Source organism: Lonchura striata, chromosome 3 (genome assembly GCF_050655825.1).
Source record: "Lonchura striata isolate lonStrDom1 chromosome 3, ASM5065582v1, whole genome shotgun sequence".
Lineage (NCBI taxonomy): Eukaryota > Metazoa > Chordata > Aves > Passeriformes > Estrildidae > Lonchura > Lonchura striata.
The window spans coordinates 73,616,138-73,688,226 of NC_140705.1; the positions used below are offsets into that span (position 1 = coordinate 73,616,138).

General features: G+C 42.3%; 1 protein-coding gene and 1 long non-coding RNA gene across 3 annotated transcripts; both read left to right on the forward strand.

Annotated features, from left to right (window-relative positions):
* The first annotated feature begins 26,011 nt into the window (after nt 1–26,011).
* Nucleotides 26,012–29,533, forward strand: LOC146767944 (endogenous retrovirus group K member 6 Gag polyprotein-like). 2 transcript variants are annotated; one of them, XM_085575462.1, is made up of 2 exons: nt 26,012–26,142; nt 27,865–29,533. In XM_085575462.1, the coding sequence occupies exon 2, from the start codon at nt 28,180–28,182 to the stop codon at nt 29,506–29,508; it is 1,329 nt and encodes a 442-aa protein (XP_085431588.1). In that variant the 5' UTR covers nt 26,012–26,142; nt 27,865–28,179; the 3' UTR covers nt 29,509–29,533. The 2 variants fall into 2 exon arrangements, with proteins under 2 accessions (XP_085431588.1, XP_085431589.1); XM_085575463.1 differs by lacking the exon at nt 26,012–26,142 and having other exon boundaries at nt 26,938–28,788; nt 28,945–29,533.
* Nucleotides 26,142–41,267, forward strand: LOC146767945 (uncharacterized). The gene is made up of 3 exons (XR_014953828.1): nt 26,142–26,793; nt 31,719–31,771; nt 40,329–41,267. It is a non-coding gene; the product is annotated as an uncharacterized LOC146767945 (long non-coding RNA).
* Nucleotides 41,268–72,089: the final 30,822 nt, after the last annotated feature.

Below are 72,089 nucleotides of genomic sequence, written 5' to 3' on the forward strand. Positions count from 1 at the left end.
AGCTGAATGCTCTTATGAATCTACATGCAGCTTGTTGCCAAGCATGCTGATTGTGTGATAAAAGCAATTGAAATGTTTGACCATTTTTGTTTCACACTACAAATATTAGTAGGAAATATAACTATTGTTACTAGTGAGAGCTATTCTAGTCAAAATAATTAGCTACCCAGGAAGAGAAATAGATGTGGGGAGGATCCACTGTGTTTAAGCCAAGGATCTCTCTGTGTTCTGGCACTTCTACTCCATCACACCTTATCCACAGAGGGATGTGTCACTTATTGACACCAGGGCATAAAGTATTTTGATGGCTTTGTGTATTATCCCTCAGGATTCTACAAGGAAAATGAGATATCCAATCACCCATAGTTTAATTTGTGGGTATCATTGGAAGAGGTCCTGGAGCTAAGGTGTCTCTCAGTAAATTCTGCCTTGTCTATATTTTCTTATATCCACTTGGGATTTTCCTGCAATTCCTCTTGAGCAGCATCAAGAAGTCTCTATCCAGCCTATGAAAACTCCCATTTGCTCAACTGCCTCATAGAAGCGCATTGGTTTCAATTTCTTACAGCAAGGTAATATTGGGCTTTGGACAATGTAGACCCAGTTGTGTTACTAACCTTTTCTTGGCAATTTTTCTTTATTCACTTTTTGCATTTTTGAGGTAACACACAGCAGCCCCTGGTACAGTGGCCCATGGAGACAGTCCCTGTACAAACATCCAGCTTACAGGCCCTTTTGGCCAGTTGGTCAATTCCAATGGACACAATAAATGTCCCACGCTGGTCAAGGAAGATGGTAATGGCAGCTAAATGATGACATGAACAGCAAAGTCTAGACGTTGCGTTGAGATAAGACACCCCAGGGCTGCACACCCATCTCAGCCTAGGTCTGGTTCAGCATTAGAAACAGATCAATATACCAAGCACTTTTCACTGAGATGCTCAGGGCACTAAGCCAAAATGAAGTCACAGCCTCAGGAAGATCTGCTTCCCAGTAATGTCCAGTTCCCACCTGCCTCTTTTTTGAGGGGGATCCTGGTAGGCACCCTGTTATAGGGGGAATATCACCAATTCTTACAGCAAGTTTCTCTCCTTCTCCTGTCTCCTGGGCTGGCATTGTCTCTGAAAGCTGGAGGAAGGGCCCAAGACCTGGCCAGGGGACAGAGAGGAAGAAGGGAGCAGCTCTACTGTTTATGCAGAATTTAATTTTGCTACATCCAACCTGCAGACAGAAAAAAGACTTTTACCTTTCTTTGTCTCCTCCATCATTAGTACAACAGAATTGGATTTTTTCATATGTTGCTAGGAAGTCTGGAACTATCAGTAGCACTGAGCTTTATGACTTTTTAAGTCTCTGATGTTGTTTACTTCTCAGGAAAAAAAAGCTGACTTAGTTTGTAGCCTGCAATTCAGATGAATATTCCCTGATATTAAAATTATTTTGCTGTTAGTCCAGCTAAAATGTGAGGAAGCAGTTCAACCTTTTTGATAGGCATTATAACCTCCTAATCCAAATGCTTCAGGCTGAATTGTTCAGCAGATGAACATGCACTTCCTAGAAAATGCATGTTGCGCAATCTGAGTAGTAGGTGTGGGTGTGATGGGAAATACGCTGCATTGGCATCCAGCTAGCACAAAGTCCAGTTTCATTCTCTGCTGCATTGACATTCTTCAGCTTCTTTTCCACATTTTTTATGTTTGTTCAGACAATGTGAATCTTGAAATGATGGAATGATGCCTGCAACCTCCTGAGTAAACTGGTGCCATTGGCAGTTCAGCCAAATGCTTTGCTGTAGCATAAGACTCCACCAGAAATCCAAAGAACTCAAATGTCCGTGCACTCCAGCCCAAGCAGACAACGTGTAAATGTTTAGTCTGAGGTATTTTATTATCTTGTTTCTCATTTATTTGAGAATGAACATTTAACCTGTTCTGGATTTTTAACCGTTTTTGTTGCAATGGCTGAAAAATATAATGAAATCAATTTTCTGAACCTGTGTCCTCCTAGTCTCAGTGAAAGAACAAAACATTTGAAATTCTCTGTGTTGAAGTAGTGAAAAATTATTGCTGTGGGCTTTCTGGTGAAACCCATAACTTGTGTAAAAAAGCTTTTAAAATTATTCAGGCAGAATATTTTCAGAAAGGGATTTTTTTTTAACTATTGAGAACTTTATTCAGTATGGACAAGAGAAAACATTCTTCCATGAAATGCTGGAGAGATTTCAATGTATTGGGCAGCTGGGAAACATGATGATGATGATTTAGCTTACATATTCACTCTTGAGTAGCTGAAAGGTTTGAGTAGTGGAATTAATTCCACTTGGAAAGAAGCTCCCAGACTTCAGCATAAGATATGTCTTTCTGGCCAAATGTTTCCTGACTTTCCTGGCAGGAAGTTTTTCTTACAATGTGATGGCTTGAAAGGACGATCTCATTGTTAATTCTTGCAGAGATGTGTGGGTGCTTTTTTTTAGTTTTACTAGGTGACATAATGATGTCTATCTTAAAATAAATGCTTTTTGAAAACTTCATTTTCACAGACATTTCAGATGAAGTCCAGCTGAATCACTGGCCCAGCAGCCACCCCAAATAATTGAGGCCATTAATTTCAGAAGAATGACATCAATGTTCAGTTTGTCCAGAAAGCAGAAGACTAGATTAGTCACCCAAGCTAAGATGCTGAGTTTCTACTTAGCAGATTCAATTCACTTAAGGTAATTTAACTCAATGCCAGAGTAATTGGAGTACCCAGATCCATACCAAGGGTGCAGTTAACAAACCTTCATTCATCCTAGTGCTAGTAAAAAGAGAGGATTTTCAGCAGCCTATGTAGTTGTGATGTTTACCAAATTGTTTATTCACTAGTGAATTTGGGACTGGAGACCTGTAATTTGAATCACTAATAGCCTTCCTCCTGGTCTTCATCTGTGCAAGTCCATTTTGCTGTGAGGTAAGACTTTACAAATATTTTAGCAGCTGCAGTTAAGCCTGTATTTAACAGGTTGGGCAGAACTGCAACAATAAGTTGTAGCAATGAAGCCTTAAAACCAGCATGAAAGTATTTTAAAGCTTCAACCAAAGCAGGATTAAGAACATGAGATTTTTACTTTTATGATTACAAATAAGAAGGCTCTTCCTTGTTGCTCAAAACCTTTAACCCTCTAAACCTCTTTTCTGTACAAAGCTATCTCCATTATTTGTATTAGCAGATACACAGGGGTGGCTTTAGGACAAGGGCTGCTTTTAGACAAGGTAGGAAACTTCACAGGCCAAATACGTCTCTTTTGGGTTGAAAGTTATTTTCCTCTGTTGCCATGTCACATGATGGAGGATTGTCCACATTTCAAATGGGTGCTAAATCCTTTCTTGTTACCTTCCCCAAGCAAATCCATGGGGCTCACTTTTACTCTCAAAATCACTTAAATGTTCTTATTTAGGTATTGCTTTGAAGGTCTATTCAAAGTAGTGTGTTGTTCATGTGTCCTTAAAAGAGAAAGAAAACTTTTTAACAAATCTAAGATTTGTTGGTTTTTTTAAATGAGAATTTTCTTTTTTTCCCCTCACACAAAACTGAGAAAATATTGCAAAATTGGCTTTATGATTTTTCATGCAAAATTTTAGCTGGCTGCTTAACAAAAAGATAATCAAGACAGTTCTCTGCTTTGTTCTACCCAACATATGGACAAACTCCCTAAAACTAAGGCTTTGTTTTTCCTACCTTTAGAATCATTTCATAGCTTAAAAAATGTAATTTCCCCCCCCTCACCCCCTCACTTGTAATGTTTTTTCTTGTGGTCTGAGAGTTAGGGTATATGGCTTGTAGATCTGGAAACTTTTTCTACTTATCCCCAAGATCTTAGTACAAATGATACTAACAGGCAACCAACCAAGGAAATGATGATGCTTGGACTGTGTCTTGGAAATGGATGTTTTGAGTGATGCATGGTTACAATTTTGCGGATTGCATTCAGATGTCAGAACTGGCAGTTGCTTCCCCAAACAGCAGGTGTTCAAGCTGACAGACACAGTGGTAACAATAATCAGCATAAAATTTTTATGGTGAATTCTATATAGCACAATATCTGTGTTTGATTGCATGCAGAGCCATTAGGCAGTGACAGATTATTAAATCCCCAGACTGATACGAACAAAATCTGAATTCAGTCACTGAATGTGGGGAAAGTCAGTGAGAGATGAGCATGAGCACTCCTTTATTCCTTATTAAAATGACAAAGATGTTTTCAGTACCATCTCCATACATTTACCCCGTGTCTCTTCCCTGTGAGCACCCCTGTAAATATCCTGAGACACTTATCTGGCCAAGCTCCTTGGGCTGTCTCCCTGCAAACGAAAGTGGAGAAAATTATCAGTAACATATGAGTGAAGCCCCTGAAAAATTCTGAGGCACAGACATGAATAGTGGAGGCAAATGTAGAATTTGATATATTCTTAACCAGAGTAAGCTTACATCAATGTGTCCAAAACCTATTGTATTATAGCTCATATAGAAATGTCATAAGGTAGTTTAGAAAGAACAAACACAGTATTTCAGTACAGTTGAAAAAAAAAAAATAAAGAAAGAAACAAAAAAAGAAAGAATCTGGTTTTAGGATGCCTCAGTTTTTAGGCTGGAGAAAAGACTCGCAACTTCTTCTAAACTGCTGGATGATGCTTCTGACAGACCTGTGCTCCTAGTCTGACACATACATATTCTCTTAAAATATATATTGTTGATATTTGAACAACATGGAGCTGTAAAGGTGGGTGACCCAAAGAAAATGTGCTTGCTATCCAAAATACCTGTTGTTCTCTCACTTCAAATATTGACATTTGTCTGGTGATTCTTGTTTAGGTTGTCCATGGACCAATTTAACCAAGACCAGTGTGCCAAGAAATAGGACTTGTCTCAATAGGGAATTTCATAATTATTACCACTGTTCACTGCCTGCTTTCAGTCTCATTATATTTTTTTGTAAATCAACTTGACTTACAAATTGATTAGGTTTACTACCTGTATGTCACCATGCCACACTGTGCTACCCTCTTAGTAATCTTAAATACACCATTTTTTTTCTTAATTTATTTTCAGTTAATGTTTAGACATGCATTACTTGATCAGTGTTATTCAAGGATCTGTTTACTGGTATTTTACTTGGGGTTTTAATTTACTACTATGAGCTTGGGGTCAGAGAAAGCCACTAAAAGAAATTTTTCACAAATTATTACAGAACTACAGGCAGACAGAAAGAAATTTTCATTCTAGAAAAGTGTTTCTAGAATGGCTGAGAGATTTCTGAAGAATTCAAATTCTTGTAAAGACTTCCTAATCTTAAAATATGCCTTAATCTGTCCTTATTGTTTTCTAACTTTCATTTTATATATCTTATAGTTACGGTGTCATTTTAAGGGACAATTTAATGGCACAAGAGAAGAGACATAGCAAGTGAAAATCTGATTTGATTCCAGAAAAAGAAATTCACAGCAAAGGAGATCAAACACTGAAGCAGGAGGCTCAAGGAAATATTACCATTTTAATTTTTGGAAATATTTCTAGATTTGGCTGTGTACTACCCTGAGCAACCTGTTCTAGCTTCAAAGAAGGATCTGCGTTTAGCAGGAACTTGTATTAGATGGCCTTCAGAGGTTCTTTTCAACTTAAATAATTCTCAGATTCTCAGAAAATTCTGCTCTTTTGTCAATATTTTGTGAAGAAAGTTCTAGCATACTAATAATAAAATCTAAAATTTTAAAGGATAGCAATAAAATTTTAATAGCAAATATTCTCTCTGAATAACACAATGACAGAAGATATTTCATTGAGTTGTCATAGACTGAATTCATTAGAATTAGTATCAGGGAGGTCCCCATTGTCTTTTCCTAGCTAATTGGTGTAACTCCTTTTTCTTTTCAATTAAAATAAAGCATCAGCCTCTACCTCCCACTTCTTTTTTTTTGCTGTCACTTTGCCAATTAAGATATTACAGATGAATGTTCTAATGAATGGTTCATTCCACCTCCCAACAGTAGAATAATCTTCCCTTCTGCATGCTGATGGTACTTCTCCTTGTCTCATTTTAAATCTCCCAGGGTTTCCACTACTGCATTTGCCCATCTACTTATTAAACAACAAACAGAGCTCGGTTTAATGAAGTTTTCCCTAATACCAACCTTTTTCTTGTCTTTTTTTTTTTTTTTTTTTTTTCCCTGGTGATTCTATTCTATCTTGCGTATTATATTAATATTACCCATCTTACTCTTTGTGTTTAAACACATTTCTCATTCTTTTACCAGTTTATATGTTATCACCTTCATTTTCCTCTGGGTATTGCTCTTCCCAGCCATTTTTTGCTTCTCTGAAGTCTTGCCATCTTTTTGATTACTGGGCATGTGGAACTAAGAATTGCCTTCAAAGCCCACATGTATGGGAGCCAAGAAGAATTTGGGCTATTTTTTCCTTGCTCTGTGATGAGGTACCTCTGCAAAAACAGGACAGAAGTGCATTTAACTTTCTTGTCCTGAATTTATATTACAGTACAGCTGTAGAAATTTATCATCCACTGTTCCCATCAGGGTTCTTTCAGGATTAGTGCCTCTCTGGGAAACAGCCCCACTGAGTAAGTGAACTCTGGGGTCTAAGAAATGATCCTTTAAGACAGGTTTTTGAAATCACTGGATTCATATCTCTTATTGGAAAAACAGAGGATAAATGTAGTGAAATGCTCTGTGTGCAATGAAGCCAGCATAATCCTTTCAGCATGTTTAAAATACTAAGAGATGCTACCTACATGCTATGCAACTGTATGAAAGCAACGACCATGCAGAGATTTTCACGCAGCTCTTAACTCACATTGTGTGTTGTAAAGGTCATCTGATGGACATGGGACCAAACAAGAAATACTTCAAGCATGTGAATGAAGCAAACAAGTAGAGAAAGGGAGAAGAGAATCAAACTCAGTGTGGGGAGGAGAAAGAGGAGGGAGATGACAAGGAAACGGTAATTCCCCAATGTAAATGTAGGGTATTTACCCTATATAGCTCTCCTACTCAGAGTCCACATGATAAACTGAGAGTTATCCAAAGTCTCATTTCTTTCCTCCTGCTAATCTCCACTCCATCTGACTCCAGACCAGAGGAAGCCTGCTGAGAGTGCATCTCTGTGTCTGTGCACAAAAGGACCACTTGTACCTGCTTACCTTTTGGGTATGTTCTTCATTCAACACCACCAGGAATATGTTTCTGATTAGCTAGAAAAAGAACATGTTCTATTTGACATTGAACCTCCCTTCAGGGAAAAGCAAACAAACATGTTTAAATCAGGAAGAAAAAGTTCACCAATTCAAAGTAGTCTGATGTGTCTCTAAGCTCAAAACAGAAGCATGGGAGGTTTGCCCATCATTATGAATATATGAGTCTGAATCACCAGAGAGGGAGGTCAGCATGCCAGCAGAGCCGTCCCTTCACTATGTCAAGAAAAATCAAGGGCCCTGTGTTAACTGGGAATTCATCAGTCTCTGGCAGTAATTTCCATCCACATCTCTGTTGTCTGCAGGCAGGCAGGCATGCAGGCAGATTTGCAAACAGATGAGCATTTCCCAGGGGATGTCACCACACAGTCAGACCTGCGAGACACTGAACTCAGTGTCCATCAGTCAGAGCCACTTCTATACCTCCTCCTGTTTATCACAAAACTCGTCTGTAGAACCTACTAGATAAAACAGCCTTTGACAAGCCTCTAAATAATAGCTATGCTACAGTAACAAGCCAGTCTGTTAAAAGCTTGGGAAAAGTTGTACTCAGTTCAAAACAGCATTTTTATTTCCAGCTTTTTAACAGAGACCAGATTCTAAATTATATCTTTTTGCTAGTCTTTCTGGAAGTCAACCTTTCTGACTGTTTTTCTTTGGCCTTTGCTATTCCAGCAAGGAATGATCTTAATAATTTTATAGAGTTGGTTGGTTTTTTTCATCTCACAGTTATTAGAAAAGCAATGCTCATGACTTGGTCAGTGTTTCAAATATATTACTGTTTTCATCTCCAAAGTTGAAGAAATAATGATTTTATTTTTTTTATTTATACATATATTAGGAACAACACAAATTTTCGGTTTAGCCTGCCTGTAGGCTCTGTCCTGCCTTATTTGCACTGGCTTCTCTGCTTGTTCTTTGTGCTGACTGATAGGAAAATGGCTTCCTCTCAGTGGACAAAAGGTTTATGGGGTTATTTGTTCTGTCTGGCATGTGTTCACAAAATAAAAACCCACAAAAATAAAGGCTAACCCATAGGGATGACCATATGTCATAGGGATGTATCAGAAATCTAAACCTCTGCTGATGCTGAATCTCTCAGTTTGAGAGGAAGGATAATATCATTAGATACCATAAATTAACCTGATTTTCAGGAAATACAACTTCTGAAAAGGGGTTCCCTTTAAAAGAACATCAAAGTAGACAATTCCATTCAAACCTGTTTTTTGGACAGCCTTTTTTTTTTATCTCTTTCTTTTCTCTATACCTGTTTGATTTTGCCATTTTGTTCTAACAACTTTTCTTAGCTGTGTAATTTCTGTAATTTCTAAGAGCTAAACATCAAGTGAAAAGTTGCTGCTGTTTTAAAAAGATCCTAAAAAGACACTTCCCTCCTTTCCATCTAATATCTCTGTGAGGCAGGCATAAGCATCCTGTAGTAATTTACATCTATTTTATTTGTGAAATTATAATATGAAAATACTCATTCAATTCTTATTGAGTAGTTATTTTTGTTTCCTTGAGGTTTTTTTTGTTTGGTTTTTTTTGGTTTTTTTTTTTTTTTTTTTGCAAAATGCAAGTTATCTGGAGTCAAAAATATTACTATGTCAGGATTTTCCTGTAGGATGTGTGCTGGTTTATTTTTTATTCATTTTGTCCTTTGTATTTACATGGTTGGGTTTTTTTAAAAGAAATATTTGAAAGTAGTGCTTTCAGTAACCACAACAATGTCTGTTTCTAGTGAGACTGTTTGGTAATATCTAAGACTTGGTAGCCACCTTCATGTTTTTTCAAGGCATGACAAAATTCAAGTGAAAGACTCTTCCAGTTGCCTACAGTGCTTCTCCAAGCAGTACCAAGAGATATGCAGGGACTATTCTGCAGTCCTAAGAACAGCTAATGCTGCATAGGCCATAACTCTTTTAAAGAAAAGGTGTCTGAGGGATCAGAGGGAGAGGAGGAAAGAGGCTGAGGAATGTGGTCAGGCCTAAAGCATAGAGATTGTTCAAAACTGACCATACAGAAGCTATTAAGATGCTAATTCACTGAAGTTTAACAATCTCAGCATAATTCTTTACAGCGGCCCCTTTTCTCCTCTGTCTCTGAACTGAAATCCCAATTAGAGCTTTTTCTGGATAAAAACCAGTATGATCAGTATTAGAGATTCAATTTTCTATTATTGACATAAGGACATATGTTGGGAAGGATGGATAAATATAATTATTCATAATAATACAGCCAGGATGAAAACAATCCTCCATACTGGCTGGACAATACCCTTACCTACAGATAAGTCCAAAAGTCAAATGGACTGTTCCATCTCAATCCCTAAAATGTATGGTTCATCCTACACCTGTAATCCTCCCCTGAAACATCAAGTGTCTGTGACCCCACTGGCCCAAGTCTTGCTCCAGCCCACCTTGAAGCCCCCTGATAAGGGGTCTCCGAGGGGCCAGATGCCCTCTTGGATCTTCCCCTCTCTTGGAACTTCCCCCATCTTGGAACTTCCCCTCTCCTCTCTTGGAACTTCCCCTCTCTTGGAACTTCCCCCCCTCTTGGATCTTCCCCCCCTCTTGGATCTTCCCCCTTCTTAGGACCTCCACCATCTCCTAGAGCATCCTCTTGTCTTTCCCCTCCCCCATCCCCTTAAGCCTTGCCACGTGCTGCGTCTGGCAGCTCCAAGCAAGACCTTTCTCCATCCCTAATAAATCTTATATCCTAAGAGCAGCCTTCAGAGATCACTCGTCTCCATTCACCTAAACCGTCCAGGAGCACAGCGCTCCCTACAGACATACATAAGTAATATAAGGGACATAAATGTAAGCAGTGTAAAGGGTTTTAAGAAGACATTCATCTGGACTTTTTGAAGCTAAGAAGTCCTACCTTGCTCTTCATAATTCCTTAGTGCACCCATCAATGCATATAACCATGGAATGGGAATTTCACAGACAGATATTGAACTTAAAACTATATTGATCATTCGTGACTTTAACAATTTAGTGCTTGCTGCAGCACCTGGCTCTTTGCTGTGTCGAACATGGACCATTACAATTGCCTCAAATACTTAAACAGAGATCAGGCCCTAAAATAAAACAGAAACCAAACTGTGCTGTCTCAGTCAGCCTCTTTTCTGTCCTTAGAAATGAGCTTGGTCTTTCTCAAATTGCATTATCTAACTTCTCCATGTTGAAGACTTTTCCAGTGTGAACTCAATTAGTTTAAAATTGTGTCTTTTGCCTGGAAATGACCTTTTATGTACAGTCTAGCTGTAGCGCAGGGACAAAACTCTGTCTTTCTGGAACAGCAAATATGATCTTCTTTTATCACACAACCTCATATTGTTTCAGCAACAGGAGGGTGGAGAGGGAATAGAAAGAAAAGTATTTGTTCAGGCTTTTGCATTGTGTTATCAATATGGCATGGGACCTGGAACTTTTTAATTCCTGAGAGGCTTGCCAAAAGTATCCTTAAAGAAAACAGTGAAAGAACTAATAAAGTTATATAATTCTGGAAAGAAAGAGGCTCTGTAATATGGCATCCCTGTAGACCTGGAGATACTATTATTTACAGTAATAAAATCTAGTTCTTATTTGGCAATTTTTTCAGTTGGTCTCAGAGTGTTCCACAGATGAAGTCTTCATCTCCATTTTGCAGATGGAATAACTGAGATACTGATTGTAAACTGCCAGCAAAGGATTGCCTCAAATTTTATCAGCAGAGCTGGGACCAGGATTTGAGACTTTGTGGGCTCAAGCCTTTGCACAGAGCAGAAAGCCAGGCTGGCCCTGCAAGGGCGCTGACACCATTGTCTGAGAGTGCCAAACAACCTGGGCAATTTCTTTGGGGTGCATTCTGGGGAAGCACTCTGGTCTCCCTCCAGTCAGCCACAGTTCTGCTACTGTAGTCAGAGGGAGCAAAGTTCTAGATTATGAATTTTTAAAGAAACGCTGACCTTAGGACATCATCTTTGTAGCAGCATCTGTTATTAGGGAACCTGTGTTACTCGCCATGAGCAAGTCCCACACGGTTACATCTCTGCAGCTGAAAACCTCTTGTAAACTCCAGTTTGTGATGAAGTAGGTGTTCTGCAGGCTGTTAGGCTCTCCACACTTAGAGATAATATACCAAACCTGTTATACCAGCATTATGGCTTACTTACAGAGCCATAATCTTCTTGTGTAAATAGTCAGTCAAGACTTGTCTCTTTAGTTGTTAACCTGCTTCCAAGAAGGCAGATGGTTAATTTCAGAGTGCCTTGGGTTTTTTCTCCTGGCTGCAAAGTAGACAGAATCTTCACTAATATGGAAAGCCTGGAGGCTCAGTGAAGTATCAACAGAAGGTTTCAAAATGCTTAAGAGAGAAAGACCTGTGAAGACCTTAAACAACTCTTACTGACGGTGCACAAAACATCCTTTTTTCACTTCTAAAAAGAAGTTGACCCCAATGCATCCTTTAAAGATAGGGATAAGTGAGGCATTCAAGGCAAAATAATTGTTACTATAACAAACTGTGTCATTTTTATTCACTGTAATTTGAACAGCTGCAGCCTTCTTTTCTGTCTTGAAGGAGGTAATTTTTAATTTACCTCTATCTTGATATTTTGCATTTTGGGACTAATTATCTATGGAAAAGTAAATGGCAGTATCATATCAAATTGAGTTGAACTCTAGCTGATCCAGGATCTTACAACCAAAAAGTTACTAGAAAGAGATGTCTGGATAAGAACATCAGAAGAGGGCAACTTCCGATTAATACATGTCATCATCTATCTGCAATTCCAAGACTATCTGAAGCAGAGATGATACTGTGTTTAAGTTCTGTCAGGAAAAAGAGAATATAAGGAGTCGCTGAACCTCTGTCTAGTGCAAATACATTACAGGTACATTCATTTCCTTGGATGCAATATTGCTTTCTGTTTAATTCATTCTGCAGTTCATTCTACAGTTCATATAATTTTGTGAGTTACTTTGCAAAGTGCCTGTTGCTGTCATGCTGGCATGGTAGCGTGGAGGAAGGTTTTAGAAAGGCCTTGGGAATGGTAAACTGAGGAAAAGGATACATTCATGTATGCCCCATTGTATTAGAAAGGCCTTGGGAATGGTAAACTGAGGTAAAAGATACATTTATGTATGCTCCACTGTTTTGGGAAAGTCCCGCTTCAGCATTCCTCTGTAGACCCCCTTCTCCCCACCCCTGAGCAGTTCCCATTGGACCTGGCCCCTGGGGTGGTTCTGATGTGCCTTAGCTGAACACTGTCTCTATTGTTTAAGACCTTATCTCTTAATTTTGCTGTATAAAACTGTATCTGGGCAACAGCCCAGGGCCTTTGGTCCCTGCAACGCTTCAGGCAATACAATCTATCTGGACAAGCATACCATTGGTCTCTCTTGGTCTCTTTATCTCGAATCCTAGCGGTGACTGAGGCAGCGCCGCAGCTCGGACCGTGCTAACCCACACGCTGCCTGGTGAGCCCAGGGCAGCGGGACTGCGGAAAACCCCGGCCCCGAGAGGGGACAGCTAGCCGGAGGGTCCCGGGGGGCCGGGGAGGGGCGGGGGACAGCGGCGAGAAACCCCCGAGAGCAAAGTGGCGGTCGAAAGAGAAGCAACAGTGCCTATTCCTGCTAGTTGGCCAGAGTAGAGAATAGCATGTATGCTCTGGTGTCACCTAACTCAGAAGTATTTTCCCTTTTGCCATGCTTCCAAAAGACACCAGGATCAAATGCTGTATGCTCAATGTTTAAGTCATTATCTAAAAATGATTGAAAACAACAAATACGAACAAGAAACAAATCCAAATGGAAAACAAACATTTTCCTTTATTGTAAGTTCTTAGCTGAACACAGATTTTTTTCAGGAGGACACTTGAATATTTTGCCAATTATGTCCTATAATTTGTAATACTATAGGACTCCTCATTCTTCTTCTTCTTCATGAAAAGACCTGCAACAGCTTCTCTGAGTTGCTGAACAGCTAATCCACTAAAATTGGGACAGCATGTTAAGGTTAATGATGTGCTATATAAAAGTCTAATGGTAGTGGGTCTCATATCCAAAAAAATCTCTTTAGACTAGTAGCATTCCTTGGAAGAAAATCCTCATTCAGCTTACATCCACAGGAGTGGTATGTATTACAGGCTTAATGTTGAGAGAATAGTGGAATTCTAGTTACAGTAGAGAAGTTATGTCTCTGATTATCAGCATGTAAATTTATTGTGATTTTGGATAATAAATCCTGCTGATACTCCATCATGGTTTAAGTTTCTTTTACACGCTCCATTGGGCTGATTTGTCAGTGTGCCTCACTGCTTACATAGTACCAGCAATTAGAATTACACAAATGCTAAAATGAACAGTCATGAGTAATGAAAGTCTAAGCAGACAGACATGTGACAAGTCATTGGACCAAAGACTTGGCATCAGGAATATGTGAAGAAATAATAACTTTAAATAATATTTTCCAAAGTCATGTAAGTGTGCATTTTGCAGAGACTCAGAAAGCAATAATTGCTAGGAATGATACAAAAGGGTCTTCTCTAAGATCCATTTGTCTACTATAGAAGATGTTACTTGCCCTGCCACAGGAACCATTCCAGCCTGCCTGGCTGTGTGGCTCCATATGGAGAACTTAGAGACTTCTTGCTGCTAGAGCTCAGGAAGACTAATGCCCTCCTGGCAACTGAAAATACTCTTTACTTGTGAAACTTAGAAAGTCAGACAATTTCATTGGCCAGTTTTTTTCCTTTTGTTTCTTTTTAATATGACAGTGCTTACTGAATCAGTGGGGCAACTTGTGGTTATTACTTATAAAGAGCAAGAGGAACCCCAGAAAGTAATTGCTGTGCCACTACAGCATTGCTGCTACATATTGCTTTGTGCTCCAGGCATGGGACAAAAATCCAACCTCACCAAGGGGCATTAAAACTGATCAATGAAACCCATTTTGCTAAAATTTTTCCCGTGAAAGTGTATGTCAACAAGGTGCAATTCTGTTTATTAGCACCTGAACAGTAGAAGTTTATGCAAGCCTTGGGAGGTTGAGCATTTTTGAGGATTCCAGTCGTACATGGAATGGAATCACGCAATTTAAGTTTCACTGAACCGGGTGCATATTCAGCTGTTGTGACTAATTCAGCTGAAATATGTTTGTTCTCTCCTTTGCTTTTCTCTCTCCCCTTACCACAGAGAAGCTGATTAATGCAAAAGGCACTGCAGGGCTGAAGCCAGCTGGACTAGAACTTTTGAAATGGTTCTTCCCCCCATACCAAGACAACTTTGTTTCCTCTACCTTTTCAGCACTCATGTAATTTATAAAGCTTAGTCTAAAATTATGTAAGTGCTGAAAAAATAAGAACAAACATGTAAACCAAACAAAGATTACCAACAGCTGAGTCCACACAGAGAAACATATAAGGTGAGTGTCAACAGTATTTTTTGGGCACGTTTTCTCAAAATGTCCTGAAATTCTATAAAATAAAAGAATTAATGTACTATCAATTGCATTTTTGTTTTTAAACATTCACAGAAACATATATTTAATATAGAACTTAAACTGATACTCATTTTGTTCCACTGCAGGACAGGTTTCTGCTATTTTTATTGTCTAGCTTTATCTTTCTTATCCTCTTCAGCAGTACCTCACTTTCTAGATGTTCCTTGCCAACTCCATAAGCAATGAGTGACAGATTAAGTAGAGATAGGCTAGTAGTCTCAGAAAAGAAACATCTGGATAAACTAAATTTAGCTCTGAGAATGAAGGAAGTAGGTAAATAAGAAAGGAACAGTTCCAAGTGAAGAGTGAAATGTACGTGCCAGACTACAAAGGAAGACTGGGAATTTTTTCCTTCAGACACTCTGTAACACAAACTTCAAGCAACACGAGTGGGAGATTCCCAGTTTGCTTAAACTGTAATAGTTTCAGAGCCCAATATCCTGGGCAGAATATCACAGCAGTGTAAAAAGGTGCTTTTCACAAGCAGAGGAATTATCCCTCTCACATGGAACTTAACAGTCTGAAAAAACAAAGGATGAGGCAGAGAAATCCATGATATCCAATAAAGGAACTGGGGCACATACAGGTACCTGACTTTTAGGCTGGCTGGCTAACAATGACTTCTTGTTTCTAGCTGCATAAATGCACTATCCTTTAGCTTCCTAACATGGTTCAGTAATTTTTTTTTTTTTTTTTTGCTTGCATCATCCGTTCTCCATTCAGAGTCATCACTCTGCTACTTCCTTATGGTTATCCTGTCTTGCCCACAAGAATACTGAGATAGTAAGTCTTAGAAAGCAAGAGATCTTCCAGAAACTAAGGTGGTCCTGTACAGGGAGTATAGGCCACAGTGAAGAGGTGAAGGGGAAGAAGTGAACTTGACAGAGAGATGCTCAGCACAGGAAACCAAGGATGATACAATCAGACAGAAGCATGGGAACATGCAGAGTATGAAAGTCAAATTACTTTGATTTTTTTTTTTTTTTTCATTCATGTAAACAATTAGCCTATCAGTATAAGGTTCCCTCTGGTATCTTCCATCATATAAACAGGCTGTCTCACAGTCTGGGAATGATGTGGGAATCATCTGAAAAGCAGATCATTTGAAATAATTGTGCCAACCCTGGACTGTGAAGCAGTAAGAAAATTTAGATTTGGGAGGAGGGGAAGGTCTTGAGCTAGTCACACTATAAAAATATATTAAACAATGGCCCAAAAATGCCTAGGAATTGGAGAATTTGTCAGAAGATGAGATGTAAGACAAGCCATCTGATGTGAGAAGCAAATCAACATGTTTCTAAGATCTGGGAAGATACAATGAGTAAAGTATGTTGCTATCTTAACCACGGCAGGATTTTCAGTTCCCAGCTACCTTCATCCATAAGGAGCCCACTAGAAACAAAAGAAATTCACTCATCAGATACTTTTGGCAGCTGGACAGAGGTTATTCCGTCAAAAGGTCATGTGCCGTACAAAGCCATCAATGACCTCTGCAGGACAAGGATTTTGTTGTGGTGGCTTTCTTATTGATTGCTCTAAAAAAGTACAATTTTGAGTGCAACTTTTAGAGAGTAATACATACATGGACACAGGGAAGACTGCAGGAAGAGGTCTTGGACTGAGGTCGCGTAATTCAGGATTTGGTTTAAGACTGGTTACATGTTTCCATGTTCATTATTAGAAGGAAGTGCTACTTCTGGGCACACTAGGTTTTATACAAACACAGAGAAGAAAAATTTCCTTCTCCAAAAAGCACTACAGCTTTGGGGTTTGTCCAGTTATAATACAGAACTTGTTTTAACACATTTGAAGTCAGACAAGCTGAAGTCTGTTCCTCACAGGCTTAGCAGCTAGTGTTTGCTAAATCAATCTTGGACAGAGAATAAAGTAAATTTCCCCTACCTCCCTCCCTTCTTACATAGATGTGATGTGGCAGAAAGATGCTTCACACCATCATTAAAAGCCAGGCATGTAAAACTATCTGCCTATCCATGTACAGAACAGCACACTCTGATTTCTCTCCTCGTTTAATCTCCCCTGAATCCCCAGCATTATACTTCTGCATTGTCATTTTTTTTCTGTTATTTTATAACAAATATTTTTAAAATTCTGATCTTCAGCAATATAGTATTGATTTGAATACTGAATCCAGATATGGGTGATTTGAACTAATTTTTCTTACACGTGAAGAAAATTAAAAATGTTTAAACTGACAATAAACTGACAATAGACCAAGTGAGCCTGTAGTGTTTTACTGAACCACTTCATCTAGATTATGTTAAAACTTCTGGATTCATTCTCATATGAATTTGGCTTTCCAAAGAACATCTACTTAGCTGCACTGCTCTTATCCAGAGGCTTTAACTCATGTAGTACTTGGTCCTTTTCAGAACCAATGAAGCTGAAGTTTCTTTAGTTTCCATGATACTATCAACCAAAAATCTCAGAAATTGCTAAGGGCACCAGTTACCATCTTTTGTTTATCAGAACAGAGACTGTTCATGTGAGCTGGCAGAGAGGAAAGAATTTTTTCTATCCTGTAATGCAGCCTAGTGTGTTGGGGTTGATGTGAGATATATTTAGGCCCCTTTTATTAATGGACCACCATCTGCACTTGGGAATAATTTAGCAAAGGGATTTGCTTTAATTGTTTCTATAAAATGGAGTGTTTCAAAAACCAAATGTTTGAGGGATGAACAGTGATAACAATATTCAGCACAGACATGGCAGAAAATCTAAGTCAGATATGTGGCAATGGGATGTTGTGCACACCAGGCAAAAATACCTTTACTTGTCAGATGAAAAGAGGCCTCACTGCTTCCATGTGTGCTTTTTCAGTAAAACAAGTTTGTATTACTGATGTAATATGAAAATGTCAAGTTACTGCCTGTAAAATGTCAAACGTAATGCCTGTTTGAGTGGACAGCATAAAATCCATATGTTTTAATCTCAGGCTGCACATGATTTTGTTGCCAAATTTGTAAAACACATTGTTGATGGTATTTTGTCAGCTGTGAATCCTGTAGACACAGAATTACATCTTAGCACCACTGAAGTTGGAATTTGTCCTCATTTCCAGATGATCAGGCCTAGTAGGTAAACTACACTTGCGTTACACCACATTCCAAGTAAAGCCAACGAGGTTGCATCAGGGCAGCTGAGAAATGAACATTCATGTATCATTCCAACATGAGCTGTCTCCCAGCATTGTTTTCAACTGCTGCTGCCTCTAAGCCACCAGATCTTTCTGCCTGAGAATGTTTGAATCCTTTGTATTCCTCACCACCTAAATTGTATCCAATAGTCAACATATTTTCCCTCAGATCTTTAATATTGATTAGGTAACTGATTTTAAATTTTAGAACTATGAAAGTTTGGAAACATCTGAAGACATTGAATAAACTCTGTTTTCTCTTCCACAGTCTGCGAACAGCTGGAATCCTCAGCCTGAAAAGACTTTTGTTTCCCAGGTTTCCATTACACATTTTTGTAACACACATGCAAGCTATCTGGGTCTATGAAGGAGGGGTAATTCTTATTTTTGTGAAAGATGTTTACCATTTTTCCATTCTGCACTATTTAGACCTTTCCTTGTCCAATGTTAGAGGGATGCCGCGGGAGACAAGACTCATGATATCATGATCATCAAGTCTCAGTTTATTGTGACAGATTACACAGTTTATATATGTTTGTTAATTAGCTCATACATATTGCAAAAGCCAAGCTCATGATTGGTTGCTATGTGACTTGTACTATTATCTTAAAAGTATCTTTGTGAATGATACTTGCCTGTCCAGCTGGCCTTGCAGTTAGAACAGCTTAGTACTTCTTTGTTCTCTATCTATTTCTACATACCAAGCAGTTTCAATATCCTGCTTTCTGCACACCATCTACTCTTCAGGGTCATGCGAACTTTGCAGCAGTCACGTAGCCCTCCCTATGTGGATTAATTTTACAGTATCATGTCCCCTGTTGTACAACCATTCCTCTGTCAAGCTCTCTTCAGTCCAATAAATGCTAAGTTGTTAAAAATGTCCTATTTTCCCTCTACAGCTATATTTTTAGTGCAGATACAGAGCCAAAGTTTGATTTTGCACCAAATTTAGTCCATCACACACAATTAACATCAGTAAGTTTTCTCTAGAATTGTATTGAGGTATGACACAAACTTTTTGCTAATCTCTTCCTCAGAAGCTGTAGAACAGATAGGGCATGTATTAACCATGGTACCCACTAAAAATACCAAGAACACTGGTGAAGAGCTGTATGTTCCTTGTTTCCCCTCCTCATATTTGCTCATGTAAAGTATATTAGGTGGAGATTTATAGATGTTACTCTGCAGTCTTTTATTGAGCATAATTCTTGTCCTGATATATGACTTCACAGATGTTCTGCTAATTTTCCATAATTAGGCCTATCAAAAACTGGTTTTAATGGTATGCTGGGTGTGTTGTTTATGTGCAAAATTATTCTATAATTTACAGTTATGTATATAACATTTGGTTTGAGTATTGACCAGGAGTCTAATCCAAAGTCTTTGGAATAATAACAATGGCTGATCAATGTCTATCATATTTTGTCTGAGCTAACAGAATTCTTTTCAATACATAGTGTTTGGTTGAGGAATCATTGAATACACATAGAAATGTCTATGAGATTGAGTGATCCCCACTTCCTAGAGTCACATGGCAATATTTTCAAATCTAGTGCTGAATTCAAAAGATTGAATTGTAATGTGTAGACATTCTTGGTCCTTGCAATTGCACACTCACAGATATAGAAAGGGACTGTAGAAGGTTGCTTAGCCTACCCATTATCATGTACAGGATGAACTACACTGTACTGTAATTCTTCTAGCTGTGGCTGATGGAAAAAAAATCCAGCTTGATACTAGACATGTGCCATAGAAACTCTGCTGCTTTTACTTGCCATTTATCCCAGGCTGAAATGACTTGATGCTTTGAAATGTTTTCTGATGTTTTTCCTGAATCTCTGTATTTTTTTCCGGCTGCAGTGCACTGGAGAACATGTGGAGAAAAACATACACATCCCTTTGCAAAAAGCTTCTTGCTTTTTGAAGAGTGTGCCTTCAAAACATTTATTGAGAGACTGACAAAGGGTTTGCAATAATCAAAGCATTTTGACTGAAATGCTGACAAACCTGGATTCAAAGAACTGCCTTTTAGTGATTGTCTCTGATGATACTTGAAAAGACCTGGAACAAATAGAAGTAAAACTCTTGTTTGTGCCATGCTTTTAGTCAGTCCTCTACACAATGTGGAAAAGTTAACAATTCCAGATTGACTACAAGGAGGTTTTATTAAGGATAGACAGAATCATGTGAACAGCAATGTGCACAACTTGTACTGAAAACTGCTTTAGAATCATGCACCTGATTACCAGAGAGTGATCTCAGAAGCAGTCCTACAACTAGGAATATTGATTAAGAAGGTATGACAAATTTTTTTAATGTTACCACCAAAAGAAAAATGAGAGTAGTACACTAATAGCAAACTAGATAAAAGACAAGTTTTTTCAATTTTAAATCTATTTCCACTGAGAAAGTAAAGGTAAAGGACAGGGTACATAGATAATTTTTTTAATCAGTGTTGAACCAATTTTTGTAGAAACACAGGTTTCCAATAAACCCTCACCTTTCAATCTGTGGACACACTCCGTCAATGGAATTAACTGCTCACAAAATACATTCAAGCACAGATTCAAAAATCAAATCTGTTTCATTATTATTAACATCACTTTGTCCTGCCCTTTCAAGCATATGAGACCCCTCTTTTTAAAATGACCTTTTCAAAAAGACTCCTGTGTAAGCTATTCAAATAAATTTAATTTCCTAAAACTTCCTCCTGTTATTTCTAGGTATTTTGTCCTCTCTACCTCTCTACATTACAATATTTTTCTTGGTAATAAACAGAAATGGACATTTCTGGATTTTATTTCATTCTAGTCAAGACAAGAAGAGCACAGAAGCTCCAATAAATTATAACTCTGAATAATATTAGTTATAAAGGAATGGCAAAGCTTCTTGGCGACACATTTGTGAGCCAGAGCCAGAGAACCAGAGACTAATGTCTAGTAAAACATGTCAGATTCAATTATTGCTGCCAATGTCTGGTGAACAAAAAAAAAAAACCAAAACACCCTGCTCAATACATTATTTACCTCATACAACCCAGTTGGCCCTCAGGGAAATGTTGCCTAATCATCATAAAGATAGTGCAGGTAAATTGTAAGGAAGGCATGTAGTACTTCCCATACATCCCATTTCTTGTATACTGTTGTTCTCTGGATTTTAAAACTGGGCATTCATCCATTACAGTATTGTCAGGGGATTATAGGAACCCCAGTCTGCTGAAAATAGTGAAATGTTTGGGATTTGAATCATCGCTGTCAGTGGGTGCTCACCCAGTGGATTCAAGACAGCTTCTGCACTTTCTTCACTGACACTATCTCTTTGACCTCATTTTCATAAGGGAGTGAAATCACAAAGTCTTTGTGTTCCTGTGAAAAGAGTAACTTCCTTTCCCTTTGGCTTCCCCCAATGGCATCAGAGCCATATATTGAATTGTACAATTCAATGCATTTTAAGGGACAGAACACATGATATCTGTCAAATACATCAAACAGAGCTTGCCAGGTTTCAGCTCGTGTTCCATTAAATTTGGGATAGTGTGTACAGGATTTTGGTGGCCTATTGGAGCTGTTATTGCTCAGCCCAGGAGTATCCATGGATAGGCACTCACCATTACAGACTGTGACAGAACAGTGTGAGAAGGTAAGGTAAGTAAGGTGTTTATCCAATTAGAAGCAAATTGGCAGTAATAGGAGCTCATATCCCAGAACTGTGACACCAGCTCCAAAGTGACATCTCTACATGTATGCCCAATAAATCAGAGATGTTACTTTAAAAATGTGATTGCTCTCAGGCTATATAGGAGTTAGTCCCTTTACAGTAAGCTCAGCATGCAAAAACTTTGACAACCTGGCAAAAACATGCTACCCAAAAAAGTCTGAAAACAGTAAATCTCATCTTCACTACCTACTCCCAAATGGATGTCCATTAGCCTGTGACAGGTTGATCTTAGTCAGGCCAGTCAAATGACTGTTTCTAAAACTCAGGTACCAGCACATCTGTCTTGCCCTCCTTGACAAAAGAAGGAAGATAAAGTGCAAAGAAAAATTCCTGGTTAAGGACAAAAGAAGCAGGTTGAAATTTATGCCACTTACCATAGAAATCTCAAATAATGTGAATACCACCTGAATGCCCTGAATAGCTTTTCATTAATATGACAAGACAGCTCTACAAAGCCAAAAGATAAAATCAAAGCAAGAAAAGACTGTCCAAAGTGAAGTAGTACTAAAACTTGATCAATTAACATTGACTGGCAAAATATTAATTAAGAACCAGTTGCTCAGTGATTGCATTGGTCAGCAATTTATCATTCAGCAGGTTATTTCTCAGTGCTCTGCTTGAGTATCAGCAGTTTCTGTGGTTATCAGGGAGACCAGTCCCCATTAGGGCTGCCCAGGATGTTTAGTCCAGCTGATTGGAGACTTAAAAAAACCCAAACCAACCAAACAGAAAACCCCCACATTGTTTTTTGTGCTGCTTGCAGTGTTCATTCCTGACAAGATTTGTGACTGGCTGTGTGACTCCCAGATAGCAAAGACACAAAGTTTTCAGTATATAAAATGTGATGAATAAGCTGTCCCCTGGGGTTTGGCAGGACTTAGTAACTGCCTGAGATCTTCTCTAACTTTCTCCACTTAGCCTAAACTCTCTGATATGGGATGCCTGAAAGTTACACAACTAAAAACCATCTTTAACCACTCAGAAAATCAGGCTTGTTTTAGAGACTCTGAAAACTACCATTTCAGCAGAAGCATATGGGAACACTTGCTGTGAAAATGAGGCCATTGTCATAAATTGAAGAGAGCCTGACAGAGGAATGGTTGAACAACAAGGGACATGATACTGTAAAATTAATCCAAATAGGGAGGGCTACGTGACTGCTGCAAAGTTCCCATGGCCCTGAAGAGAAGATGGTGTGCAGAAAGCAGGATATTGAAACTGCTTGGTATGTAGAAATAGATAGAGAAGAACAAAGAAGTGCTAAGCTGTTCAAACTGCAAGGCCAGCTGGACAGGCAAGTATCATTCACAAAGATACTTTTAAGATAATAGTACAAGTCACATAGCAACCAATCATGAGCTTGGCTTTTGCAATATGTATGAGCTAATTAACGAACATATATAAACTGTGTAATCTGTTACAATAAACTGAGACTTGATGATCATGATATCATGAGTCTTGTCTCCCGCGGCATCCCTCCAACAACAAATGACTGCTTTATACACACAAGTCTGGAATAAAAAGGCCAATAAACTGAACAGTATCATTGGTAAATGACCCATCAGTGGCATTCACTCAAAAACTTGGAGATAGCAAGTTTAGATTTCATTCATTAAGATTTGCATGCAACTGATTTTCCCAGCTGCTATTTAAGGAACATTATAGAGCAATAGTGACAACTTGGGGTTTTTTTCAGTTTGAGTTCTGTGCTCTGAATGCATATTTTATGGCGTATGTGTTTGGCTAATCGTTGCAATTTCATCTCAGCAGCCTCTTTGATGACATACACTTTTGAAACAGATGCTTGTGCTGATGGAGTGACATGTTCCACAGTTAAGTGGGTCCACCAAGACATAGCCCCGACTGCCTTCTGCTGGGGTCACCAAACTACTTCAGTGGGTTTATTTTAGCTCCCTGAAATACATCCCTTCTGATGGTGTTAACTCTTAGCAACATTTTTTTGCTTCCTAAAGACATTTTCTGATTTCACCATGTTACAGATTGCAGTGTTCTAGCAATTCAATCCTGACTAGTTTTCATTTTTTCAGAGTCATTGTAATTAACCATATCCATGGGTTATATGTTGGTTCATCTGCCAAAAACCATTACACAACAACAAGAGAATATTGTTCATTAAATTTCTACAAGCCAGAGTGATGTCCTAGTTTGCAGGCATCTCATGAAGAGATGCACACATCTCCAATCAGCACTTGAATAAGTTTGCAAGATAAGAGCAGTCCAGCTGCCTACTCAAAGTCTCCAGGGACTGCTGTTCCACTCAGTTTATCCATGCCATGTTCTTATGTTTCTCTCTTTGTCATTTGATCTCACAGTATTTCAGATCCCTCTGTGTCTAATGAAAATACTACAGCTTCTCATCTCCTACAGTCTGTTGTTTTAAGGTATAGCTTTTCAAGGACTTCTGTCTATAAAATGGTCTTTCTATGTTTGTGTACCTCCTACTTTAAAGCAAATTTGCTCCTAAGCAGTCAAAATTCTCATTCAGAATCATCACTGGTCTATCTTTAAGGATACAAGGAAACCTTCTATTTGCCCTCTAGGTGTTTGTCTACTCCTCTTCAAGTTCAACTCCTCAAGTTCAGGTTGTTATGTGTGAGAAGAAGATAAGAGCAGATCCATGTAAGTCTGAGGTCCTTGTCATTGTCCCCTTTGTCACAGTGTACAAGTACTTCATAGTCCCTAGAACAGCTCCCCTTCCTTCACTGATGTGTGATCTCTGCTCACAGGTAACAATCCCTACCTTTCCTAAAGCGGGTACTAGCAGTATATCTCGAGGAGCACTGTGAAACAGTTTCCCTGTTTTCCAACAGCAAAAAAGAGAAGAGTGCAGACCAAGTATATAATGTCCTTTCTTAGTTCTGAAGTGGGATTTAAATAGAGTTTAGATGCCAAGTCCAGGTGTGGAAAACTGACTCTGTTAAGCACTCACATCCTCTAGCCTTGACAAGAAGGGATCTCCTGGGCACCAAACCCAAGTTTCTGCATATGCTCAGAAGAGCTTCTGATTTGGCAAGATTCATCAACTCCTAGATCTGCTGTTCAAGAGTTTAATCTGAGGTCTCTGGTAATTCCCATGACAGCCTTCTACTACAGTTTGAGTACAATTTGCAAACTGGCATTGGTAGGATTTTGTATTGGAGATCAAAACAATTGGTAGTGTTAATAATGTTTCTGTAGGAACATTAGGAAATTTCTAACATTTCCTCCTCAGTGTGTAATCTAGTTTATGTGAAATTCTTGAAAAAATTATGTACCTCTTTTGTTCAGATGACACTTGATGTTCACATATAATTGGCTAAAGCAAAGCATCTGGATATCCTGAGGGTGTTTCCATTCTATTCTCACTAGATAGGCATTACTTCCTGTAGGGCAAAAATGCTCCAAAATAATTTGTCCTTATGCAAGTCAACAAGTATTTACTGAACCAGAAACAACCCATCCGCACAAGAGAAGACATAGCTAGAAGAGATTTGGAAGAGAAGGAGCATACAGCTATAGAAATTGTGGGAACTCAGAATGTTTCTCAAACATTTTTAGAGGTTCCAGGCCGTGGTCAGACGCAGTCTGGACCCCAGCAGGCAGCTGGATTTAGCTGTGATTTCGAGTTTGAACCATGGAATGAATTACCAACTTTGAAGGTGGAACAAGCAGTCACAAAGTGCTAGATAGTATAGTAAATGTAGTCACAAAGTAGAGGGAAATATCTTTTGGTAGTGTACAGGGGGGTTTTAGTGCATGTACAGGGGGGTTTTTACTTTGTACATGGGGGTCAGAAGTTCTAAGATGGAGGAAAGTGGGCTGAACCCACCCTTCTTCTTTCTTCTTCCTTACCTCCATGTTCTTGGTGATGTTGGCACTCACAGATTGGTTTAGAATAGAAAAACACTTGGTAACGTAGGTAATAGGTATTGGGGAATAATTGTAAACATGTTATACGTAATATATCTTATAAAAGATAGCAGCAGCCCTGGGCGGGGAGAGAGGAGAAGAAGACACCGGACAGTCAGGGTGTCAGGAGTGTGTGCCTCTCTGCCTGGGCCGCTGACCAAAGGGCCGCAGCCCGAGAACTTAATCTGTTAGATAACTAGCAATAAAACATCTTGAGACCGAACAAGAAGAGACTGCGGAGTTTTCCTTTGGGAACACGGGTTGGAGGAGAAGCTCTACCACCACACGAGAACCCCAGCCAAACCCGGGGTTCTCACAACTGGCGTCCCTGTGGGTGGGCACCAGCAAGAAGACCAAAAAGAAACATCAAACAACCTCCAACCTGCATCAGCGGAGAAAAAAAAAAAAAAAAAAAAAAGAGAGAAGAGCAGAGCACACACTCGCCGCAAATTCCAAGACGAGAGGGAGCGGACAGCTCGAGATAAGAACCTGACCTTCACCGAAACAACTCGTCTCGGGGACTTTCCAGGGAGGAGACGACCCAGAAGCGCGCCTGGGATCTCTCACCTGTGACCTGCTGGACGGTGATCAGTGCCATCTCCGGACTGACCTCGAGCCGACACAGCTTTTGGTGAGAACGGTCAAAATTAAGAACATGGGGGGGGGAATTCTCCCAAGAGGAAAAAGAAATAGTATCTGCTTTCCAGGGCATCATCTCTGCCCATCCGGTAGAGATTGCTCAAAAGGAGTTGAAAGATTTATTATTATGGGTGCGGTGTAACTTCCCACACTCAGATCCAGATTTATTGTATGAGCCAAATTTTTGGCAGGAAATTAACAAGCAATTATATTATCAGGCTATAAAAAATAATAAGCTTGCCGCAAAACTTTTATCTTCAGCAAGAACAGTTTTAGAGTCACTCTCACAACGCGGCAGCTCAAGCCAGGCAGCTACGGCTCCTGGTGACAAACAGGAGGGGGGACAGTCCGGCCAGCAGCTTGGGACAGATCCTCTCACCACAGACACAGGAAAGGCAGGATTGCTTTCTGTGGAAAATCAGGGAGATGATACCCCATCGCGTCCCGTGTCCCCGGGTTCTCACTGTTCCTCAGTTTCCCAAGAGTCCCTAAGCTCCTCCGACGCAGAAATTCCCCAGACGGAGGCGGGCGAGCCAGGCACAGCCGCGACCCTCAGTGGGAGGAAGGCATTGCCCAAGTCCAAACCCACGGTGGGGGGGGGGCGGCGGCGGCGGCAGCAGCTCCGGTGGGGGAAGGTGCGAACGTGAGTGCAGAGCAGGGGGAGGAGGGAGAGGAAAGCGCCTCCACATCTGCGCAGGCTGGGAGTTCAAAACAGCCCGCGCAGAAGGCGCGGCCGGCGAGAGCGGCGGGGGCGGGACGGATCGGGGCGAAAGCGGGGGGTGCGAGTGCGACGGTGGTACGCTCGGAGCGCCCGGTGACGCGTTCAATGTCGAGAATCCGTGAGGCCGCAGAAGCGGCCGCCCAAAGGGCGTGGGAACTTAGCTCCCTGACCGCGGCAGCCAGGGCTGCTGAGGAAGCGGCAGAGGGACAGCGGGAGGCGTTCCTCGCTGCAGCTCAGGCGGCGGGCATGCGCGCGAAGGTCGAGCAAAACCCGACAGCCACGGGTGGAGGGGATTTCTCACACATTTCGAACGCGCGGGACGGGCACACAGGGGGCGGAGGCGGCGCGCGCAGGCTGTGGGTGCTGGCATGGAGCCAGGAGACGGGCAAAGTGAGACGGAAACATCAGGGTTGGAATGGGAACAGGAAGGTGACTGCGTCAGCCTTGGGGGGGACGGCAGTGGCTCTGATTCGGAGGCGGTGCGGGGCGGAGCGAGGCCAAAGCATAGCCAGGGTCGGAGCAGGAGCGTTCACTCCCCTGAGATGACGCAGGCAGGGATGGGGCGTGGCCAGGAGGTAAACATTCCTCAGGGCACGGTTCCATCATCGTTCCCATGGCAACAGACGGCCCAAGCCCACGGCCAATCCCTGTCTGCTTCTGACATGACCGAATTAGAACAGTTGTTACAACAAGAGTCAGTTTCATCAACTGCAGGGATTGCAAACGTGAATCAGTTGTTAGGAGAAATGCTCAAAGGTTTATCGGGAATTAGTGCGGGATTTGCAAATGTAAATCAGTTGACAGAAGAGGTGTTAAAATGTTTGTCAGAAGTGCAGATTGAAGAGCAGAGTGCGGTTCCGACCTCAGCTGGTCAGGCGGCAGCGCCATCTAGCGGCGGAACCACAACATTGCAACAGGCTTCGCAGAACTTGTCCGGTCGAGGCACTGCGCCACCCAGTGGTGGGACTGTAACATTGCAGGACTTTTTTCCAGTTTCTTATAAGAAAAAAATCCAGGGTGAAAAAAGTCACATCTGCACGGCAGCAGGAACCTCCACTGACACCGGAACAGTGCGGGACTCAGGACACTTCTGCTGAGGCGCAGCAACGGGAGGAAACGATACGCATCACCGCTTCGGAGGGTGTCCCAGCTTGGACAATTCCAAAATCAAGGTCTGCCAAACTTTCGGGGCAGGGAGAGTCAATTTTAATATCAAAGGGGGTTGTTGAATTTCTTTTACGATATTTAAGCACAGCCTTGGAGTCACAGCCAGAACTGTTGGTTCATCTTCCAAAAATTTTCCAAATAATGCAAGGCAGTCGTGTGTTCTCCTCCACAGCAGATGCTTCACTTTTCTCCAGAGGCTTCCAGCCTTCATCTTCGCAGATGCTGCAGACGCCATTGGTATCGGTGAGTGCTGCTGCACCAGAACTGCAGCCACAACAGATGACTCCACTCTACAGGCAAGTACCCACTGAATTTACAGCTTTGCAGAGCGCAAAAGTGGACTGGCAGGACATTCGAGCAGAGTTGGAGAAAGAGAAAGGTTTATTGCAGGGCTCGGGAAATATAATGATGCCAGTGAACTATGACGCTCAGGGCCAAAACCCGAGATGGGAACGCCTGGACCGTGGAGCAATCAAAGATTTAGCTAAGGCCATTCGGGACAATGGGTTGTCATCACCATATTTCAAGCAAATGTTAAAAAGTATTTTTGGAATGTATGATTTAACACCGTATGATCTTAAATATCTTGCGACATCAGTTCTTACAGACACCCAAGCTCTCGTGTGGCAGAAGGCATGGAGGAGATCCCTGGAGGAGCTGAGAGCCAGATACCAGGGCGGGCCGAATGCGAACCTCACCATGGCGCAGCTTGCTGGTGATCCTCCTGAGGACGATCCAACTCAACAAGCGGTGAGGCTCCCGCGTCACGTGCTCAGCGACATCAAAGAGGCAGCACGGAGGGCGATTCTTCAAATTGCTCCAGCGGGGGTCCAGGACACAATCTACACCGAGATCAAACAAGGTCCTGCAGAGCCGTTTTCTTCATTCGTGGATCGTCTTTCTCAGGTGGTGGAGCGGCAGGTGAGCGAGGAGGGAGCAAAACCACACCTGATCAAAAGCCTCGTGTTCTCCAATGGCAATCCGGAGTGCAGACGGATCATCAGCATGATGCCGCACCAGGCCACTTTGGCAGACATGATCGAGGCGTGCAGCAAGGTGGGGACACCACAACATGTTGCTTCCATCATGGAGGAACACTTGGGGGATCAAATTGAAAAACGTATTAGGGAAGCTCTTGCAAATTATACAAAGAGCAACCCTAATGCAGAGAGACGGTGCTTTGGGTGTGGGGCACAAGGACATATTAAAAGGAACTGCCCACAACTTTCAAAGCCCAACAAGCCACCAGACCTTTGCCCTTGGTGCAGGAGAGGGAAACATCTCGCAAGTGAGTGTCACTCACAGACAGATGTGGATGGGAAACTTCTTCCTATTCCGGGAAACGGGAAAAAGAGCAGAAATGGCAGGTTCTTCAGTCTAGGAGGCATGGGCTTTGTTTCAGGACCTGAAAATGAGGGGTCAGAAAATAAATTGAGGCATTATATTCCCATTTCCTATCAGGTGCAATAAATAAATTAATTAATTAATAATGACATTCAGTTTGCCCTGTATTTGTTAAGAATGGTGATTAATGAACTAAATCTATAGATTAAAGACTATGGCAGTTTGAAATACACTCCATTAATTTAGAGAATGGGTGGAAAATATTCTTAGTCCCAGCACCTGCTGTTGAATTCCCCTGCTTTTCTGTGATTTTATTATAACACTTTCCAATTTTACAAAAGTGAAGCAGACAGACAGAAGATATTGTCAAAAGCCCAAGGCAAATGAACTGGAAAAATAGTAAGAAAATTTTATATGAATTTCTGTAATAGCAAAGGAAATATTAAGGCAATGTTATTAAATTAAGAGACAACTATGAAAAGAAAAGTAAAAAGTGGAACAGCCTCCCTTTTAAACAAATATCCAAAATGCCCACTGAATCCTAAGTGGTGAAGTCTTTCGTGTTGCTTCCACACAAAATATGGAATATGAATCAATCTTAATTTATGGAGTAGATTAATTACATATTTTTAATGTGAATCAGATCTCTTGGTTTCTGCACTTCTAAAAGTCACCTTTACTGGCTCCATATGAGAGCTCAGTGCCAAGACCACCCAGCGACTTTACTTTGAAGGATGCAGGAAACTGTAAAGTCTTAAATTCTCGTGCAAATGCTGATTCTCAATTTCCTAACTTAAAGAACAGGAAGATGGAAACTCATAGCACATTGCAATAAAAACACCCTTTGCACCTAGAAGAGAAAAAGTCACTTGTGAGGTTCCCTTCTGTATTTTCCTGTTTCTCTAGGATGTCTCAAAAAGTGAACAAAATATAAAGACAATTATCACAAATCCAGCTCAGGGCATTATGTAGGTACCTGAGAAGCTGTATCATTAAATCCCTTCTGCTGTTTAGGAAGGGAAAGACCTAAAATGGGAAAGAAGGCCAGTACCATGTTAAGCTACTTAAGAGGTCAAAAAAAATCTGACTGCAGCCAGCAATGTTTGGATTTTTCCTTTGGCTCGGAGAACAAGCTGTACATCATCCAGTAAATGTGTACTCTACAAGGGGTCAGAGGAAAAAACATCTGCCCATACTGGGCAGCTGCTTCAGTCCACTCTTCTTGCCAAATTCCTAAAAGTGCCCAGAAGCATCTAGGCTGATGGATCAGGTCTCCTGCCTCTTCCTGGGCTGGTGGGTTCATGTCTACCCCAGACCCTTGTGCATTAAATGTGATATGTAATATGTAGAGAGAAGGGGCAAAGCACTCATGAACCATTTGTTTGTCCTTCTCCTGACAAGGCCACAACTCTTTTTTATCCCGTTTAGAAGGGTATTGTGGAAACTGTGGAGAGAGAGGGAGAGAGAGAGAGAGAGAGAGAGCTCCTCACCCCTTTCCTGGCTGCCTCAAGTACACACACTTGAAAATCCAATATGTTCCAACCTTACCCTGAAGAGAATTTGTCTACTTGCAAGGAAGGAGATAAAAGTCTCAGCTCAATGGAGAACATGAAACTAGCTTTTTCAATAGAAAAGCCAGCAGATCAGGAAGTGGTGAAACATCCCTGGAGAGCATGGCAGCATAGGAAATGTACGTGGCAATGGGAGGGGTAGTTGCATTAACTCTTCCTGACCCATGTTTTTCCCATGAATGTATATTAAAATATGTACATAGATTTGTGTCTGTATATTTATTGGTCAACAAAGCCACAAAAAATTACAGTATTTGTCAGTAACAACACAGATGGACTTTCAAATAATCAGCTCTTCTAAGAATCATATTGTAAGTGTGGGAAAACCTTTTTCACTTTCATCTACCTGTCATTCTACTGCATCTGGGGCTCATTCCTGGCAGGGTAATACAAACAAATATAAAAAGGAATCCCGTGATGTATTAAGCATGCTGAACTTTACAATCATCTGTATTCATAACATTCTTGGTGTTTCACTATGGTGTAGTGAAGTATAGAAGTAATTATAGAAGTAATCTGCAAAAGGGATGGGGCTGATTTCTCTATTTTTATTTCTTTTGAATGTGCTATCTACTAACCTGACTTTACTAAAAGAATTTAGATTGGAGCGGGCCTAGGTATCTGGCTAATACACTGGCTTCCTGCCTTCATCTTAAGCTTTTTTCTTTCTGGTAGGCATAGAAAAACTCAGTAGTCTGGTTAAAAATGAAGACGTCGTGACACCTAGTGGTGAATTAAACACCAATAATTTCTCTTTCCCTTAAGATCTGCGAGTGTTTTAGGCATGTTGTCCTTGGTCAGACTGCAACAAGAGAGAGGTGGGTATTACCCTCATGACTCCGGACACCCAAGCAATTCCTCATTTCTATGCAGTCCCTGGCAATGTGTGTGTGTGTGTGTGTGTGTGTGTGTGTGTGTGTGTCTGTGTGTGTGTGTGTTTGTGTGTCTTGTTGCATCAGATTCTGTGTGTCTCCACAGAAGGTGGCATTGTCAAAGCCCTTGTGCAGCCCCTTATTGAACACGATATTAGGATATATTTAATAGTCATTTATACTGAGATCCCTTCAAGTGTCTTGACTTTGGAGACAAAGGGAGCATGGCAGAATCCTGGCATAAGACCAGCTGGAAATTTCAGATCCATTTTCTTGTCAAGTACTTATTCATCAAGGCTGTTTTCAGATGGTGACTCAAAAATTGATTGTATGGCATGCTACAAATTCATGGTAGGCTGCTTAAAGTGACTCAGTTACTGGCAAATTCTTTGGCTTTTGAAGATTTCTCAGAGTCTGCCTTGGTCAGCAGCAGTCAAAAAGTACATACTGGCTGTTACCAGCTGGCTGATACCATAACAAGAAGTCACACTGAAAAGCAGTAAACCAGTCTAGATATGTGCAAAAAAATTATAGATTCTTTCCAAACAGTGGCAAGCCTTGGAGATTTTTTAATTTATTTTTTTAGGGAAGCGGAACAATGCGCAGTTGTGCTCGCAGTAACTAGGCTGCAATCACCAAGTGGCCAGTTTTCTTGGCTTGTTTAGCTAACTGGCTGGGGAGTGACCATTTTTTATCACAAGAATGAGCTTCAATGCAAAAAAATTTCAAGTGAAAACATCACTGTAGGTTGTTCGGGAATCTGAGTGCATGCTTCTTTGCATCTGTAAGGGCAGTGAGCAGTGCAGCCTCACAACTTCATGTCCATATTTGTGCATGCTATATCAAGCACACTTTCCACTGCCTTCAATGAGACAAACTCCTTCCTCCTCCTCTGTCATGCAGAAGAGATGCATGACAAAATTGCATGTTGTAACTGAGAAATGGAAACGAAATTATTTGAATATACAAGGTTTGCTTCATCTAAAGATTTATTTTACCACACGTATTAGAACCTGACTTCCTCACTTTGCTGTCTTGGGTATAATTAACACTTATACCACCAGAGTGTCTGGATATAAGGCAAGTGAATATAAAAACATCCGTTCTGTCCAAAATGTTCCAGTTTCTATCCCTTGAATCATCAGTATGTGACTTGTTCTGTGCCAATATTAATAACCATTGCTCATGGCTTTCAAAAAACTCAAACTATTTAAAAATTAATTCTATTTACAGTGCCTTCTAGAGGAAGTATTTTGTAGAAGTGAATAACTCAAACTGACTAGTGGCTACCCACAAAATATGACTATCCAGCAACAAAATGAATCATTTAGAACTTAGTTGGCAAGGGATGGACATCTTGTTGAACAAAATGTAAAGTGGAGATCAGATACAGCAACAGGCACCCCTGGGTTCTTTTTCCACTATACCATACATTTCCTATGCTGCTCTGACAAAAGCAGGTTTAGCCTTTGTCATCCCAATTCCCACTGTTGGCTTTTTTTGCACAGAGCTGCAACCTGTGGGAGTGACATTCAGCTGTCACTCCTTGAAACTCCCATAGCCATGAGCTGGAGGCCATGGATTATATTTTGACTTTGGTTTACCCTCTAAAAAAGGGAGATGGCCACCAACTGGTGTGTGACAAGGTTGTTTGAAGTTGCTGGTGTGGGCCAAAGGCTAGTATTTCTTCAGTTTTCATTGAAGAGAAACAATACATAATAGAAAGGCAACACTAATGCTGGCAGCTCTGTAACCTGAAATAGGTAATGCAGTCATGGACAGAACCAGTGCAGGCAGAGTTTTTGACGTGCTGAATTGAAAATGTGACTTTGGTCCATAGATCCAGCAACAATGATGTATTTGGTCATTCTTATGCCAGGTAGGACAATCTGCTGCAGTCTGTGTTATGTGGGTACATATCCTAGAACCTCTTCTGTGGGAACCCCAGGTTTGGTCTGGGGTCTCGTGTGCCGGTAAAGTCTCTCCTCCAACCCGTGCTTCCAAAGAAAAGCCCCGCAGCCTCTTGTTGTTCGGCCTCAAGGCAGTTTCTTGTGAGTTATCTAAAAGATTGTCTTCTCGGGTTGCGGCTGTTTGGTCAGCAGCCCAGGCAGAGAGACACACACACCCTGACATCCTCTCTGTCTGCTGTCTTCTTCTTCTCTCCCCCAGCCCAGGACTGCTGCTATCTTTTATATGATACATTATGTATTACATGTTTATACTTTTCCCCCAATACCTACTACCTATATTACAAAGTGCTTTTCTACTCTAAACCAATCTGTGAGTGCCAACATCACCAAGAACATGGAGGCAAGGAAGAAGAAGGAAGAAGAACAGGATCAGCCCACTTTCCTCCATCTTAGAACTTCTTGGAACTTAGAACCATGTGCAAAATAAAAACCCCCTTGTACAGGTGCTAAAACCCCCCTGTACAATACTAAAAAAATTTTCCCTCTGTTTTGTAACTACTTTTACTGTACTATCTAACCCTTTGTGACTGCTTGTTCCACCTTCAAAGTTGGTAACTCATTCCATGGCTCAAACTCAAAATCACAGCTGTTTCCAGCTGCCTGCCAAGGTCTAAAATACTCCTGACCAAGGCCTGGAACCTCTAAAAATGTCTGAGAGACATTTTGAGTTCCAGCACTCTTCTAGCTCTTGCTTTTGCATTTTCATGATTCTCCTTCTGACAGATAGGACACAGAACTGTAAGGTAGAAAGCAGCTGCCAGAGACACACTGAGGAGTAAATTTGTAGGTGATATTCACTCGCATAGGAGTTGGAATGCTCAGCTGTCTGTATTGAGTGCAGCTGAGACGTGGACAATGAATCCCCAGTGTATCACACTCACTTGCATGGCTAAGTCTGTAATTGCAGAATTACAGAATGGTTAGGATGAAAAGAAATCTCTAGAGTTTATGTAATCTAACCCCCCTGGTCAAAGCAGGCTCAACTGCAACAGGTTGCTCAGGACAATACTCAACTGGGTTTGAATATCTTCAAGGACAGAGACTCACAACCTCACAGGGCAACCTATGAAAATCCTGAATCATTTTTCAGTTAAAAAAAAAATAGCTTTCTGGTGTTCAAACAAAATCTCTTGCATTTCAGTTTGTGCTCATTGCCTCTTGTCCTTCCACTGGATACCACTGAGAAGAGTCTGGCTCTATTTTCTTTACACCCACTATATCAGGTCTCCATCCATGCTATTAAGAATTCCCTCTACTCCTACTCTTACCAAAGTCAAACAATCCCAGCCCTCAGCCTTTCCTACTATGTCAGATGCTCCAATCCATTTGTGATTTTTGTGCTGCTTCCCTGGACTGGCTGAGGTATACTCACATGCTCACATCCCTCCTGTAGTGAGGAGCCCAGCACTGGGCCCAGCACTCCAGGTGGCCTCACCAGGCTGAGTGAGGAACCACCTCCTTTAAGTTACTGGCCATGCCCTTCCCTTACACAGCAGCAGCAGCCACCTTTGCTGCAAAAGCACATCTCTATATGTTCAACTTGTTGTCTACCAGGATATCCATCTGATGTCCAGTTCCATATTAATGGCTAGTTTCAACTTCCTTTAGCTTCATTGATTTAATGGCTTGAGTTTCTCTTTAATACCAAGGTAAATATGCCTGGTCTGTTGTACATCATGGACTGTTTCTACATCAGTTCTATTTAATTATTCAGTAACACTGGGAGCTCTAATAAGGCCTCCAGGCTGTAGACCAATTAAGCAGAATGGAGTCAACCGCCTAGAACCAGCAGCACATAACTGTGATTTCTGGTGAACCAGGGTAATACCAAACCTCTTGCTGTGCCATAAGCTCCGCTGGTATCCTAACACTATAGAATAGCTTGAATTGAGGGAGGAGCTGCTTTTGCTAGTAATCTCATTGTTGTCCTTGTGGATAAAAGAATTCTGTGATCTCTACGTACATACTTGGGGCACCTCTCAGGCCTACACGTCTTTACCCTACAGCAGGAAAGAAAATTCATCCCTTCCATAGTAATTGAGTGAAATTCTTCTACAAAGAGCCCAACTGCATTCTCCAAAAGGCAATAAAAATGGACAGAGTTAACACTCCAAAAGCAGGAAATACCCTTAACCAACACTCTATGTCATCACATAACCTAGATTTCAGTTGAGAATTTGGGTGTTGTTTTAGATAACAAAATACAACATGTGTTCACCATTAATCTTCTTGAACATTTGTTTGGCCAGAAACTATTTCTGATCAACTCGCTTATGTAAACAGGTCTGTGCTTCAGACTGAAGTGGTAAAATGTTATTCCAAGGGCTTGCATTGCAGGGAATCTCTCCTTAACTCTAATGAGATTCACTTAATGACAGCCTCAGTGTCTGTACTTCAAAGACTTTTATGTTCAGTTTAAATTTCAGAATTTAATAAAAAATCTTCCCTCAAAGGAGAAAAGCACAACCTCTAAATATCTACCATTTGTCCCTACTCTATTTGCAGTTTCAATATCCAATGTTTTTGCATCTGGCTTGTGAAGAAACAAAAAGCTGTTTCTTCTTTCATGACCAAATGGCAGATGCATTCTTTGCAGTGGAACACCCTGGAGAGGCATCCATTTATCATGTCATTTTTTTACAATATACAATATAGGACCATATAAAAACTTAAAGAAAAAATGAGGAAAATAAGCTTGGTTTATTTAAGGAAAATAAATGGTACGTCTCAGTTGTGTCAGCTAGTTCCAGGCACAACTGATGTATTTAATTTACGTTTGAAAATGTAGGCACATAAACAATCAACATTTTGAATTGCAGAATACTGGTACAGGAAATTAAAACATGCAATTTCCTACAAGCTCTTGCTCTCCACAGTTGGTCTCTTCATGTCTTTTTGTTTCAGACCAAAACAAGAACATGCAAACAGCTTCAGTCTGGCCAGGCCAAAGGCAGTATGTGAATGGGGAGCAAGGCTCTCCTGGAGTTACGATCACTGCAGCTTGTTACTGATTGTGAACCTTGCCCAAACTTTTCTCTCTTCCAAGAGCCATATACTTACTCATGTCTGGGGAAGTTAGCTTTTCACAATCAAAAAGAGTTAATGCTTTGATTGCTTGAAGGTTAATCCAAGGCTTTAAACTGTCTGATAGGAATCCATGTCCAGATAGAAGGAGCCCCAAGTTTTCAATAAAGATAGCCATTAGAAATATTGATCATTGAGTCAAAGCATTGAAGAGGATTAGTCTCAACTGCACCAATGCCGGAAGACAGTATCTTAATTGCATTATGAATTTTGGACACTGTCCTGAAATGCTTCTGGTAAAGATAAAGAACTCTTGAGATATGGTTTTGTTTTGCTCTTAAATCTGTAATTTAGTTTACCCAGGATAAAAGTTTTAGGGATTTCTTACAAAGTTTTGCACTCAGTAGCTGGGAAAATGGTACAGAAAAAAGTGTGCTCAGAGACATGCAGAGTAATAAGGAAAGTACAAAAGCTAGAAAAGACAGAATCAGGGGAATAAAAGACAACTAAACTGGCTCTTAATATTTCAAATCCCTGAAGGGAAGAGAATAGAGTTACTTTTGTAGCTGCAAAGATAATTTGGTAGCTTTAGAAAGCTATCATCTGGTAAAAATGACATAGCTTCTTCTCTCTGCTTTTGGCAGAAATTGTACCCTTCAGAAAATGTGCTTCCATTCCACTGCATTTTAATGCTTTTAAATGCATTTAAAAGCTATATCTGCCATTCTGAAAAGCTTGCCATTAAAGAATCAGAAATCCTGACAAATTAAATGAGCTGAAATCAGACCCCCCCCTTCCAATTCCAAAATCATTAATGCACCCCCTTTTTCTTTTGGACTCAGTCCTATTATACTGAACTGAACAGTTGTAAGTCTCCAATACACTGATTTTTTTTCTGCCAAGTATTGCTCTGAAGCCCCTCCATCTATGCAGTTTGGCCTGCCACAATGCTCTCATGACAAAGGTTCCTTCAGAGATTTTATCTTATTATAGCTACAAGTGATTGAGATCCATCGTGTCAGAATGTGTGGTATTGATGAATCCGAGATTGTAGAAAGTCTCTGTCTTTCTGCCCCGTTGCCAAAGAAGAAGCAATCATAATTCATCTGTGCTGTTTTCAAGATTGTTTATTCTTGCTTATCTCTAACATGTTCTGCTGCCCTGCCGCAGGTCTGTCCTGCAGGGCAGCGTGTGGAGCTCTGCCCTCAGTGGGATGTTACAAACATTATATACCAGAAACTACCTGCGCTGTATTTACAATAACGTGCCAATATCTGTCACCTACGTTGAACAGCGTGTGCCCAGCCTAAACCAATAGAAAAATGCCAACACTACAGTGAAACCTGGAGGGCATGAAGAAGAAGAAAAAGGACAAGACACACCCAATTTCCTCCATCTTGTCCCCTTTGACCCCTAATCTAGAATCCTAAAATTTTACTTTTGCACCCATGCCACACTTAATTATTACTTATATCAAACACTCAGAGCTTGTAATTCATCCTGTAAGATTGAAAACTCTTTTCCATGGACAGAGATCACAGACAGTGTCTCTGGGGGCTCTGTACAGAGGGATTCCTGACCCCCTGCCAGGGTCCCAGACCTTCCAGGGCAGCCAGAGGGAAGCTCTGGATTTCCACACATAGAAGTCTAGATGGGTTGTCTGGAGTTGTTATAAATTACAAAAAAAACATCTTAGCCTATTCTATAAACTTGTTTTGAAAGCAAAATGAAATTAGAAGCAGATAGGTTGACTTGTATAAAACAAATAGGTTAAATCAATTGTGATAGTGAATACTGAGAGCTATTTTGTCATGCAACGATTACAACAATGAGAAAAACAGGAGGAAATATTTGTAGCTGAAGTCACTAAAATGTACCATAAGTAATGTTCCTGGAATGTGTTTGTCAGATTTCATGTTGTTTCTCTGAGGGTCACTGAACAGAGACAGAGGAAAACTGACTGGGGAGAGCTCTTATCATCACAGATGTCATCCTAGAGTGTCTCAGAGGGATCCATCATTACACTAACACTCTTATAATAGAAGCCTGCTCTGGTGCTAAACCTGGATTTTGGCTGCTTTTACTAGGTGAGAAAAACTCCCTGGAGGCCTCATTTTCTGAGTCACAGCTTTGGAACACTATCTGAATAGCTCTGGGGATGACAATGTTAAAGGTGCAGCAAGTAAGGTCTCGAGCAATTCTTTTTCAGAATCTGGACAGCTTCAAGGCTCCCTCTTGCAATTTGAAAACTCAGTCTTGCAGGATTCATTCTTTTTAGACTTCAAATGTATGTAGAAGTTTAAGAATGTAGACAGAGCCAAAGATCTCTGAGTCTGCAGTCAAGATAATTTTCATTTGATACTGTCAAAATATAGTGTTTAGATTCTCAGATTTTTTATATTTTCTCTTCCAAAACCAACTTCAGATTTCCTGTCCTTCCTTCTGAGGGGTATTGTTTCCTTTTTCCTGTCCACTCCATCACTCTTCAGTTTCCATCCTAAAGGAAACCATGACTGTGGAGAGCTCCACAGTTCAGCAACATGGAATCCCAGAATAATAGAATGTTATGTGTTGGAAGGGACCTTAAAGATCATCCAGTCCCAACCCTCAACATGGGAGGAGTGGAATCATCACAAGAGGACCAGTAAACTGATGCAGAAATGCTCTGAAAGAATCTGGATTATTTGGAGATACTATTTTAGCCGCGAAAAGCCTTCTCTGTAATGGGAGAAGAAGTAAGCTAGGCAATGACCAGTTTAAATGCTTATGGGTTTCTCTTACACATGACACAATTTCTTTGTATTCTGCTCTGTCATGGATAAAACTACCATGATCTTCATACCAAGATTACATCTGGAGGATTGTGTAAATCTTCTGGTTGCTCTGTGTTTCAATAGCCAAATACTTACAACAGATTTTTTTTTTTTTTAATTTCTGTTATTTTCTGTGTAATTTATGAGGGAACCAAAAGAGTTACAAAATTTCAGGAGGGGATTGGATGGAGTATTTACCTAAAGTAGTATGAACGTGTATGTTGTGTGAAAAACTGAGATGATGTGAAATACACACTGAGCAAACTGGGCCTGAAACTGTTTACAAACAGCTGCATTCTCAGCTTTGAAGTTATCAGTTCTCAAAGTGATCTTGATATGAGATGCACAGTGGGGGAAACTAATTTATTTTCTCCTCTGTAATGGGGGTGATCTGAATTTATTTCACATTTATTCTGCACACAGTACTGGTAGAAAAACATAAACCCATTTGATGCTGTATCTGAATCCACTGCCCATTTCTGAGTATCTTTTGAGTGTTCAAAGCTGCAATCTGACTACTCATCCAACTTTTGCAAGCAGGCCAGTCTCTCCAGTGGGCCACTCTGTGATCAAACCCAAAATCGTAACTCCATCTTTTCCTGTTTTGAGGACATTTCCCTGTTAATATATGAATTTTACTTCATGAGCTTGCCATGTCTGTCTACTGCTGATAGCAGATACCTTTCTATTTTCCAGGAGCTTTATCTGTGCTCAGAGGGAGCAGCCAGACTGAGAACGAATTTCCCAGAAGGGCCTGCATCAGCACGAATTCAAAACCCAGGAAAATTGTCCTAGAACACCTTCCATAGAGCACGCCAGCTGTGAATTGATGGGTTAGGGAGCTGCAGCCACCATCCTCTAGCAGCCCGTAGGCTGTGCACACAAGTCCGGTGCTCTGCGGCTTCGTTCCTCGCCCTCGTACACGACAACGCTCTCTCCGGCTCCCGGAGCAAGAGAAACGGCTGCTTCGCGCACACAACAGCGGAGCTTCGAGCGAAAGACGCCGGGGAGCGGCACTTCCCCCGGAACAGCAGCGGAGAGCCGTAGTTTGCGTCTGCACTAGACTGCATCATAGCGAAAAGCTTTGCCAGTATGTCTCGCAGGGAGATAGCTGAAGAGCGCAGCGCACTTATGCCGCCTTTGTCCAGAAACACGGATTATCTGCACACTCCAAAAACAGTGCTCTTTCCAGGGCAATATATAAGCTGCTTTCTGACGGCCGTGATCTTTCGATTACTCTTGCCCAGCTCGTTGTTTTAACGTGCACATGCCGTCCTGGTATTCAGTGCACAGTGAAGGCAATCGCAAAAGTCCAGCAGCTGCTGACTCCCAAACACAAGGCGCTGGCTATGTTCTTGCTTCTCGACAACTCAACGCAGCCCTTCATTTCTGCAGTTGCCATCGAGGTCTCTGCACTCGGAGACTCAGAGGAGGAGCAGGAGTTTCCCAGGAGGGGCTGCATCAGGACGAATTCAAAACTCAGGAAAATTGTCCTGGAACATCTTCCATAAGGATGCTAGAATGGAATTGAAGGGGCAGGCGAGCGGCCACCACGGTCCTCTAGCAGTCCTTAGGGTGCGCGCAGAAGCCCGGTGCTCTGCGGCTTCGTTCTTCGCCCTCGTACAAGCTACCGCTCTGTCCGGCTCCCGGAGCAGGAGAAGCGGCTGCTTCGCGCACACAACAGCCGTACGCTCCGAAGCGCTGCTTCAGCCGAAAGACGCCGGCCACCGGCGTTTGGCTTCGGACAGCTCCGGAGAGCCGTAGTGTGCGTCTGCACTAGACTGCATCATAGCGAAAAGCTTTGGCAGTGTGTCTCGCAGGGAGATAGCTTAGGAGCGCAGCGCACTTATGCCGCCTTTGTCCAGAAACACGATTTTACTGCACACTCCAAAAACAGTGCTCTTTCCAGGGCAAGATGCCAGATGCTCTTTGATGGCCGTGCTCCCTTCCTGCTCTTGCCCAGCTCGTTGTTTTAACGTGCACATGCCGTCCTGGTATTCAGTGCACCGTGAAAGCAATCGCAAAAGTCCAGCAGCTGCTGACTCCCAAACACAAGGCGCTGGCTATGTTCTTGCTTCTCGACAACTCAACGCAGCCCTTCATTTCTGCAGTTGCCATCGAGGTCTCTGCACTCGGAGACTCAGAGGACGAGTACGAGTTTCCCAGGAGGGGCTGCATCAGGACGAATTCAAAACTCAGGAAAATTGTCCTGGAACATCTTCCATAGCGATGCTAGAATGGAATTGAAGGGGCAGGCGAGCGGCCACCACGGTCCTCTAGCAGTCCTTAGGGTGCGCGCAGAAGCCCGGTGCTCTGCGGCTTCGTTCTTCGCCCTCGTACAAGCTACCGCTCTGTCCGGCTCCCGGAGCAGGAGAAGCGGCTGCTTCGCGCACACAACAGCCGTACGCTCCGAAGCGCTGCTTCAGCCGAAAGACGCCGGCCACCGGCGCTTGGCTTCGGACAGCTCCGGAGAGCCGTAGTGTGCGTCTGCACTAGACTGCATCATAGCGAAAAGCTTTGGCAGTGTGTCTCGCAGGGAGATAGCTTAGGAGCGCAGCGCACTTATGCCGCCTTTGTCCAGAAACACGATTTTACTGCACACTCCAAAAACAGTGCTCTTTCCAGGGCAAGATGCCAGATGCTCTTTGATGGCCGTGCTCCCTTCCTGCTCTTGCCCAGCTCGTTGTTTTAACGTGCACATGCCGTCCTGGTATTCAGTGCACCGTGAAAGCAATCGCAAAAGTCCAGCAGCTGCTGACTCCCAAACACAAGGCGCTGGCTATGTTCTTGCTTCTCGACAACTCAACGCAGCCCTTCATTTCTGCAGTTGCCATCGAGGTCTCTGCACTCGGAGCCTCAGAGGACGAGCACGAGTTTCCCAGGAGGGGCTGCATCAGGACGAATTCAAAACTCAGGAAAATTGTCCTGGAACACCTTCCATAGGGATGCTAGAAGGGAATTGAAGAGGCAGGCGAGCGGCCACCACGGTCCTCTAGCAGTCCTTAGGGTGCGCGCAGAAGCCCGGTGCTCTGCGGCTTCGTTCTTCGCCCTCGTACAAGCTACCGCTCTGTCCGGCTCCCGGAGCAGGAGAAGCGGCTGCTTCGCGCACACAACAGCCGTACGCTCCGAAGCGCTGCTTCAGCCGAAAGACGCCGGCCACCGGCGCTTGGCTTCGGACAGCTCCGGAGAGCCCTAGTGTGCGTCTGCACTAGACTGCATGATAACGAAAAACTTTGGCAGTGTGTCTCGCAGGGAGATAGCTTAGGAGCGCAGCGCACTTATGCCTCCCTTGTACAGAAACACGATTTTACTGCACACTCCAAAAGCAGTGCTCTTTCCAGGGCAAGATGCCAGATGCTCTTTGATGGCCGTGCTCCCTTCCTGCTCTTGCCCAGCTCGTTGTTTTAACGTGCACATGCCGTCCTGGTATTCAGTGCACCGTGAAAGCAATCGCAAAAGTCCAGCAGCTGCTGACTCCCAAACACAAGGCGCTGGCTATGTTCTTGCTTCTCGACAACTCAACGCAGCCCTTCATTTCTGCAGTTGCCATCGAGGTCTCTGCACTCGGAGCCTCAGAGGACGAGCACGAGTTTCCCAGGAGGGGCTGCATCAGGACGAATTCAAAACTCAGGAAAATTGTCCTGGAACACCTTCCATAAGGATGCTAGAATGGAATTGAAGGGGCAGGCGAGCGGCCACCACGGTCCTCTAGCAGTCCTTAGGGTGCGCGCAGAAGCCCGGTGCTCTGCGGCTTCGTTCTTCGCCCTCGTACAAGCTACCGCTCTGTCCGGCTCCCGCAGCAGATAAAGCGGCTGCTTCGCGCACACAACAGCCGTACGCTCCGAAGCGCTGCTTCAGCCGAAAGACGCCGGCCACCGGCGCTTGGCTTCGGACAGCTCCGGAGAGCCCTAGTGTGCGTCTGCACTAGACTGCATCATAGCGAAAAGCTTTGGCAGTGTGTCTCGCAGGGAGATAGCTTAGGAGCGCAGCGCACTTATGCCGCCTTTGTCCAGAAACACGATTTTACTGCACACTCCAAAAACAGTGCTCTTTCCAGGGCAAGATGCCAGATGCTCTTTGATGGCCGTGCTCCCTTCCTGCTCTTGCCCAGCTCGTTGTTTTAACGTGCACATGCCGTCCTGGTATTCAGTGCACCGTGAAAGCAATCGCAAAAGTCCAGCAGCTGCTGACTCCCAAACACAAGGCGCTGGCTATGTTCTTGCTTCTCGACAACTCAACGCAGCCCTTCATTTCTGCAGTTGCCATCGAGGTCTCTGCATGTCGGAGCTTCAGAGGAGGAGCACGAGTTTCCCAGGAGGGGCTGCATCAGGACGAATTCAAAACTCAGGAAAATTGCCCTGGAACACCTTCCATAGGGATGCTAGAATGGAATTGAAGAGGCAGGCGAGCGGCCACCACGGTCCTCTAGCAGTCCTTAGGGTGCGCGCAGAAGCCCGGTGCTCTGCGGCTTCGTTCTTCGCCCTCGTACAAGCTAGCGCTCTGTCCGGCTCCCGGAGCAGGAGAAGCGGCTGCTTCGCGCACACAACAGCCGTACGCTCCGAAGCGCTGCTTCAGCCGAAAGACGCCGGCCACCGGCGTTTGGCTTCGGACAGCTCCGGAGAGCCCTAGTGTGCGTCTGCACTAGACTGCATCATAGCGAAAAGCTTTGGCAGTGTGTCTCGCAGGGAGATAGCTTAGGAGCGCAGCGCACTTATGCCTCCCTTGTCCAGAAACACGATTTTACTGCACACTCCAAAAACAGTGTCCTTTCCAGGGCAATATATAAGCTGCTTTCTGACGGCCGTGATCTTTCGATTACTCTTGCCCAGCTCGTTGTTTTAACGTGCACATGCCGTCCTGGTATTCAGTGCACCGTTAAGGCAAAGGCAAAAGTCCAGCAGCTGCTGACTCCCAAACACAAGGCGCTGGCTATGTTCTTGCTTCTCGACAACTCAACGCAGCCCTTCATTTCTGCAGTTGCCATCGAGGTCTCTGCACTCGGAGACTCAGAGGACGAGTACGAGTTTCCCAGGAGGGGCTGCATCAGGACGAATTCAAAACTCAGGAAAATTGTCCTGGAACATCTTCCATAGGGATGCTAGAATGGAATTGAAGGGGCAGGCGAGCGGCCACCACGGTCCTCTAGCAGTCCTTAGGGTGCGCGCAGAAGCCCGGTGCTCTGCGGCTTCGTTCTTCGCCCTCGTACAAGCTACCGCTCTGTCCGGCTCCCGGAGCAGGAGAAGCGGCTGCTTCGCGCACACAACAGCCGTACGCTCCGAAGCGCTGCTTCAGCCGAAAGACGCCGGCCACCGGCGTTTGGCTTCGGACAGCTCCGGAGAGCCCTAGTGTGCGTCTGCACTAGACTGCATCATAGCGAAAAGCTTTGGCAGTGTGTCTCGCAGGGAGATAGCTTAGGAGCGCAGCGCACTTATGCCTCCCTTGTCCAGAAACACGATTTTACTGCACACTCCAAAAGCAGTGCTCTTTCCAGGGCAAGATGCCAGATGCTCTTTGATGGCCGTGCTCCCTTCCTGCTCTTGCCCAGCTCGTTGTTTTAACGTGCACATGCCGTCCTGGTATTCAGTGCACCGTGAAAGCAATCGCAAAAGTCCAGCAGCTGCTGACTCCCAAACACAAGGCGCTGGCTATGTTCTTGCTTCTCGACAACTCAACGCAGCCCTTCATTTCTGCAGTTGCCATCGAGGTCTCTGCACTCGGAGACTCAGAGGACGAGCACGAGTTTCCCAGGAGGGGCTGCATCAGGACGAATTCAAAACTCAGGAAAATTGCCCTGGAACACCTTCCATAAGGATGCTAGAATGGAATTGAAGGGGCAGGCGAGCGGCCACCACGGTCCTCTAGCAGTCCTTAGGGTGCGCGCAGAAGCCCGGTGCTCTGCGGCTTCGTTCTTCGCCCTCGTACAAGCTACCGCTCTGTCCGGCTCCCGCAGCAGATAAAGCGGCTGCTTCGCGCACACAACAGCCGTACGCTCCGAAGCGCTGCTTCAGCCGAAAGACGCCGGCCACCGGCGTTTGGCTTCGGACAGCTCCGGAGAGCCCTAGTGTGCGTCTGCACTAGACTGCATGATAACGAAAAGCTTTGGTAGTGTGTCTCGCAGGGAGATAGCTTAGGAGCGCAGCGCACTTATGCCTCCCTTGTCCAGAAACACGATTTTACTGCACACTCCAAAAACAGTGCTCTTTCCAGGGCAAGATGCCAGATGCTCTTTGATGGCCGTGCTCCCTTCCTGCTCTTGCCCAGCTCGTTGTTTTAACGTGCACATGCCGTCCTGGTATTCAGTGCACCGTGAAAGCAATCGCAAAAGTCCAGCAGCTGCTGACTCCCAAACACAAGGCGCTGGCTATGTTCTTGCTTCTCGACAACTCAACGCAGCCCTTCATTTCTGCAGTTGCCATCGAGGTCTCTGCACTCGGAGACTCAGAGGAGGAGCACGAGATTCCCAGGAGGGGCTGCATCAGGACGAATTCAAAACTCAGGAAAATTGTCCTGGAACACCTTCCATAAGTATGCTAGAAGGGAATTGAAGAGGTAGGCGAGCGGCCACCACGGTCCTCTAGCAGTCCTTAGGGTGCGCGCAGAAGCCCGGTGCTCTGCGGCTTCGTTCTTCGCCCTCGTACAAGCTACCGCTCTGTCCGGCTCCCGGAGCAGGAGAAGCGGCTGCTTCGCGCACACAACAGCGGAGCGGCAGCCGTACGCTCCGAAGCGCTGCTTCAGCCGGAAGACGCCGGCGACCGGCGCTTGGCTTCGGACAGCTCCGGAGAGCCCTAGTGTGCGTCTGCACTAGACTGCATCATAGCGAAAAGCTTTGGCAGTGTGTCTCGCAGGGAGATAGCTTAGGAGCGCAGCGCACTTATGCCTCCCTTGTCCAGAAACACGATTTTACTGCACACTCCAAAAACAGTGCTCTTTCCAGGGCAAAATGCCAGATGCACTCTGATGCCCGTGCTCCCTTCCTGCTCATGCCCAGCTCGTTGTTTTAACGTGCACATGCCTTCTTGGCATTCAGTGCACCGTGAAAGCAATCGCAAAAATCCAGCAGCTGCTGACTCCCAAACACAACACGCTTGTCTAAGTTCTTTCTTCTCGACAATTCAACAGAGTCCTTCATTTCGGCAGTTGCCATCGCGTTCTCTGCATCTCGATCCTCCGGGGACGAGCACAGATTTCCCAAGAGGGGCTGCATCAGAACGAAGTCAAAACCCAGGAAAGTTGTCTCCGAACACCTTCAAGAAAGCATGCCAGCAGTGCATTGAACAGGAAGGGAGCTTTAGTCACCGTCCTCTAGCAGTGCCAAGGCTGTGCACACAATGTCGTCTCCCTGCGGCTTCGTTCTTCGCCCTCGTACAAGCTACCGCTCTGTCCGGCTCCCGGAGCAGGAGAAGCGGCTGCTTCGCGCACACAACAGCCGTACGCTCCGAAGCGCTGCTTCAGCCGAAAGACGCCGGCCACCGGCGCTTGGCTTCGGACAGCTCCGGAGTGCCGTAGTGTGCGTCTGCACTAGACTGCATCATAGCGAAAAGCTTTGGCAGTGTGTCTCGCAGGGAGATAGCTTAGGAGCGCAGCGCACTTATGCCGCCTTTGTCCAGAAACACGATTTTACTGCACACTCCAAAAACAGTGCTCTTTCCAGGGCAATATATAAGCTGCTTTCTGACGGCCGTGATCTTTCGATTACTCTTGCCCAGCTCGTTGTTTTAACGTGCACATGCCGTCCTGGTATTCAGTGCACCGTGAAAGCAATCGCAAAAGTCCAGCAGCTGCTGACTCCCAAACACAAGGCGCTGGCTATGTTCTTGCTTCTCGACAACTCAACGCAGCCCTTCATTTCTGCAAGTTGCCATCGAGGTCTCTGCACTCGGAGCCTCAGAGGAGGAGCACGAGTTTCCCAGGAGGGGCTGCATCAGGACGAATTCAAAACTCAGGAAAATTGTCCTGGAACACCTTCCATAAGGATGCTAGAATGGAATTGAAGGGGCAGGCGAGCGGCCACCACGGTCCTCTAGCAGTCCTTAGGGTGCGCGCAGAAGCCCGGTGCTCTGCGGCTTCGTTCTTCGCCCTCGTACAAGCTACCGCTCTGTCCGGCTCCCGGAGCAGGAGAAGCGGCTGCTTCGCGCACACAACAGCCGTACGCTCCGAGGCGCTTCTTCAGCCGAAAGACGCCGGCCACCGGCGCTTGGCTTCGGACAGCTCCGGAGAGCCCTAGTGTGCGTCTGCACTAGACTGCATCATAGCGAAAAGCTTTGGCAGTGTGTCTCGCAGGGAGATAGCTTAGGAGCGCAGCGCACTTATGCCTCCCTTGTCCAGAAACACGGATTTGCTGCACACTCCAAAAACACTGCCCTTTCCAGGGCAAGATGCCAGATGCTCTCTGATGCCCGTGCTCTCTTCCTCCTCTTGCCCACCTTTTTTTTTTATCGTGCACATTTCTCGGCATTCAGTGCACAGTGAAAGCAATCGCAAAAGTCCAGCAGCTGCTGACTCCCAGACACTAGGCGCTGGCTATGTTCTTGCTTCTCGACATCTCAACGCAGCCCTTCTTTTCTGCAGCTGCCATCGATGTTTCTGCACCTCCGAGCCTCAGGGGACGAGCATGAATTTCCCAGGAGGGGCTGTATCAGGACGAACCAATAAGCACTGAAAGTTGTCCTGGAACAGCTCCATAGAGCATGCCAGCTGTGAATTGATGGGTTAGGGAGCTGCAGCCACCTTCCTCTAGCAGCCCGTAGGCTGTGCACACAAGTCCGGTGGTCTGCGGCTTCGTTCTTCGCCCTCGTACAAGCTACCGCTCTGTCAGGCTCCCGGAGCAGGAGAAGCGGCTGCTTTGCGCACACTACACCGGAGCTAGCAAACAGAATTAGGGCCTTAGATGTGGGAATCCAGGTCCCAAATTCCCGTTCTCCATTATCCCATATCCTTTGGCACTGGTGTTGATTTTGTTTGAGTGCCACAGTGTGCTGGTGCCCTTCTGTCATGAGAAAATACTTCTGGTTTCAAATGCTGTAACACGTTTTCTCAAGCTACTCTTTCTCTCTCATTCTTTTGTATTTGTTGTTTAGATCTTCTTTGTAGGCTCTCAGCAGCACTGGTACTCTTTCCAAAAACAAGGGTGAGGTCCTGGGCTGCCTAAAGCAGCTAGAAATTTTGCTTGGATGTCAAAGAACATATGAAAGAAGATCTGCCCTTATAGGAATTTTGTTTGTTCCTGTTATGATTGTAGGGTAAGATTCTTTCTGGGTCTCCGGTTGGACTAGGATAGTGCAATGGAAAAAGCAAAGAAGAATTATGGTGACATTTTTTTTTTCTTAAAAGACCTTGCTCTGTTAATGTGTAGGAGTGCAAAATGTGTAGGAGGTATTGGTAAACCCGAGGCAGTTTGTGCATGCATTAACAAGAAAATAAATTCAGGTCTGAGATCTGCACAGTGTTGTAGAGAGATTGTGGGACTGCCAGAGACACGTGTATGGTTTTACAACTCTTGTGATGCAATGGTATGTCTCTGGGAGTTATCCCAGCATAAGTTTTGGTAAGCGTAGTTGTTGGAGATGCTAAGTTTGCTATCTGTGAAACTAACCTGGGTAACAAAGACACGTGTTTTCTTGGATTCTTTGTTAGCCACTACTGAGCTCTTGTGTATAAAAGCTCTAAGTGTCAGAATCTGAGGTATTGATGATTGCGAGATTGTAGAATGTCTCTGTCTTTCTGCGCCGTTGCAAAAGAAGAAGTCATAATTCATCTGTGCTCTTTCCAAGGTTGTTTATTCTTGCTTATCTCTAACATGTTCTGCTGCCCTGCCGCAGGTCTGTCCTGCAGGGCAGCGTGTGGAGCTCTGCCCTCAGTGGGATGTTACAAACATTATATACCAGAAACTACCTGCGCTATATTTACAATAACGTGCCAATATCTGTCACCTACATTGAACAGTGTGTCCCCAGCCTAAACCAATAGAAAAATGCCAACACTACAGTGAAACATGGAGGGCATGAAGAAGAAGAAAAAGGACAAGACACACCCAATTTCCTCTATCTTGTCCCCTTTGAACCCCTAATCTAGAATCCTAAAATTTTACTTTTGCACCCATGCCACACTTAATTATTACTTATATCAAACACTCAGAGCTTGTAATTCATCCTGTAAGATTGAAAACTCTTTTCCATGGACAGAGATCACAGACAGTGTCTCTGGGGGCTCTGTACAGAGGGATTCCTGACCCCTTGTCAGGGCCCCAGACCTTCCGGCACTACCAGAGGGAAGACCTGGATTCCCACATCTAAGGCCCTAATTCTGTTTGCTAGCATTCCCATGGGGTATTGTACCAAAATGGATGCCAGAAACAAAATGTCTACCACAACCGGAATTTTTGTAAAACCTTTTGAAGAAGTACTTTTGAAAAATCTTGAAGTTTATTTGTTTGTTTTCTTGTTTTAATTTGGCAGCTTTTTAGTTTTGGGCTTTATGCTCCAGGTCAGGTTTGCAGGTCTTATTTCCAAAATCCAAACAAATGCCTTATAGAGATTATTTTGCAAGATATAAGCCTTCTAAGATAATCATTATATTAAAGGTAATAAAACACAAGTACTTTTATTTCTCTTTGACTTATGACAATATATAAAACAGCACATTCTTCTTTATGTAGCTATACTTGAGTGTTGCAGATGTGCAGGGAATGGTAATGATATCTTGTTTGACTGACTAAATGAAGATGTCACTTCCTTTGGACATGCAATAAATGAAAACAGTTTTGGCCCAAGATGAAAATGAGTAGAGCACAGACTGATCTGTTGCTAATAAAAACCAACAGTGAGAATTACTCAGCACTGCAAATTCATAAATATTGGTTATAAAATCTTGGGCACATTTGACATCATAGCACATTCATTGGAATTCACTGATAAATAAAGCAATTATATATTATTAAGTAAGCCTACAACGTCAGTCCACCTTCCATCATATTTTAGGTTTTTCATAATGACATTCTGGCAAGCAAACTTGATTTTTGTCTCCATAATAAATGCACTTTGGTATGATTAAAGGCATACCACAGCAGTCAAGCTTCCCCTGTTTATCTGGCTAGCTCCATAACAGGAGAGGAGAGAGAGCTCCCAGATCCCAAGTCTCTCTGGTGGACGCTCACAGCACAAGTCTTAATTATCACGGCTTATGCTCACTTTGATGGCCGTTTTGCTTATATCCAGTGTTAAGCCTATATGACTTGTTTTATTACCCTTTTCAGCAGAGTTTGCCAGTCATAACAAAATAAATGTCTTTCCTGCAAGGAGTGCTATGTTTGGTCTCATCAGGAATATCTGCTGTGGCAGCAGTATGAGGGAGAAATTGCAGAAAAGGGCTATGTACTGGTGTCGTAGGGTGACGTTATGGTGTTTGTATCCCCAATTGTGTGTTCTGTTTATGTTTGATATTATGTTCTGTACTTTCAGAACTGACTCTGAAAGTGAAGGTTTGTTTTGCCTTGTTATCAGCCGGTTCACCTCCCTGCATGGTCTGCTGTCTAGAAGAGGCTAGTGCTGGCTAGCTTGCTTTTGCTTACTTGCTGGCTTTCACTTGCTTTGCCTTGCTTGCTTCTGCTTTTGCCTTTGCTTTCTAGTTAGTTTAGCTAAGCAATCCAATTCTTTCCCTGGACTGTTTTTTTTTTTCCTTTCCTTTTCCTGAATGCCACCCAACCTGCTCTGGACTGGGACCTGGGAAACACCAAGTAATACCCAAAGCCTGCGCTTTGTGATCTGCAGGAGCCATCCCCAGTGCTGGAGAGCAATCCCCAGCGTCCAGACCTGGGCAACCACGCCCAGGAAAGACTCTCTGGATTTGTTCATCTCTTCAGAGTGGTGAAAGAGTTTTTTTGTCATGTGGTGTTATTTTTTTTAGTGCTGGGGAGTGCTTTGTTTGTTAAATAAACAGGCTCTTTTCCACTTCTCTCTGTGAAATTTTTTTCCTGAACCAGGTGGGTGGGGAGGGGCCGTGAGGATTTGTTTTCTGGGGGCTCCCTCCAAGAGGCTTTTCCCCAAATTTGCCCTAAACTAGGACATCTGGAGAGGCCCTGCTACAGCAGGCTAGTTCTGACATTAACCACGCAGAACTAGGTGTTCAAAAGTAACCAAGCAATGCACTGAGAGAGAAGCATGTAGAGACACTTCATAAATCTGTAGTTCGTAGAACAGTTCACCACACATTCTAGGCTGACGTTCAGGCCAGCTTATTGCATTCAAACCTTTTCCTTTCTTTTCATCCATGCCTTCGTAAGGTTGCATTCAGCAACCACCATTACAAACAAATGGTTAAGGTAATAAAATATCTTGGAGTAAGCTAATCTTGTAAAGGAACTGCTTAGTCGGAGAGTGTTGAGAGAACAGAAAATTGGTGGGATGATGGGTTGGAGGAAGACACAGAATGCCTTTTGAGTATATTGCTTCCTATTCAAATTCTCAGCTGGATGCCCTATCAGGAATGTACTTTTTCATTTGGCCAAGATAGTCAGTCCTTTTTAATTCTGCAAGTGGTTGTTGGAATGTGAACCTGAAATCGAAAGAAGTAAAATGGAAGAAGCCAAGTACTTTGTGTAAGATTCAGAAAATGGTGTTAGAGGCACGTACAGCATTATACATTTATGATACTTTTCAGTATTCTTATAATACAATAGAGAAAAATAAAAGGCCCATACGGTTACCAACTCTATATCTGTTATGGGGATCTGATGGAAGAAGTGCATTTATCCATCAGCAACCTGATTCTGCTTCCATTGAAGTGATATGGAGTTTTGCCAACGGTTTTAGTGGGTGAAAGAATAGGATCTGGGAGGCTATAGATGAGGAAAAGCCAGAGCTCGTCAAGCTTTTTCAGCATGTTATTGGATAGGTGCCACTGCCTAGAGGGCAGTGGGTGGCCCAGAGAAAAGTTTCAGAAAAAAGAGATAGAACATGAATTCAAACAATTTTTTTGAGAAAAGTCTTGTATAAAAGAAAAGTCTTTTAAGAAATATCATATCTTTCTGTTGACTAGTGACAGTGGAAGGGTCCACTGTGTCAGAAAAAAAGCCAGAAATAAGTATATGTATATATATATATATATATGTTTGAGTTTTAAAGTGTGTTGTTTCACAAAGTGGTGGTGTTAGAGAAATGCACCAGACAAAACAAAATGGATTTGGGTGGCCAATCGATGTTCATGGTTGTCAGCCCAAAAGAGCCAGACCTGAAATGAGGGTGTAGGAAGTACACCTTGTGCTATGGAGATTTTGTTTGTACACTGTTACAGTTTTTGGAAAGCAGTTCTGTAGTTGTCCTTCTGGGGAAAGGGCACAGCCATGGAAAGGGGATACATAAGGACAGTTCATACATAACCATGACACTAGTTTATGTATGAACTGTTCTTATGTATGTGTATGAGTATGCCATGGTGGGCATGGTTAGAGGTGTGTAGGACATGCAGAGAGACTGATTCTTGGAATACCAATGTTAGGCATATGGAAAGAGACCTGAAGGTGTTAAGTGTAACAGTGTCAGCCTTTGAGAAAGCAGAAAGACAGGTACTTGTATAAGTGTAGGAATATTATACTGAAAGACATATTCAATGTCCAGCTCTGCCGTTCTCTTTGAATGCTTGGGCACATCATTCTGCCCTCACATCTTATGTTGTATCAACCATAAAAATATATGCTGTTTCTGCACCCTTTTTATTTCTAGTTTGGGAATTCTGAACAAAATGGATGCAAGGTAGTATGCTGAAGTGGAACAGAAATTTCTGTTTTAAAAACCAATCTCAAAAAATCGCAAACAAACCCAAAACAAAACCAGCTGCTGGCTTCAACCATCTTCAGACGTGCAGTGAATTGGAGTGCAGAGGCCAATATCTTTATGGTTTCAACTGGGGTTCAGATGGCAAGACCAAAATCTGAAACCTTAAGCACTCTGCATTTCTGATATTTTTCCTTATTTTTTCCCTATGTTTGATTTAAAGTTGTGTATATCTACTAGCAAGGATTCAGCCAGGGGACACTTGAGACTGGAAAAGGCCTGCTAGGGAATCACGGCAGGACACCCACATTTATGCCTCCATGCTTTTCTAATCCAGGAAAAGCACGGTGAAAGAGACCTTACCTGCTGCCCCAAGATTCCATTAGGTGTAGAGCTCAGAGAGCCAGAAAGCTCCCAGTCCCAGGGACACTGGGGCTCAGAGTCATGACAAGGAGATCACATCCTAGCTGCAGTTTGTCACCTTCACACCTTTCTAATCTGGGCCATCCATGCTGATGGGATGAGGGGAAGTCATTTGCAGAGTGGCTGAGGTCACTTGGTTTTTTCAGCCTGGAAAAGATCGAGGGGAGATCTCCTTGTGGTCTACAGCTTCCTCATGAGGGAAGTGCAGGAGCAAGAACTGATCTCTTCTCTCTGGTGACTAGTGATAGGACATGAAGCTGTGCTTAAACCAGAGAGTGTTTGGCACTGGACCAGGCAGGCTCCCCGGGGAAATGGTCATGGCACCAAAGCTGACAGAGCGCAAGAAGTGTTTAAGCAATGCCCTCAGGCACATAGTGTGACTTTTGGGGTGTCCTGTGCAGGACCAAGGGCTAGACTTTGATGATCCTTGTGGGTCCCTTCCAACTCAGAATATTCTAGGAATCTATTATTCTATTGGAAACAGCAATATGTATTTCCATTGGCAACTGGAAAGGTCAGAGCACAGGATACAAATTTTGAACTATTTTAAGTAATATTCTGGAAGGCACAAAGCTATAGCTGAAAAGAGGAGCTCCTAATTCACTTTTTATATCCACATATTCACAGAAGGGGATACAGTGGAGATTTATGTATCAGAATTGCTAAATGAAGTAAAAAAACTAATATCTCTGAATGACCTGATGCCATTCATTAAACTGGGAACATTGAAGACCTCTCTGTATGTAATCCTATTATATTTATCTGCCAAGAAGCTTGGCTAATACATTAATCAGTTTTATAATGGAAATTCAGTTTGTGTATAGTAAAGAACTTGCATTTTCTTCTTAGCAAGTTTTTAATATTTACAATGAAAAGGTACACATCTGGTCTAGAAGTTGGGCAGTAAGTATTCTTGAGGAGGTAGAGGAGTATAAGAAAAAAATTGGAAAGAAGAGAGACTTCTGTTCCACTGGCATCTCTTCTTGGGATCTGTCCAGCAAACACATATTTAAGCACTTCTATAAATCGACCGTCTCAGAAGAAATATCAACACCAATTGCATTTCAGCCTCTTTTACAACCTGATAATTGTATGTGCTTTTTTAGGAACTTGTGAAGCTCTATTTCAAAGAGTAGTCACTTTTTGAAAGCCTAATGCCTTTTCCAATTTGCTCTGGCTAAATGTGATAGTAGTGTTGCATGTGAGCAGCAAATGGGCATACACAGATTTCATATTGTGTGTGCAGCTTGTTCAAGAACATCAGCCTGCAATTCTTCCTGCAATGTTGCAAAAGTCCTGTCTTACACCAAAGAATATGGAAGGTACTTTTGCTATGAAGTTTCTGAACTCTCTAGGTTTAGTTGCACAGTGAGGCCACACATTTAAGAGAAAACTGACCATGAGAATCTTCCTTTGTCCTTTGCAAACATACCTCCTTCCTGTAAGGTGTTTGCCCCAAGCCAGGTAAGGGAGTTCCTGTGATTTGATGTACAAGTTTACCATATTGCTGAAGAGCTCCACTGGCTGTCTGAGGAGTCAGCCTACTAAATTTACTGATCTGCAGTACACACACAGGTCAGAGAGATGCTCTAAGACAGCAGAGGCCACACCTTGTGGCCCCCAGTGATGTCCACTAAGCACATGTTCTGTTCACCGAATAGACTGCAAAAATACACAGCACTCATCATCAGAACTCTGTTCTCTTCTTCAAGCAAAACAAAATTGGCACCCTAGCCCAGGTTTGGTCAGGTTGTATGGATGATTTCAGGCTTCTTTCAGCTTCTTTCTCTTGATTTCTTGTTGTCCTGGGGTGACAGAGCAGGTTCAGTAATGGAGTGAAGCATTAAAAAAAAAAAAATCACAGTCCAGAGCTTTCCTTTGTTTACACTAGCTAATTTAAGAATTTTTTAATTTTGAGTCTGCACCAGCTGTTCTCAGAACAGTACAGAGATCTATACTAGAGTGAGAATCACTGGCAACTGCTCTCTTGTTAATGTCTTCTGTATATATAATCTGAGGAACTGTGCTATCAATGGCATAACTTTCATATAGAGTCTCTTTACACCAGCTGTGCAGAACACACCTAAATGTTTGTTTGTTTGTTTGTTATTACATGCAATTTCAAAGACACAGAAGTCGAGGTGGATTTTAAAAGGGCTCGGGATATTCCTTACAAATATATATTTATATTAAAAAAAAAATCTAATTAAGGCCATCCAGATTAATCAGACTGTCCTATATGGTAGAATAAGAGAATAATTTTGAAATAGCATTTTAATGTTGTTTTAACTCTAAGTTTCAACTTATCTGGAAATTTAACTTAATTATTCAAAAATTTAAATCTTGCAACAAAGCTGGCAAGGATTCAGGTCTTGGGTTTGGGGTTTTTTTCAGATTCTTTGTTATGTGTTTCCTCTAAACCGTAAAAACTATCTACTTCGCATTTGTGTTTCATATTTGCAAATTTTAATATTCTCTCAAAACCCAAGAAAAATGGAAACTTTAAGCAGCATATCCAGGAGAAACATCTTGGTATGTTAGAAATGAGTTAATTTTGCAAAGATACAATATTCTGCAAAACTAAATGCAAATTGCATTTAATCTAGTTCATAGTTTTTAAAACAGTGAAACCAAGAGTATCAATTTTAGGATAATAAGGCATGATTTTATTTTCAAAATAAAATGTTAGTATTCTTATAGCTCAGTAAAAATAAAAACGCTTAATTTTGTGTTGCGTGAAGAGGCTTCTTGCAAAACATCACAGTAAGGGTGGATATTTAGTTTTTGTGATCTGAGACCATTTATTCATTTTGAGCAATTATTTTCAACACTGATTTTTCTTCTCTTCTCATATGGAGATTGTGGTAGTTTACACTGTCTGTGTTTCCTTTTCACCTTTCACAGACTCCAGAGAAGCAGCTCAATGGCTCTGTATTTGAAGTCAGAAGATAAACAGATACTAAGAGTAACATTACATTACTCAGTTTAACATGTCCGGTATTGACAGAAAAAGTTATACAATATGCCTGTAGACAATCTTACCTAATGGCAGGGGAAGTATTAGAAGTGACACAATGGTATCGTGACCATGCAATTTAATGTATTCTGGTTTTTTTATCTGTACCTCTGACTGAGAGGTCAGTATATCCTAAACATTAAAGTAACAGAGAAAATAAAGCAAAAAATTTAGTAGCTAGTGTTAAGTAAAAGCCATGGATGTATTAAGATGTTACCTTTACCAGTTATCTTTTATCATCTAGGTTAACTCACTGCTTCCTTAATTTCACCAATACATCCTGACAGTATTCAGAGAAAGGCTCCCAGAGGAATTGACCCAGAGCACTGACACTGAATTGCTCTTGGAAGAGCTTCACTGTCTGTTCTCGTCAGAGGGAGGACCTAGGGAGGTCTTTGGTCTGCTACTTCATGTGCATGGAACCGGGTGACTTTATATCCCCTTTTTCAGGGGGTCTAAGTAACTGAAAAATCACTTAAATTAATATAAAATTTTTGTCTCCATATCAATTTATGCATTTTCAATTGTATGTGTGCTTCCAATATTATATATTTGAATTTAATATGTGTTACATTACATACTTCTGGATGCAACGGCTCTCCTGTCTCTTTGTGTAATTAATGTACAACACACTTCATGATACCTCAGCGACCTGGAGTAGAGCTCTCAATCTGTGCAACAATAAGGCTGCCAGTGGACTAGGAACTAAAAAGATATGAGATTCCTTTCCATCACTGTTGCTGGAGGACAGCAGCAGTGTTGCTCGCCTCTCACTTGCTCAGATGGCTTTCTGGTCTGTGGAATTAGGATCATGAGTGCCATGACCTCAGTGAAAAGTATCAATGGAAAATTGAGAAAATAAGTTTTTACTACAAGGTTTAACATTGCTGGCTGTTTGTGTAGGTGTTTTCTCATCAGTCAGATCTAGGATAACTTCTCAGCTGTATGCTCTGTGTACCTACTCTGGCTGCATCCTGACTCTCAGAGATACACACTGTCACAACTCCTTGTATAGAATGCAGGTTCAGGGGGATCAGAGCCAGGTCACCAGGCTGAGCAGTCAAGGTGCCAGGACTGTGAAGAGTCCCATGGAACACACCTGATACAGGTAATTGACTGCTGTGAGCATTCATGCCAGCCGCACACACACAAATACACATACTGAGTGTATACACGTATTAACACCCTGCTTTTCTTAGTAGTTGGGTTCGCATGTCAAAATACCTGCATTGTCTCTGCTGCCTTTTTTAAGGGATGAGAAGAAGGGATGCAGTTGTAGTTGTCTTTTTCATTGACAGCTGTAGTAGCACTTTGTTACTGTTGAAGTATCCCTGTGGCACAGAGAATGTGTCTGGGGAATATCTGACCTTCTATCTTTAGGATGCCAGTGTCTGAATGCATCTTAAATACTGCAGACATGAATGGTGTATGGATATGGCACACCACTGTGAGCAGCCCTTTGCCTGCTGGGCTGTGCACACAAAATGCCTGTATGCCCTGCGCACTGTGCTTTTGGTAGAGGTCACAGAGTAGAAGTTCTCATAACTTCTGGGGCCTGATTCATGCAGATTGTGGCTTCTGAAGAGCAGTGCTCTTTAAAGGGCACTAAAATAACAAACACTTTGCATGATGAAAAATAATGTTGATGTACTGAAGGTAAATGTCATTCATATTTTGACTGTCCCTGGTCCTCCCAGTCTCCTACAAGGACCACATCTAACTTCCAAAACCTGAAAAACTTTGCAAATTATCCCCTTATCATAGACCTTTTCTTTCAGTTGTACCAAACTATGATACTTTTCTTGTGTTCTTTTGCTTTAATTGCATTGACCCAAGGTGTAAGGCAGGCAATCACAGAATCACAGAATCACAGAATCACAGAATCACAGAATAATGAGGTTGGAAGAGACGTCTAAAATCATCAAGTCCAACCTGTGCCCTAACACCACAATTAGACTATAGCACCAAGTACCAAATCCAGTCTTTTTCTAAACATATCCAGAGATGGTGATTCCACCACCTCCTAAGAAGACAATTCCAGTATTTTATTATTCTTTCAGTGAAAATTTTTTTCCTAATATCCAACCTAAGTCTTCCCTGATGTAGCTTGAGACTGTGTCCTCTTGTTCTGCCAGTTGCTGCCCAGTGGAAGAGATCAACCCCCACCTGTCTGCAGCCTCCCTTCAGGAAGTTGTAGAGGGCGATGAGGTCACCTCTAAGAAGCCTCCTCTTCTCCAGGCTAAACAACCCACACTCCCTCAAACATTCCTCGTAGGGCTTGTGTTCCAAGCCCCTCACCAGCCTTGTTGTCCTCCTCTGGACGCTCTCAAGTATCTCTATGTCCTTCCTGAACTGAATGGCCCAGAACTGGACACAGCACTCAAGATGTGGTCTCACCAGCACCAAGTATAGGGGAAGAATAACCTCCCTACTCCTGCTGGTCACACAATTCCTAATGCAGGCCAGGATGCCATTGGCCTTCTTGGCCACGAGGGCACACTGATGGCTCATATCCAACCGGCTGTCGACCAACACCCTCAGGTCCCTTTCTGTCTGGACACTGTCCAGCCATACTGTCCCAAACCTGTCACACTGTAGGGGATTTTTGTGTCCAAAATGCAGAACTCGGCACTTGGACTTATTAAACTTCATGCTGTTGGACTCTGCCCATCTGTCCAATCGATCCAAATCCCTTTGCAGAGCCCTTCTTCCTTCCAACAGATCAACACAAGCTCCCAGCTTAGTGTCACCTGCAAATTTACTCATGAAGGACTCAATGCCCTCATCCATGTCATCTATAAAAATATGAAAGAGAGATGGTCCCAGCACAGAGCCCTGAGGGACACTACTAGTGACTGGCCCCAGCTGGATGCAGCACTGTTCACCACCACTCTCTGGGCCCAGCCATCCAGCCAGTTCCTAGCCCAACGAAGGGTGCTCCCATCCAAGCCATGGGCTGCCAGCTTTTCCAGGAGTATGCTATGGGGAACAGTATCAAAGGCCTTGCTGAAGTCTAAATAGACAACATCCACAGCCCTTCCTGCATCTACCAGACGAGTCACCTGGTCATAGAAGGAGACCAGGTTGGTCAGACATGACCTACCCTTTGTAAACCCATGCTGACTGGGTCTGATAGCCTGGCCGTCTTGTAAGTGCTGTGTGATAGCACTAAGTATGAACTGTTCCATTATCTTACCTGGTACTGAGGTCAGGCTAACTGGCCTGTAATTACTAGGATCCTCCTTCCTACCTTTTTTGCAAATGGGTGTCACATTGGCCAGTTTCCAATCGTCCGGGACCTCACCAGTGAGCCACGACTCCTGATAAATGATGGAGAGCAGCTTCGCAAGCACATCTGCCAGCTCCCTCATCACCCTAGGGTGGATCCCATCTGGTCCCATTGATTTATAAATATCCAAGTGGCACCTGCAATAAACCAGTCTGAACCGATGTCAGGTTTCAGATCCACTGTCTCACCAGAACTAGACATGGGAGCTCCCCAGTGCCCTGTGAAATATTTAATAGGCTCAGAAATCTCTAAGAATTAAAAGAATGCCATTTTAAAAAAATAATTTTCTTTTTTAAAAAAGCAATTTCTCTTTTTTTTTTGAAGTTTCTAAACTTTATTAACTGCAACTTCTATCTGTGTTTGATGTTCACAGTATCTCTAGGTAGGAGAATAAGAAAATTCTAAATCCTCAGCTTACTTGCAGTATATTTTTCATTAAAATGCAAAATAATCTTTGTTCAAGCATACAGAATGCTTGGTACTTGGCCTGGTAAGTTATAGATTTTAGGTCACATAACTGTACCTCAAGATAGCTCACATAATTCATGTATGGTTGACAACTTCTGAAGACAGTAGGAAGAATAAAGGCTTTTTTTCTTGGTGTGTGAGTGGAAAAAGTTGGAGAAATATTATTTAGATTCCATTTGGAGAGGTCAGAATAGAAACAACAAACAGGTATTTTTGGACAACTCCAGATATTTAATTTACTCTGAAACAAAGCATTTTAATCCACCCTTTTGTCATCATTGCTTTTAAAAGAAGCTTTTTGTGCTTCCTTATTTATAAGGTATGCTAATGAAAAAGGACCAGAAGTAAAAATGTCAAAGCAGATGTCATGGTTTGACACTGGCACAATGCCAGTGCCCCCATGAAAATGCAATCTCTCAATTGAATGCTGTGAAACGAAATCGAGAACAGAACAAAGCAGGCACAAGCTTAATAACAAGGAAAAAAACTTTATTAAGCTACTACTATAAAAGTAAAAAAGAAAGAAAAAAACCCCCACACAGAGATTAAAATGGAAACTCTGCAAAGCATTCCTCCTTCCACTACCTAACTCCAACAAACCACAGCGAGACACAATCTGGACCCCAATCAGATTTCCACCCTCCAGACAATCGATACTCAGTCCATCGAGGAAGAGAGGAGCCTCTCTTGTGCCACAGACCCCCCAAGAAACACAGATGCCACATCATGTGTTTCCATGTCACACATGGCACTGCCTGGAGAAAAAGTTTTCCATGGTGACCCTTTTCCTTTCCCATGCACAGTGCTCTCACTACCAATGCATGGATAGACAGACTGCTTTTAGGATTTTTCCTTTCAAGGATGCCCTGCCAAGAGGGGAAAAAACAGCAGTTCAGTTTTTCATTTTTGGGACTACAGTCCCCCCCATTTTCCCCTGGGCCGAGGGTCTAAGAACAGAGATCTTCTCTTCTTCTTCTCTGAAGACAGGGGGTACCACCACAAACCTCCCTAACTTTTCTCTGTTCGCTCTACTTCTGTCTTTTCTCAGCTGAAGCAGGTCTCTTTGGCCCACCAGCATCCTCTTAAAATACAGTCTCTCTTGGAGGAGAAGATTGGTTTAGTCTGTGACTACCAAGAAAAAGTCTAGCCAAAAGCTACTCCATCATCTCCTCCCACCTAGAATTTCTCTTTCTGACATCCTAGGGTTTAAGCTGTCTCTCTTCCTCTCTTTCAAGTCAAGGAGGAGAAAAATTTCACAAAGCTTTCATTTCTCAAGGAAGGGTTAAAAGTCCCAACTCCCAAGGATGGCTCACTGCCCAGGCTCTGGTTTCCACAGGCAGCTGGGCAGCTTGAGGCCCCCCCCACTCTTCTCCTTCCCTGCAGCGTACTGCTGACAAAACTGCCTCTGTCTCTTTCTCTTGAGAGAGAGAGAGAGACTCTGACGGGGTGCGGGGGGAATGGAGACATCTCAGTTTTCTCCACCCTTCCATCTGCAGGGGGCCAGCCTGGTCCCAGTCCCTGCACCCTTGGGCCTACCTCCCAAGGCCACATGGCTTTTCCCCTCCCCCATCCAGCTCGTCGCCGGGCAGGGGAGAGTCTGCACTGCACGCTGATTGAAACTAAAGAGATCGAGTTCTCCTGAGAATTTTGCTTTTAACCCCTCTGTGTTCTCAGAGGCGTGTCCACCTTCAATTGGTCAATATCCAAACTGACCTCTTCCTTCTAAGAAAATTTCTTTTTCCGTGTCAAACCACGACAGCAGACTACTCTGGCACATTTGTCTCCGTAGACAAATGTTTCATACAAGGAGAATGAGGAAAATTGCCTTTTAGCCTTCAAAATTCTTTCAGTTGATCTTGGAACAAATTTTTGTCTATTTCATTGCCTCCAGAGCTCCATTTCTTTTACCACATCTACTGCTCACTTTAAAAAAAACAAAAACAAAAACAAAAACAAAAAAAATCAAAAAAAAAAAAAAAAAAAAAAAGGAAAAAGAAGAGGAAAATAAGTGCCTAACTCTATTCAAAATAAATGCTTATACAGGTACTATGTGCTCTGGTAATGCAGATTCCCTGCAGCAGTTGATAATTGCTCCCTCTTGGTCTAGACCCCAGTTAACCTTTGAGCAAAGCTGCAGCACTCCTGCATACAGGAGCCTGCTCCATGACCCAAAGGATCCAAGCAGCTTCTCTGAAACTTCTCAAGTCTTAGTGCAGGGGCAGGCAGCTCCTGCCTTCCACACAGGCTCCACAGAGGAGCTTAACCAAAGCTCTGCATCACAGCTGAGAGCCTCAGCAGCTCTGATCCAACAACTGCCCATCCACCAAAGTCAATGACCTTGAATTGCATGCAGGGAATGGAAGCACAGGAGGACAATAATGGACTCCACAAGAAGGCAGCCTTGGACTTAAGGCAATAGTGAATGTTTTGCATAAGAAATACAGCAGCACTTATGGGAAAGTCTGTTCCACAGGAAAATTCTGTGGTGCCTGGCTAAGCTCTCTGGGACCACTGCCTGTCTGAAGGAGGACAGACCACAGTCCATACAACTGGCTACTCGAGCTGAAACAAGTGAATCTGCAGTTGTCATTGAATGCTGTACCATGAATGTTTCTTCAGTTCTTAACTTTCAGGTGCAGCATGTAAAATTGCATAACGTTCTTCAGCTACCCTTCTGTGGGAAATAGGAGGTGTTTCCTAGACTTGGCATATCCATTCTCTCTCATTTGAAGAGTTTGCTCCATGTGTGTGGAAAGCAGAAAGGGGATAGGAAAGACAGGGTTTTCCAGAATATCTACTACTTTCCTGAGCCCTTATTAAGCATATGCACAAGATGTATCTCCTTCATTTCTTGCCCTAATATATGAGTTTTGTGCTTCATTTACAGACCATTAAAAAAAACCCCATAGAGAATCAAAAAAGCAAACATGCAATTTGACTGAAAGAACTGGGAAACAATAATCCTTTTTCTCAACTCTGATGATCTTAATTTTACTCACCTAAAAAAATTAGAAAACATGTTTTCAAGTGGAATTATTTGAAATCAGATTAAATGCAGGATGTGTCATTTGTCTGAGATGTAGAAACTTCTGGATTTATTTAGGAAAACCTTGCTTTAAACGGAGCTCCTCAGAAGAAAGCAATTAAATGTCATTTGGAAAAAAATGCATATTGTGGCATAAGTGATGAAATATGATTCCAAAATGTATAGCTTTCTCTCCTGGTTTTATTTATTCTGGTTGGACCTTCTCCACAGACCTGAACAGCAACAGCTAATCATACTGAAATGTGGGAGAGTTTTTAGTGGTTTTGGGTGTGGGAAAATACCTAACAAAAGGACAACTTCTTGTTGCTCAGATCAGACTTACAAAGTTCTGATCTGACTGAAATTCCCAAAGGTGAAAAACAAGTGCATTCAAAGCCCATAAAAATCAATAACAGTCTTTCTTTTTACTTCACTGACCTTTATAAATTACTTTGAGGTTGAAATCCTGCCCTCACTAACTTCAGTCATTCTTGGATGAGGTCCACATAAAAGTGTTTACTACCTCCAGAGCATTTCATCCAAAGTGAGGAGCTTCCCTGCGCTTGCTACATACCGACTCCACTGGCAATGTGGAATCAGAATTCAGACAGCATTAGATCAAATGTATTTACTTCAAGCAGTTCTGCTGAATTCCTGCATCTCTCTTATCAAGATCTTGCAGATACTCAGGGTTTTTTCTCTGTGCTTGATTCTGCCTAAGGAATTTCTACTACCTTCTCCAAGGGCTCTGTGCAGCTACAATGATCCACATCCACAATCTCTGCTCCTCACAGTCAGGGTTTCCAACTGCAGATTGGAAAGATTTCATGACATTTTAAAAGGTTTAAGCTGCCTTGTGACCTGCTTTTTCTCCTTTAGGACTGGGAGTGAAAACCTGGATACTTCTCCTAATAGACAATTATTATTTAAAAAACCCAAGAGACTTAAGGCTACATTTTCTCCCTTAGGTTTAAGTAAAGTTCTGTCCAGAAACAACTGCAGAGGCAACATAAAAAACCCCTCTATGTACACTTTGGTTAGGTTGTTTCTAGCCACTTTTGCGGCTGCTACAGAGAATGTCATTAGTCTGGTTTCAATACTGAAGCTTCAGAAAAGTATTAAGGGACTGAATATGAAAGCAGAAATGCGTCAGCCTCAGCCCTGCACTCTCTTGATCCCCACGGGCTGGGACAGCGGTTCATGTGCTTCAAGTGGTTGTGGTTAAAAACACTTTTATGTCTATCTAAAGTTACCACCAATAACACAGAGCCCTTTGCCAGCACAGTCGCAGGGTATGAGTTCTTGGTAGCCATAATAACAGGACTGTTTCTCTTCCTGTGTGTATGATAATTTTAACCTTAATTGTAGCTGTTCCTTTATTAATATAAATAATTCAGGGATATAACAAGTTTTAAATTCCAGCTGTTCAAACAGTCTTTTTATTTTCTTTGTGCACATGGTTTGGTGGGTAATTTATTGTATCCATTTTATTTTATTTTTCCTTTTTTTTTTTTTTTTTTTTTTTCCCTATGGAATGTACAATATATTTTCCAGGTATACTTGAGAACTATGCATGGAACCACTGCTGGTTCAACACGGGGCCATAACGAAGAATGAACTTTGCCTTTCTTTAATAGCACATGACTTACAATACTCACTGATTTCTGATTCTGATAATAATTCACAAGGTGATTGAGACTGCCACTGTGCAGCTTAATATTCCACCTTTGCTCTTCCCTTTACCTGCTAGCTCCTTTTCCCTGAACTTTGCTTAAATACTTATTAGTATCCACTGTGCCTTCTCCCAAAGGGATACTACTCTTTGTCCTTGAGATCCAGACTCCTTTTAACAGCCTCCTTTGAGATGGGAAGCTTTGCTTCCTGTCACCCTGATTCTTAAGACTTCCTAAAGCCTTCTGAGTTGACATTCCTTTGGAGAACTTTCCCACACAATTTCTGTAAACAACATATTGTTTACATTCTTTTATGGGGGTGGAGACCACTTGATGTACTGCTGGTTTGTCCAATGTCTTTGGAGAGGTGGCCCATTCACTCTCCAATCCAATGTCACCCTTGGGAAGGTATAAAAGACAGAGTCAGATAATAAACGTCCCTTTTTTACCTTGCAAGCAGCAGGTGGTCCGCGTTGTGCTTTCACGTGTCCCACAGCGACAGCTTCCTACATCAGACATCTTACAGGAGATACACAGGTGTAGATTCAAGGCCAATTCTTCCCCATGCTCCTCCAGTGAAGCCAGAGAAGGGCTTTCCCACCTCCAGCCCCTAAAGGAGGAGGCAAGAGGGCAGGGAGGTTCTGGCCTCAAACTCTCCTCCCACACTCTGTCAGTCCTGAGGAGATGCAGAGAAAGGGAGGCAACTTGCAGCAGCAGAGAGTCAGCACTGCTGGCTGGTATACAGGCATGATTCAGAACACACCTTACAAAAATATTCTCAGGAGCTGCTTATGATCTTAAACTGTTCATATACATTATTAAGTCAGACTGGAAGGGCAGTAGAAACACTGAATCTAAGTAGGGTCTGTACAAAGGTCTTTTGCAGTTTTGTGTTCTTGTTGTCACACCATCTCACACATGAAGCTAAGATGGTGATTTTCCTGCATTCAGTAATTCAAACCATGTAATGAAGCATAGTTTCACTTGTAGAAAGATAAGAGATAAAGGTATTAAAGGAAAGAATATTTTATATCTGCTAGAGAAATTGGAGACACAAATGTGAATGCCCTGATTTTCATAAGCATTTAAAGTTGGCAGTGCATTTGTCTGGTCTTAAAGCAGATATAGACCCCTTTTAAACCCTGCTTTGGTAAGGGAATAGTGTAAAATGTCCCTGTAAATCAAACTAAGGACACGGTCTTCTGCCCATTTATCTTCTGACCACAGACACTGTAAAACTCTAATGTGGTCAAGAAAGGCTGCAGCTTTTCTGCATGGTGACATGTTTAAATAAATCTGGAAGAAAGCATGCAAGGTGTGCTTCTGCTTACATGCGTATGCCAGTTGCCTAATTCTGATGTGTAAATGCTTCCTATAGCCTAAAAATGGCAAAGCTTTTATACTTCACCTCACATCACCCTGGAATTCTGAATCCAATTTGTGATAGGAGACAATGAATTCTGCTTCAGAACTTGTTTTCTTCCAAAAATGAAAAGAAAATCTCTGTGAAAGAGTGGTTGTTCACAGGACTACTGCCTCCTGATTTTCTCTGCATGGTGTTCTCCTTCACACAAACTAATTGTCAGCACTTCGGAACGTGATATACAGCTTCCAGCATATTATAAGATGCTCACTGGGGAAAACATACCATTATTATGAAAGACAGTGTGCTGTCTCACAGGAGACACTTGGCAGGAGGAGTAAGGAAATAAAGTCAGCTTGAAACTATAGCTGAATTTGCAGACTGTTACAAAGCCTGCAAAACAGGAGAAATCCCAGCATGTTTCAGTTATATTGGCTCTCCTATATCATGAATCCCATGACTTAGGAAGGTCTGTTCCACAGTTCACGAGATGTAAAAGTGGGAGAGACTAGATTAAAGTTGAGGAAGAAAAAGCAGCAAAGACAATGGAAGCAGATTTCCTAGATTTTGATGAGGAATATCTAATAAGAATTCTAAAAGCTGGCCTGTCTTCAGAAACGTTTGCTTGAAGTTCCAAATCCCAATAATGCTTCATGAAAAATATTTTAAGCCTTCTATTTAAAGGCAAGTGTGTGTATGCGCGTGTGCATGTGTGAGTGTGTTGTGGGGTCTGCATTGTAGCTCTTCACCTTTGAAAATACGTTCTTTTTTCTGCTTATGAAGATCTATGTATGGTATGGTATGTATGGTAGTGATGCTGAAGTTATGAGCAATGTAATTGCCTTTAACCTAAAAGAGAACTAAAATGTCCAGATACCAAGATAGGCAGAGGGCTTGTGTGGAAAAAAATTTAGAATGTTGCTCTGAATAGTGACTAAAAAAGGATTCCTTTTCCACTTACACAGTAAATAAACTAGAATGAAAATAACTACTGTCCACAGGTATGACAAAAATAGCTCATTCGTGTGACAACCATGAACAGATGTATGAGGAAATCTTCCCAGGGTTTACAAAGCACTGCTTGGGGGCACCAGAAAGCATTGTAGCCTGGAATGATTGCTGATGTTCTACTGAATACCACACACATTACCAACCACCAGAGAAGTCAGAGATACAGGGACTTTGTCTGAATCCCTTCCTCTCACCGCTTTGTACATATCAGCACACATCCAGTCCCATGCAGAATTTCCAAACTGAAATCATTCATTGTGCTTCCTCTGAAATGTGCAAGCCATCTGCCACAACTCTGTTTCGATTTGAGCCATTTCTTTGTGAATAGGTGCTTATCAAGTTTCTCTTGTTATTTGTACTTTGAGGTAGGCAATGGGGGAGTCCAAGACCACCAACATGCTCTTTCTCTGACCAGATGCATACAGAATTATTTTCTATAAAGAATGGAAGAAGTTTCTGAAAAATGTATTCCTATTTATACTTCTATTGGATTTTTTATTAGTTCTGGCTTGCGTGTTTATTTTTAGTATGTTGAAAAATGAGAATAGAGAAGTATTATATTATGACAAAGCTGCTGATAGCATCAAAGAAAATAATCTGGTTTGCAAAAATGATAAAGTGTCTGTGATTCACTGTAAATGTATGCCAGTGTATTCAGCAGGTGTTAGGACATACGTAAAGTACTAATAAGCAGTATCTGTTTTCCCCTGTGGATAGGTGAAATGGTCATTGTTAATACATGGGAGGCAAAAGGACAGTTTTGTTTTGCTTTCTTTTGCTTTTGGTTTGGTTTAGTTTTGAAGATAACTCGGCTGAAGAAGTGGCCTTTTTATTCCTTTGACCTACATGATCTTAAAACTTGGTTTGCTCCCCCGTAAAGAATTCCATAGCCCAAATGGATCCCCAAAACACTCTCCCCAAACACTATCTAAAACAAAATCACTAATAAGTGATGAAACAGTCTGTGTGTTGGTAATGAGATCATCCTTAAAATTTGATTACCTGAGAACTGTTAGGGTTATTTCTAATGGGTTTTATCCATATATAATGCATAATGGAGGCCAGTATTCATGTTAGTTCAGGCTTACATAATAATTAATAAGGATTTTGATGGGTGATAAATCCAGGCCAGCTAACTCTTGTGACATGCAATCTTTCAGACTACTGAAATACTCATGTGATGGCTGCTGGCAGATGCACTGCTGGAAAAGAGGAAATTCCCTGGCCAAGGAAATGAGATGCAACTGTCCCCTGCCCCCAGGAGGGGCAGTCAACAAATTATTGGCAGAATAGGATAGAAAAGGATACATTCATAGACCATGGGTTCATTCTGAACAAAAAATATGATCCAAAGCAGACAGGAGTTTAAATTAGTTGTTTAAATTAATTGAGGCAAAGGGCATTGTTATTCCTGCTGTTCGTGATCAGCTGTCCAATCCCATTTTGGGATTTTTCAACAAATTTGCTAACTCGTTGGCATCTAAATTTTCTTCAGGGACCTACATTTTCAGCACTTAAAAAATGATCCTTTCTGCAGCCTGAAGGAAGCTGCAGGAAGTAGAACATAGGCTGAATGTTTTAGCAGCAGAGGGATGTGAGAAGTGTGGGATCTCTTGCCAGATCTTCTTGGCTTTTCTGCGCTAAATTTGACTGATTTTTCTATGTTTTAGCCTCTAACACTCTTCTTTGGGGGCTGTGTGTAGCAAATATGTGAGTTGCTGAAGATTCAAACAGTCACAGCAAAAATCTCATGGCTTATTAATCAGGCACATCATGTTTTCAAGACTCAAGTTATTAACCAGCACTTTTCTTAGCTGCAGCCATGCATCTCTTGGGCCTAATGTCCAGAGACAGCAAACATTCTCACATTCTCAGAAAATAAATGTTTCTATTATTTTCAGTGTGGGTAGAAATGGTGAATAGTCTTCATTAAACTTAATTATCCTAGTCTTCTTTATGGCATGTCGTTATAGTGAAAGATCTATTCATCCAAAATAATAATAGTGATTTTTATTCCTTTTCAACACTTTTTCCCCCATAGTCTTTCAGAGACTGATAAACTAGATGTAATGAGTGACCACAACTGAAATGCAGCCAATTTTGAGGTGAAATACAGCAGCTATAAAATGACAAACAATAACATTTCAAAATAGGTTAGGAGTGAACAGAAGGAGTAACAATATATGCAAGAGAAAATTCAGAGGGAATGCAAAAATACAAAACAAGAATTTGGTCAGTACATACTGCATTTAAAACTAACACTAAAAATAAGTATTTCAGAGGAGGGTTAGTAGCTGAATGCTCTTATGAATCTACATGCAGCTTGTTGCCAAGCATGCTGATTGTGTGATAAAAGCAATTGAAATGTTTGACCATTTTTGTTTCACACTACAAATATTAGTAGGAAATATAACTATTGTTACTAGTGAGAGCTATTCTAGTCAAAATAATTAGCTACCCAGGAAGAGAAATAGATGTGGGGAGGATCCACTGTGTTTAAGCCAAGGATCTCTCTGTGTTCTGGCACTTCTACTCCATCACACCTTATCCACAGAGGGATGTGTCACTTATTGACACCAGGGCATAAAGTATTTTGATGGCTTTGTGTATTATCCCTCAGGATTCTACAAGGAAAATGAGATATCCAATCACCCATAGTTTAATTTGTGGGTATGATTGGAAGAGGTCCTGGAGCTAAGGTGTCTCTCAGTAAATTCTGCCTTGTCTATATTTTCTTATATCCACTTGGGATTTTCCTGCAATTCCTCTTGAGCAGCATCAAGAAGTCTCTATCCAGCCTATGAAAACTCCCATTTGCTCAACTGCCTCATAGAAGCGCATTGGTTTCAATTTCTTACAGCAAGGTAATATTGGGCTTTGGACAATGTAGACCCAGTTGTGTTACTAACCTTTTCTTGGCAATTTTTCTTTATTCACTTTTTGCATTTTTGAGGTAACACACAGCAGCCCCTGGTACAGTGGCCCATGGACACAGTCCCTGTACAAACATCCAGCTTACAGGCCCTTTTGGCCAGTTGGTCAATTCCAATGGACACAATAAATGTCCCACGCTGGTCAAGGAAGATGGTAATGGCAGCTAAATGATGACATGAACAGCAAAGTCTAGACGTTGCGTTGAGATAAGACACCCCAGGGCTGCACACCCATCTCAGCCTAGGTCTGGTTCAGCATTAGAAACAGATCAATATACCAAGCACTTTTCACTGAGATGCTCAGGGCACTAAGCCAAAATGAAGTCACAGCCTCAGGAAGATCTGCTTCCCATAATGTCCAGTTCCCACCTGCCTCTTTTTTGAGGGGGATCCTGGTAGGCACCCTGTTATAGGGGGAATATCACCAATTCTTACAGCAAGTTTCTCTCCTTCTCCTGTCTCCTGGGCTGGCATTGTCTCTGAAAGCTGGAGGAAGGGCCCAAGACCTGGCCAGGGGACAGAGAGGAAGAAGGGAGCAGCTCTACTGTTTATGCAGAATTTAATTTTGCTACATCCAACCTGCAGACAGAAAAAAGATTTTTACCTTTCTTTGTCTCCTCCATCATTAGTACAACAGAATTGGATTTTTTCATATGTTGCTAGGAAGTCTGGAACTATCAGTAGCACTGAGCTTTATGACTTTTTAAGTCTCTGATGTTGTTTACTTCTCAGGAAAAAAAAGCTGACTTAGTTTGTAGCCTGCAATTCAGATGAATATTCCCTGATATTAAAATTATTTTGCTGTTAGTCCAGCTAAAATGTGAGGAAGCAGTTCAACCTTTTTGATAGGCATTATAACCTCCTAATCCAAATGCTTCAGGCTGAATTGTTCAGCAGATGAACATGCACTTCCTAGAAAATGCATGTTGCGCAATCTGAGTAGTAGGTGTGGGTGTGATGGGAAATATGCTGCATTGGCATCCAGCTAGCACAAAGTCCAGTTTCATTCTCTGCTGCATTGACATTCTTCAGCTTCTTTTCCACATTTTTTATGTTTGTTCAGACAATGTGAATCTTGAAATGATGGAATGATGCCTGCAACCTCCTGAGTAAACTGGTGCCATTGGCAGTTCAGCCAAATGCTTTGCTGTAGCATAAGACTCCACCAGAAATCCAAAGAACTCAAATGTCCGTGCACTCCAGCCCAAGCAGACAACGTGTAAATGTTTAGTCTGAGGTATTTTATTATCTTGTTTCTCATTTATTTGAGAATGAACATTTAACCTGTTCTGGATTTTTAACCGTTTTTGTTGCAATGGCTGAAAAATATAATGAAATCAATTTTCTGAACCTGTGTCCTCCTAGTCTCAGTGAAAGAACAAAACATTTGAAATTCTCTGTGTTGAAGTAGTGAAAAATTATTGCTGTGGGCTTTCTGGTGAAACCCATAACTTGTGTAAAAAAGCTTTTAAAATTATTCAGGCAGAATA

What these genes read in the sequence shown, in the direction of transcription:
- LOC146767944 (XM_085575462.1), top strand. Translation starts at nt 28,180, where the DNA reads ATGCAAGGCAGTCGTGTGTTCTCCTCCACAGCAGATGCTTCACTTTTC.